This window comes from Silene latifolia, chromosome 7, assembly GCF_048544455.1.
Source record: "Silene latifolia isolate original U9 population chromosome 7, ASM4854445v1, whole genome shotgun sequence".
In the NCBI taxonomy this organism is placed as follows: Eukaryota; Viridiplantae; Streptophyta; class Magnoliopsida; order Caryophyllales; family Caryophyllaceae; genus Silene; species Silene latifolia.
Window position 1 is genome coordinate 57,876,790 of NC_133532.1, and position 72,089 is coordinate 57,948,878.

At 43.2% G+C, this 72,089-nt stretch overlaps 1 protein-coding gene across 1 annotated transcript; it reads right to left on the minus strand.

The window, feature by feature from the left end:
* Positions 1-31,436: 31,436 nt before the first annotated feature.
* Positions 31,437-34,343, minus strand: LOC141592191 (L-type lectin-domain containing receptor kinase VIII.1-like). Its single transcript, XM_074412783.1, has one exon. It carries the CDS (start codon positions 33,944-33,946, stop codon positions 31,769-31,771), a length of 2,178 nt encoding a protein of 725 aa, XP_074268884.1. The 5' UTR covers positions 33,947-34,343; the 3' UTR covers positions 31,437-31,768.
* Positions 34,344-72,089: the final 37,746 nt, after the last annotated feature.

The following is a 72,089-nucleotide window of genomic DNA, read 5'->3' on the forward strand; positions in this document are numbered from 1 at the left end:
CGAAAGTCAAAGTATAGCCATCAGGTCAATCGAAGATTACAAACTGACGACGACTATGGCGACGCGAGGCGGCTCAAGGGGTCTGAGCCAAGGACTGTCGTCGGGAACATTTTAGAGTCTGTCGACTATCGGGAGGGTCGTTTAAAGTCCATTAGACTACGTAAGGAAGCTCGCCAGCCATAAGGAGAGATCATACCGAGACTCGGTCGAACTTCGCGGGAAACGAGAAATATTGAAAGCGACAGGACGTCGGTAGAAATCTGGCCGAGGGAATCCGCTTGCGTCGGTCTCAAACGAACTCGCGAAACTTGAGGTTGAATCGCTTGCGTCGGTCTCAAACAAACTCTTGCTTTGGGAATATATTGACGACTAGGAACATCTTGATCGTCGTGAGAGGAATCTTGAGTGAGCAAGATCGCAAAATACTATCACACGGGGGACGGACGACTAGGAACATCTTGATCGTCGTGAAAGAAATCTTGAGTGAGCGATCTTTGCATAAAATGAGTTGAGCAATACTGCAAAATATCGGTATAAAATGATCTGGGACAATACTGCAAAATACTTGTCGCTGATAAAATGCGGACCGGAACGAAAGAAAATCGTCGAAACGGACCAAAAGAACATAATAGCATTGAAGAAGAGGCGCACCCAAAGATGGGCCCACTAATAACGAACTCATAACGGATTTTTGAAAATTCGTATGGAGGGAACACAAGGAAGAGGCGCAGCAAGAGCTGCGTCTCTTGGAAGAGGCGCAGCACCCGCTGCGTCTTTTCCCCAAATTGGCATTCTCGTAAAAACGCGAAATCAGAAGGTTTTATGTTTCATTATTTCGAAACTCAATTCCTTCAATTTCTCTCTCAAATCTTCACCATTTCCGTCAAGGTTGGATTCAAAAGCTTGCATTAAACATGACTAATCGAGGTATGTGTCTTAATCTTGCATTAATCATTTACATTTGTCGAATTTTGAGCCGCGAGAATTAGGGTTTTCGACCCTTTTGATCGAAAATTTGGGGCTTTTCCCCCAAATGAATTTGTTTTGCCAAATTGATGTTAGAAATGGATAGTAGGCAATGTTAGGAACATAACCATGTGTTTGCTTCGAATTTTCATCGAGTCTTGAGCCCTTGAGCAAATTTTGAGACGGTTTCAGCTGACTAGACCGTAAATTGCTTCGAAAATAGCCTTAGGATTGTCCATTGGCGATGAAATTTGATATTTGGGATTCTTGGATGATGGGTAAACTTCCTGTCATCTCGAAACTTTGATTTGTGACAACTTTTTCGGGGCACCTTTCTAGGGCATAATCGCCGTTATAACGAAATGCTGCCGAATTTTCGGCTTGAACCCGGAACTAGGCTTTGACCTGGACTTGACTGGACCCCATTTATCGCATGAGTGATTGGGTTGGCGGGAATATGGCCAAAGATGGCATGGAAAGGGCGTTTTCAGGGCTCCGGAGGCTCGAAAACTCCTTAACAAAGGCTTGTCGTCATGTGACGCGACCTAAATTTACTTTAATGTTGCAGGTGATGAGGCTTCTAATTCTGGGAGGACTCCCATGGAGATAGACGCTGCTGTTGAGGAGGCCTTGGAGCAGGTCTTCACCGACGCGGTGATGGCCACTGGAGGCGAGGCTCACGAGGAGGAGGTCGTCGAGGAGGAGGAGGAGGCCCCGAGACGGGCCAACGTCGAAAGCGAGGAGGTCGTCGGTGAGGGAGCCCCGCGTGGGCCGAGACCTGGGAGAGTAGGCACCTCGTGTGGGCTGCAGAGGGTCACCTGTCCTACAGGACGGTGAAGAGTTTGGTAAATAAGAATTCACTACTCATTACCTATTCTCTTTCATTTTTTTTTGTCCAAACTTCTTGCAAATTTCATTCAAAACTAAAGATAGCTTTGTTTCAAATCATAATAGGAGGCCGGAATATCGGTCGTTCTCGGGTTATACGACAAACGATGGAGCACTACGAGCGGTTGTCGGCGGAGGAGAGGGCCATGATCGAGCGTGGAGCGTTTGGTCCTCTCGGTTCGGTCCGGAGGGATATCGTGAAGAGGAAGTTGCGGGCTAACCTTAGCCTGGTCCGCGCTTTCTTGGATCGATTCGGGACACGACTTCCACGTTTCACCGCCTTTTGGTGAGGTGGGAGTTACTACGGAGGATTACGGCATGATTTCCGGTGCCGTGTGGGGACCGAGGAGGTGGTGTGGCCGGAGACTGCTATGAGGGTGGATTCGGCCGAGGCGAGGAGGTTGATCGGCTGGAACTTATCGCCGAAGGCTGTTGCGATCTTAGGGCTTGGTACCCGCCTACGTCCGAGACTACTTTGCGGGGAAGACCCCGGAGTTGGTGACGATCGATGGAAGGGAGACGGCTCCTCCTCCTCCTGTCTGGTGAGCAGAGCTCGTCGTGGCTTTGGTGGTTCTTGTCTTCGATTTACCTCGGAGACAAGGGCGAGAGGCTATCGACGAAGCTTCTTCCCTTTCTTTCGACCCGAGTTCCCTAGGACGTTGGGACCGGGTTATCACTGCTGGTTTTGCGGTCCTCATCCGCTTCATGAGGGCCATGGTTCGTCCGGAGTTGATGGAGAAGGGGACTTCCCCGCGCCGTCGGACTGGACTACTTGTTGGAGGTATGAACCTTTCTTTAGACCAAAGTAAATTCCTTTCTTTATCGAATCACGAAAGATCGTTATTGATTATTCCGTTTTATAGGCATGGGTGTACTCCTACTTCCCGAGTCTCGCGCCCAAGAGGACAGAGCCGTTGGAGAAGGCCTATCCCGTGGTGAGGGATTGGGTGATGTGCTGGACGAAGAGCAAGCGCTCTTCTCACAATGTCTACCGGCGGGAAGTGAACGCCCTTGGTGAAGGTGAGTATCCCACTCGTATTCATTTATATTTCTTGTCCTTTGCTTTTAATTGATCATAGGAATGATCTTTGCCTTATCTTGTCACAATGGGTGCCCCGGACCTTGGGCGGAGTACGCCGGAGCGCCTTCTTTTGTCGCCGAGGTCCTTCGACCTAGGAGCCCGAGTCGGCTTCTTGTTGTGGACGTCGATGGGTCCTGTGTGGTATCGGGGCGAGCGTTTGGCTCGTCAGTGCTCTCGGGGCGCGTTGACGGTTCCCATCGACCCTCCGAGGACGATGTTCGGGAGCCTGCGAGGCCGAGAGGGAGGCGGACTTGGGCGGTGCCGGTGGCGACGACCTTCTTCTCGCTGGCGAGGACTACTCGGCGTTCTGTACGGGAGGTTGGCGTGCGGCCGGTAGTGGTGAGTATCCTTTATTTTCTTGATTTGATTTCGGGAATTATGATGAAAGATCATCGATTAATGAGAACCATTTGTCTTTGCGGGAGGTCGAGGCGGCGGGCATCGAGCCCCAGGTGTACCCCGAGACCCTTGAGTACACCGACGCTTGTGGGAGGACGACGATCTCCGAGTTGCGTGACTTTGACGTAGCGTGACGGATCTTGGCCTAGACGATGGCGATCTTTGATTAGGAGGGTGAGCCTCCAGCTTATATACCCTTCGTGTAAGAACACATTTGATTTGAACTTGTTCACTTTGCTGAGAATTTCTTTTGACATGTAGGTCGCGCCATCTCGGTTCGTGGCACTATGGAGGGTGGCCAACCGGCTACGGGCTACCGCCATCGAGGCGCTCGTCGGTGGTCGAGATCGTCAGGTATGAACCTCATTTGACTTCTCTTGATTTTTTTGGTTTTTTTTGTTTGAGTTGATTGACAGAGCCAATTTCTTTTTGTCTGGTGGTCGTGAGTTGGAGCGAGAGCCGACCTCGATCTCGGGAGGAGACGGCTCGCTTGTCGAGGGAGCTCGAGTTTCGGGACGCCGAGATTGTTGCTCTTACGGCGAGGGTTCTTTGAGTTGGAGGGTGCCCGGATGAGTCCGCGTAGTTTTGTAGACTTGATTTTGAACATTTTTTGACTTGTTTGGGGCGCCCCCGGTTACTGGACTTTGGAACTTGATTCGGGCGCAAACCCCCGGTTGCTTGTACATTTGTATATATGATGGCCTCGAGTGCCTTTGTCGGGTTGTGTTGCTTGTACCTGCAGTTAGTTCTTGAACAGTTTGGTAGACAACGGTTTACGCAATTATCTTTGCCAAATTTACATAGAAATTTACACCAAAACATACATTTTAATACACATATGGTCTTAATTAGCGCAAAAAAAGACTCAAAAGGACAAAAAACGCAAAAATGCAAAAAAGCAAAAATTTTGTCGGAAATGACCGGACGGTAGGGAGGGTTACCCCCTAAAAAAAGGAAAAAATAGAAACCTGTAAGTGTAGAAGTGAAAATGTTGAAATTTTTAAAAAAATGAAAATAAAAGAAAATTATTTCGAAATTAAAATGAAATTTATTTCCTAAGAATAAATAAATAAATTAAAATAATAATAAAAGAAAAGTTAAATGCGATAGAAATGGCGAATGTGTCGACGTCGCCTCGAAATGCGTGCCCGCGAATTTAGGAAACATAAAACATGGTGAACTGCTCATATTTACCAAAATAAAATCCCGTAGGAATAGGAAATTATTCGTTATAGAATTAGGAAAGATCCAAACGCGGAAATCACAGAAAGCTAGTCTGGGGAAGAGGCGCAGCATGAGCCGCGTCGCTTTGAATAGGCGCAGCAGAGTGCCTTTGTTCCCAAGCTTGTCTCTTCTGGCGGATTTTTGGAAACAGCAATTAGTATAAATAGAAGCGTCGACGAAGCTTTAAATCATATAATTCTTCCGTCTCTTCTCCGTTAATCCTCATAAAAAACTCCCAAAATAAATTTTCAAGAGAAAATTGTCAGCATGAATACTTTGGAGATCCGCTTGAAGGAATGGACTAATGAATTCTCGAATGTTGAGAAGCACGACATGGGTGCTCATAATCTTGGGTCTCTATTGAGTTTGAAACTTATTAAGGTTGTAAAACCGTTCTTGGATGCTTGTCTTGACTACTGGGACCCAAATTGTCATGTTTTCGCGTTCCCGGGTGGTGATATTTGTCCTTTTCCGGAGGAAATTGCTGCTATTGGTGGGTGGGACCCCGAGCATCTACCTGCCATTCCTTCCACTTCACAGGGGTATAAGACAAATTCGAGACTTGCTTGGATTGACTAGACTTGAGGTGGATCGCTTAGTTACCCCGAAAGGCGTGAGAATGCTGGACTTTGTAGACCGATTCATCAACAGGGCTGACCCCACTGTCTCTTATGTTGCTAGGAGGAGAGCATTTGGCTTCTGTTTGCTTCATGTGTATGTCTTCCATGGACACGTTGATGAAGATTTGCGAGGTGATCCTCGTCTTTTGGGTCTTATTGAGCAAATGGAGTTGCGCAGGAGCCCACCTTGTTTATGCTTAGGGGAGATTATCTTGGGTTTGGATAATAGGAAATCCAACCGCGATCTTCCATTTTTGGGGAGTCCCGTTATCTTACAGGTAAAAGACACCCTTTTTCTCTTTCTTTTTTTTTTTTTTCTTTTTTTTTTTTTTTTTTTTTTTTTTTTTTTTTTTTTTTTTTTTTTTTTTTTTTTTTTTTTTTTTTTTTTTTTTCTGGTGTCTAATACCGCTCTTGGTAGGTTTGGCTTATGGAACGGCTCCGACGCTCGAGCCCCCGTTCATGCACTTTCCTATCATTCCCGTATGATTGCGATGAGGACGCGGTTGTACATGGTGGACTTCACTCGGGTCTCGACTATTGGAAGAACAAGTCAAGAATGACGATGGCCCGTTGATTAGGTGGGTCGTCCGTGGTGGCACCTCAAGTCATCCACCGGAGTGTCTTCTTTGGATCCTACTAGGTCCGTGCGCATTCCGGGGTTGGAGTTCATGGTGTGCATCTTTCCTAAAGGTTGATGAGGCGGTTGGTTTGAAACGGACTATCCCGAGGCTTGATACTGTTCCAGATTGCTTTAGCGCTTACCACCGAGAGCCGAAGAGAGTGGGCTATCAAATGGGCCCAAAGGAACATGTGGTTCTTGAGCTTCTCCGCCAATGCTTTGTGGGTGTCGGATTCCTATCCGAGGTGGAGAAAGGCTGCAACTTCGGAAGAACGTGAAAGATCGAGGAAACGCGAGCACTTGACTACAAGGTGCGCGAGGGAGAGAAAGAGAAGGAGAAGCATCGACGAAGGAGAAGAAGAAGTGGACTTCAGTCATTCATCCTTCGAAGAAATCAAAGACTACTCCCGTTGCGGAAATGGTGGTTGGCAAGAATGGAAGAGTCGGGCCTCGAGAAAGACCGTTGGTGATTAGGTCTGAAGTGGTGCAAGAGCGTCCCGCTCGAGGTCGTGACAAGAAATATGACAAGAATGACAAGGGCAAGGGGAAGATGGAGGAGTAGCCCGAGTCTTTATTTATTATTTGATTATTATTATTATTATTGTAATAAAAAGGAGGGATTTTTAGAATCCTAGCCTATTCTATTTTTTTTATTATGTATCGTGCTATTATTATTAGAAAATGAATGAAATAAAAAGGTTAAATGGTTAAGAAACCGCTGTGATTTTCTTTTATTATTCTTGTCTAATTTCAAATGCAATGCAAATGTCCTTCTATTTACATTTTAGGTATATTGGGTTGAATCCTGTGAAGGATTGCCTACGTATTCACTTAGAAAAGCGAAATCAAACCCTTGCGCGTAGTTCGAGTAAATGTAAAAGAATAATTGTTCGAAGCAAGAGCTTGTAGTGAACATAGAAAATAAGCATGAGCTTTTTGCTTGTTCTCAAGGTGCGAATTTAGTTTATTTGATGATATGAGGATAACAATCTTGTCAAAATGCAAGAGCATAGTGACACTTAGCTTATTTCAGCTTGGCCGGGGCCGTTTATTTAGTGCCACAAGAGCGACACATGGGTTTACGCGAGGCGCGTTTTTGTCCTATTCTAGGCATAGTATCGTTTCAATTGGTCAAGGTTTGTGGGGTTTGAAAACTCATTCCCATCTAGGTATGTGATTCTAACCGCACCCCCGGGAGTATGGATTTGACTAGATATGGTCCGACCCAATTAGGTTTGAATTTTCCCCTTGGGTCGACGGGTAGAAGAGCTCTAACCGATTTGAGTACTAAGTCTCCTTCTTTGATGTTTCTTGGCCTAACTCTTTTGTTGAAAGCTCGTTTGATACGGTCTTGATATGTTTGGACATTATGTAAGGCGCGTAACCTACGTTCATCCAGGAGGATGAGTTCTTCATACCTATCCCTCTTCCAATCGGCTTCAGGGATTTGACTTTCTAGTAAAATGCGCAAGGATGGTATTTCCAGCTCGATCGGTTGTACGGCCTCCATGCCATAGGTCAAATAGAAAGGAGTAGCCCAGTGGGCGTCCTAATAGATGTACGATACCCCCATAAAGCAAAGGGTATCTTGCTTGGCCAATCTCTATAGTTGTCGGTCATTTTCTTGAGAATTGTGACAACGTTCTTGTTTGCCGCCTCTACCGCGCCGTTAGTCCGTGGTCCGTAGGGGCGAAGAGTGGTGATGCTTAATCTTGTATTTGGCTAGCAATTGCTCGGTTTCACCTTGGAAGTGTGACCCATTATCGCTGATGATCTCATGTGGGCAACCATATCGACGATGATGTTGTTTTGTATGAATTTTGCCACATTTTTAGCCGTAAGAGCAATGTAGGAAGCCGCTTCTACCCACTTGGTGAAATAGTCAATTGCTACTAGAATGAAACAGTGACCTCCTGTTACCGAGGTTATCTTCCCGATTATGTCAATTCCCCATGCGGAGAATGGCCAAGGAGATGTCATCGTGTATAGCAACGAAGGAGGGACATGTTGCACATTCCCAAAGATTTGACAATTGTGGCAGTGTCTCACGTATTTGATGCAATCAGATTCCATTGTGCTCCAATAATACCCTAAGCGTGTGATTTTCTTTGCCATCATGGGCCCACTCATGTGAGGACCGCATTCTCCGTCGTGGACTTCTTCCATCACCTTTCGTGCCTGTGAATGATCAAGGCAACGTAGGACTACACCAAGAGGTGTTCTTTTGTATAACTCTCCTTGCATCAGGATGTATTGGGAAGCTAATAGGCGTATAGCACGTTGTCCCTTTTTGTCCATATCCGGTGGATAGGTACCATTAAGCTTGAAATTCAGGATTGCTTGGAACCAGGGTTCCTGTGCGATTTCTTCTTCATCGGTGATTTGATGGACATAAGCCGGTTCTGACCGTCGTTCGATGTATAAAGGCATTTCCATCATGTGGTCTGGCATATTTATTAGAGATGCAAGTTTCGCAAGAGCGTCTGCAAACTGATTTTCCTCTCGAGGTAGGTGTAAGTAGGTTACGTGATCAAAGAATTGAGCCACTTGGTCTATCCTAGCTTGATAGGGTGCGAGGCTTTCGCTTCGGATTTTCCAGGATCCTGTGACTTGGTTGATGATCAGTGATGAATCCCCATGTACTCGGAGGTTTTTGATGCCTAAGTTTACTGCCGCTTGTAGTCCAATGAGACAAGCTTCATACTCTGCAGCGTTGTTCGTCACCTCGAAGTCGAGTTTGACAGCAATCGGTGTATGCTCACCTTCAGGAGAAATGAGCAACACTCCTATTCCGAATCCTCTTAAATTTGATGCTCCATCAAAGTATAGATCCCAAGAGTCTACGTCTGTTTGAAGTATATCCTCGTCGGGAAATGACCAAGTGTCTATGGTTTGTGCGTCGTTGATAGGATTTTCCGCGAAGAATTCGGCGACGGCGCGACCTTTTATGACTTTTAGTGGCACATATTTGAGGTCGAATTCTGAGAGCATCAGGGTCCACCTTGCAAGACGTCCGTTGAGGACGGGTTTCTCGAAGAGGTATTTGACTGGATCCATTTTGGAATATATCTTGACGGAGTAGCTAAGCATGTAGTGACGTAGCTTCTTCGTTGCCCACACAAGAGCGAGGCATGTCTTCTCGAGTTGCGAGTATTTGCACTCATATTCCAAGAACTTCTTACTTAGATAGTAAATAGCTCTTTCTTCACTTCCTACGGTTTGAGCCAAAGATAGCACCCATGGCGATTTCGATTCTTGTGAGATATAAACCAAGAGGTTGATCTCGTTGTGGTGGCATGAGCACTGGTGGTTTAGCCAATATCTCCTTGATTCGGTCAAACGCCTTTTGACAGTCATCATCCCACATGGTGTGGTCTGTTTTCTTGAGTTTCTTGAAGATAGGCTCGCAAATCATGGTAAGTTTCGATATGAATCGACTTATATATTGTACCTTTCCCAGGTATCCTCTGACTTCTTTTTCTGTTTGAGGTTGTGGCATTTCGATCAGAGCTTTGATTTTTGAGGGATCTATTTCTATACTGCGTTGGCTAACGACATATCCCAGGAGTTTCCCGGATGTTACCCCGAATGTGCATTTCTGAGGATTGAGTCTCATGTTGTACTTTCGTAGCCTTGCGAAGAACTTGCGAAGGTTTGCAATGTGTCCCTCTCTTTCCTTGGATTTGAAGATCATGTCATCTACATATACCTCCACTTCTTTGTGCATCATGTCATGTAGGAGCGTAGTTGCGGTGCGTTGGTATGTAGCTCGGCGTTGATCAATCCAAATGGCATTCTTTGTATAGCAATATGTTCCCCATTGGGTGACGAATGCGGTTTTGTGCATATCTTCCATGGCCATCTTGATTTGGTTATAACCCGCATATCCATCCATGAAGGATAGTAATGCGTGGTCTGCAGTATTGTCCACCAATATGTCAATGTGAGGTAAAGGGAAGTCATCTTTTGGACTTGCTTTGTTTAAGTCCCTGAAGTCAACACAAACACGGATTCTCCCATCCTTTTTGGGCACAGGTACTATGTTAGCTACCCGATCAGTACTCGGAAACTTTGATGAACCCGGCTTTGAATTGCTTATCAACTTCTTCCTTAATCTTTAGAGCCCATTCTGTTCTCATTCGTCAAGCTTCATTTCACGGGTTTGAAACCCGCTTAATCGGAATCCTATGTTCGGCGATATCCCCGTTGATCCTGGCATGTCTTTGTAGGACCAAGCGAAAACGTCTTTGAATTCATTTAGGAGGTCTATGAAATCGGCCCTTTCGGTAGAGCTCAAGGTAGTCCCTATCCTAAGTTCTTTGGGTTCTGATTCGGTTCCTACGTTGATGGGTTCGGTATCCTCTATTACTGGTCCTCCTTCCCCTTCCTGTAATATTTCTTTGGCTACGTAGGGAGGTATTTCGGTCAAGTCCGGGTCTTGGTCATCCTCGGTATCATCATAAATGAACTGCACTCGAAAGAACACGAGAGTAAGCGAACCCGATTTATTCATATTAAGATTTGAGTAAAGTTGAAACAAAGAAGCCAACGATCCATGGTCGGTGGCGGAAAAGGGACGATAATGGGGCATTCCCGAACTACCGTGACTACTCGAGGCTAAGCTAGGAGAAACGAAGGGAGTGGGGATGACAACGGGAGTAGACTCTCTAACGACTCCTCTCTCGACTCGACTCGACTCTCGACTCCTCCGACTCCGACTCCGACTCGAACTCGTCGTCTTCCGGTTCTCCTTTGAACATCTCTCCTTCTCCGAGAGTGAGCTTGAAGAGCCTTCCCTGGTTGTTGGTCCACTTGATAGATTTTCTCCATCCTTTCTGCTTTTGTGTCGATTTACGTGATCAACGCGGTGGGGTTGAAGCGATCGTCCCAAGTATCATAGTAATGATCTCATCTGCGCGCCCTAATGAATCGGTCCTCTCCAAACAATAGGCTAACAACTTGTTCGTCGAAGCAAGGTGCTTGACGGGTTTTGACGGTAGGAACCGTTTCGGGAGGAATGAAGTAGCAATCGTGAAAGATCTCGATTCCGGCTAACTTCCTCTCAAGATAATGCCAAGGTTCGGGAAATCCATGAAAGAGTTCTGAACTTCCTTCTTGAACGAAGTATCCATTTAAGGTGGGGAGATATGGTCTCATTTGGACTCCCACGTGCTTGCGATTTTGGACTTGAGCGATCATTTCGAGAACTTCTTCGATTTGTGGGTTTGTATCCTAGTCCAAGTGGTATCCTTGTCGAGTTGCCTTTCTTGTATGGTGCAAAGGTGTTCTTCCGAATTCGGTTTAAAGGCATTCCAGGGAAGTATCCCTGATTCTTGAGTATGTGGTTGACCACCAAGTTAGAGTAGGGATTATAGTATAAGGGTGCCAACTCACTTTCTATGACATTCACACTTTGGAAGCCCCCAAGTTCGTATATGGGATCTGCAAGGACTTGATTGTTTGATTGCTTCTCGATTATTGCCTTGATGGGTGACGAAGTGATTGTCACAACTTTGCCATTTAGTGGGATCTTGATCTTTTGATGAAGGGTGGATGTTACCGCTTTGGAAGCGTGAATCCAAGGCCTTCCCAGAAGTATGTTGAATGAAGCCTCGATGTCCACTATTTGGAAGTTAACTTTTCGTTCGATTGGTCCCGTGGTTATGGTTAGGCTAGCAAGTCCAACCACTTTTCGTCGTGTACCGTCATATGCACGTACACCTTGATTTGTAGGAGTCCAATCTGACTCCTTCATGCCTAGTTTGTATGCCGTTTTGAGGGGTATGACGTTGACCGCGGAGCCATCATCTACCAAAGTCATTGGCACATTCTTCTTTAGACAAATGACGGTGATGTATAGGGCAAGGTTGTGACTAGCGCCGAAAGGTGGCAAGTCCTTATCTGAGAAAGTAATAGGATTACTTAGCTTAGGTGATTCTTGGAAGACCAAGTTGACTACATCTTCAGGAGTGGAGTTATGTGCTACATTCAATTTGGCCAAAGCTTGCAGTAAAGCTTGGCGATGCGGAAATGAGCTTGCCACTAGTTGCCAGACTGAAAGATCAGCCTTGGTTTTCTGTAATTGCTTGAGCAAATGATCAGTGGGATCATCTTCGTTGTCATTTGGTGTGATGACGTTGGTTGGACCGTTTTGAGTAGTGCTTTGATATGGGCGACCCGAACGAGTTAGGTGATCCATGTCTTGGTCTTCTCCATTTTGGACTATCTCCTTGACCAAGGAATTTTCAATGAGGTATTCGTCTTCATCATCATCGGCCCAAACCCCATTGATTGCAGCTAGTTCCTTCATTCTCATGATATCACTTTCTAGTCGTATGATTTGATCGACTAGCTTATCGACCACGGCGACTACTTCTTGCATAGTGGCGTTTTGAGAGAAGATCAATGGTACACGTTCCTTAGGTATTGCATTGGGATGGCTTAAGGCCGTTACCATGTTTTCTAATTCCCACACTTGTCTATCTACACTCCTTGCCCATGCGATGAAGTCGGAAATGGTAGGGGAGATGGTAGAGTAGAGCCTTTCTTTCTCAATTGCATGAATTTCATTTTCGGTGGGAGAAATGAGGTGTGAGCAATCTAAGGTAGATTCGTCACTTGTAATCACTAGAACTCCAAGAGGATTCTGAGTGTTGTTGGGCTTACCTCCTGGTGGAATTGGAAGTCGACCATCTTCGATCATATCTTGAAGCACGTGTTTCAACTTGTAGCATTTTTATGTGTCGTGCCCTTTGCCCCTATGGTATTCACAGTAGGAGTTTTCATCCCAGAACTTGGACTTCTTTTCGGGTTCGGGAGTAGGTCCAATGGGTTGGAGTTTGCCTTGCTTCATTAGCCTTTTTAGAGCGTTGGAGTACGTGTCCCCAAGGTTTGTGAACTTCCTTGGTGGGCTAGTTTTCTTGGATGGCTCGAGAAGGTTAACTTCGTCGGTCTTGCTAGTAGAGCCGTATGAACGACTTGTGGACCCTTGATATCCTCGACCTACCGTTTTGGACAAGAGTCCTTTACGGATGTCATCTTCAATTCGTGTCCCTAGCACGGTTAAGTCCTTGAAAGTCTTGATATTTTGATATCTCAAGTGACTGGCATATATGGGTTTGAGATTATCCACAAACTTCTCCACGAGAGTAGCCTCATCCGGGCGTTCAACTAGTTGAGTACTAGTCTTCCTCCACCTACTTAGGAAGTCGGTGAATCCTTCTTTGTCATTTTGGGTAAGAACCTCTAGAGTACGCATGTTGACTTGGATCTCGGCATTATCCGCATATTGTTTCGAGAATTCGATCGCGGCGTCCTCCCAAGTAGCGACCTTTTTGTGATCCAAAGTGTAGAACCATTGCTTCGGAATGGTGTCAAGAGATGAAGGAAAGATCCTTAAGAACATCTCGGGTTTGATGCCTTTGATAGACATGTAGTCCTTGAAGGCGCGGATGTGGTTCAAAGGGTTCTCATGTCCTTTAAACTTAGGGATATCCGTCATGCTAAAGTTAGTGGGTAATTTGGAATTGACGGCTTCATACTTGCGATTGTTTTCCCTATAAATGTCATCCCCCTTAAGGTACATCAATTGCTCCTCTAGGTATTGGAGTCTTTTCTCAGCTGCGGTTGTCCCTAGGACAGGGTTCTCATCTTTAGACTCGTCATCGGAAAATTGTAGTACTTCACCTTTAAGGGGAGGTAACCTTCCCTCTACATCAAAGATACGGCCTTCGATAAGTTCAAGGCGGTCATAGGTTTGTTCTTGAGTGATTTGCATTTGGGTTATCGCGGCTAGGATTCGATCATTACTTTCTTGAATTTGCTTTGGAGGTTCGTTTCACCACTTGACCCAGGCATCTTGGAAACTGGATAAGAGATCGGCGACGAATCAAAACACGATCGACCATTCTATCACACTTACTAAAAGAGGAAAGCTTTGACTCGTGAAGTGGGTGTATGCCACTTGTGTTGAGTGAGTTTTGAAGAAAGACAAGGTCTTTGAAAGTGTGTGTCCTAGCCAACTGTAGTGTAGTTGTAGGAGTGGACTCGAAGTGAGGTTTGAAATGGGCTTGTGGCCCGAATTTTGACACGACAAACGGACAGAGTTTTGACCGGATTTTTGCGCTAATTGAAGACCCTATTTTTTCGAAATTTTGCTTTGAAAATAAGGATTTGGATTTTTTGAAAATTCGTCATGGTTTTGTTTAGAAATGGTGATCACGTAAGGTTTACACATTTATACAAGCATTATAACGGGATGCTGAGTGCATTTAAAAGGGATTTGGTTTAAAGGGTGGGTTGCCATACCGAACCATCAAACCCGAAGTCTGTGGAGAGGTTCGTGCCAAACAAGAGTAAGGCCGATTCCTAGTCCATTTCCTCAAGTAGTGAAGGCCCTTGATACAAACAAGAGTAAGTACCATGGTATGGATGACGTCAATCGCTATCCATCCTTAGGCCCAAATAAGAATTAGGACCGCTTAGACGGGACGATTGGTCGAATGGGTTGGGTTGGGCCTAGGAAGGCCGAATAAAACGGTCTAGGAAGACCGAGTTATGAAAACCGACAATTGTCTTGTACAAACTATTCCCTAACCTTGTTCAAGTTTCACCCTTGGCTACACGTAAGTGTATTATCCCCAGCGGAGTCGCCAAACTGTGGACAGCGGGCCGCCCACGGGGGCGCTTGGTGAGAAACGGGGAACAAGCGTTTGCATTTTGTATGGAGTCGCCACCAATTTTTATGGGAAATTGGAACCGTTCGAGTACCTCGTGTCATGTCAAGACACAAAGTGGTGACATGAACACTAAGCAATCGTTACCCTTAGCATTCTATGTCTAGAATGACTCTCGTGGATGCCAATGAACACGGGTGCTCACGGAGATCTGGAGTAAGGGGTGAGGGTACGTATTAGGAAGCTCTTTTGATCGAACACCTAATCCCGCCCGCCTCGATAGCGGCCTCTACTAATGATTAGGGAAGTTATTCGTACTTGATATATCGTCGGCTATATGCATGCAATGCAACATCCAAGTTTTAATCCTAGCATGTGAAGAATTAACTAAGTCGGTAGACAATTAATTAACATACAATTGGGTCGAAGTAGGATTTAAGGTTGATTTACATGTGAAGGCATACAAACAATAAAAGAAATACAATAACTATGAATTACGATAATGGAAATTACAATAATTACATTGGAATAGGCGATTTGTGTCGAAAATACCTTTAAAACGGATGATTTGAGAAAAAGAAATAAAAGAATAAAAGACGAACAGAAATTAGTGTGATACTACGGATATTAGTTAATACGTAGCCTAATTAAACTAGGTCAAGGCAGAAAAGGAGTTCAGAGACAGAACTCATCCTGGAACAGGCGCAGCAGAGATCGCCCTGCGGAAGAGGCGCGCAGACATTGCGTCATTCCAAGGGTGAGTTCAGGCTGTTTTAATCGCAAATCGTTAATGTTAATTGGTAATTTACGGATTGATTGATACAATTACTCAGATGAAAGTGATTAATAGGTTATTTACACATGAATGATGGTCATGAAAACAATAAACATGAGTAAGACGGAAATAAGACGGATTAATTATGTGAAGGGTCGATGTTAATGAATGATTTAACAAACTAACCGAACGAATTAATTAGACTAAACATGATGAATGATGACGAATCAATGACTAAACAGATGAAAACTATATCAACGATGAATTCCAGAAACTCAATATGAACGAATTGAATCTCTAAAACCCGAATTGAATATTAATGACGAAAACCCGCAAATATGAATTACTTGGGATTTAAGTCGGATTTAAACGAATTAAACATATTAATGATGAATAATGTACATGTGATTTATTAAACTATCATGGTGAAGAATTGAAGAACAAACGAAAATAAGTAAAATAGGAACAATTACGAGGAGGACGGAGGAAGAAGAAAAGAAGCGAGAATCTGCAGCGGCGGCCTCACGAAGAGGCGCGCGAACTGCGCTCCTTCAAGAGGCGCGGCGATTCTTGCTGCGTCTTTTCTCGATCGTCGATCATCAAAAATCCGTAAGGGGTTTGAAAGACGGTTTTAGAAATCGATTTTAACGGTGTTTTCGACAGAAATCTTACATGAGGTGATACGATAAATAAAATACAAAAAATAAAAGAGAGATTTACACCCTCAGACTTACATGTTGACGGAACGAGATGAACTAAGAATCGACTAGTGAATGCTCGACGCGAATGCAAAGAGAGTGCCCTCGTAAGAGGAAAACGATTGATTAATTAAGATTGATTATTGTGTAGTTGGTCAAATTGGTCGGTCATGCAACGGAGAGGCTGGTACCCGGAAAGATCCGAGCTTACGTGGTCGGAAGTCCAAGCACGTAGGCGCCAATTAGTAAGAACGAAGTCTAGAATGCAAAGGGAGAAGAGAAGGGCGGACACTCGCGTGAGAAATATGAGGAACGAAGGCTCCTATTTATACTAATCACGTGAAGGAATAGGGTTTCGGAGACTCTTTGGAAGTGAATCTCGGAAAGATATAAAAAAAGATACGTAAATCATGCAAAGAAGGGCCTGGGAAGAGGCGCAGCAGTCACTGCGTCTCTTGGAAAAGGCGCAAAGACTGCTTGCGTCTGTTCCCGTGAGGTTTCCTCTGTTTGAAGAAAGATTTCCGCGTTTGAGTTATGGTAGGACGGAAATAATTCGATTATCTTGTGAATATTACGGGATATTATTTGCCAAAAGATAAAATTTATGAAATATGGAATAGAAATATCCGAACATTCCGGAAACATTCGACTCGGGATTTAACAACTATCGAGAAAATGGAGACGGTTTTTGACCGGACTCGAATGTACTCTAATTACTGCCAAAACGACCGTATCAGGACGTAGATGACAACTAAGAGGTTGACATTAATATTTGAGCAAACACTTGACGATAATCTTACGAACTGTCACAAATCGTTCCGCGAATCGAACATGCGGCCCAATCATCACCGGGTGGTTTGCGGGAGGTGCAGAAACGAGGTGTCTACATGTTGTTACAATTATGACCTTGTTCCTTGAGAATTTGATGGTAAGTAAGTTTAGGATATCAAATTTGAAAGAATACTCCTTGGGGATGTTGATGACCAGAATGGATTGGTGATGTGATTTGGTATTAGTTGGCTCTTGAGAGTTCTTGAGTTGAGAGAGACTTAGTATTGAGAAGAATTTGTTAATCCTATAGTTTTATAGACCTTGAGGTCGCATTGAGTACTTGAGATGATGGGACGGTGTTGTAGCTGAGTGTAGCTGAGTGTAGTTCCGCTTTTGGCAATCCTTAATAAGTAAAAGGATAGAGGAACTTGAGATCCTATTGATTTTTCGGATTTTGGGGTTGGTATGTTACTACCTTGTTTTGAAATGAGAACCTTGTAGAATATTTGAGGAACCCATAGTTGACACTAGTTGGATACGAATATAACTTTGTTGGAAGCCTTGACCTTAGGCTTGTGAAAGTTGTTTCGGGATGTTTGAGGATTTGGAGCGATGAGATCACACTTATAGTGAAATATCTTGGTCCAGGGAATATATTAGGAAGAGGTAACATAAGCGATTGAGGAAACCCTTGGGAGTGATGTGGTTATGAGTTTTGTTGTTAGGAAGTTTTCGGAACCGTTTTGAGTGATGTTGTTGTTTGAGATAAGAGTGTCTGGCGTTTCCTTGTTGTCTAATCTCCCTTTTTCCTTGATCATGAGCGTTACCGCTCATACCTCTCTTCCTTACTTCATCGTACTCCTCTCATAAGTTTGATGTTGGTAACCTATGAAACTCCATCTTTGACACCCTGTTAGGTTCGACTTCAATTCTTACCCCATGAAATTCATTATAGCTCTCTTGTTGATTAAGTTTGAGCTCTCTTAACATACTTTGTTTTTGTGCTATCTAAGTTACTTTCCTTTTTTGTACGACTTCTAAACTTTCAAGCTACCAGTTTCGATTCATTCATAAAAGTTTATGTCACTTCTGCAAACCTAACCTATTTTTAAAGATTTGAAAATGAAATATTTTTATATATCTTGGTATGAATGTGGATGTTCTTGTCTGATCAACAAGAGTATCACCGTTTCTTTGAAAAGATACCTATATTTTTCTTATGATTATATTATTAAGATGTTGTATACTATAATTTCTCTTTCTAAGTTTCGAGGGCGAAACTTTTTAAAAGGAGGGGTGATTGTAACACCCGTAATTTTAACCGTTATTATTTTGCGAAAGTAATTTATTAATCAAGTAAAATTTGATATTAATGTATTTGAAGTAATAATAATTCAAAGAAATATAATTTTATTATATTTTGAAGTAAAGTATTTATTTTGATACTTTCGAAATGTTTAAAAATAGTTTAAACCGTGTAAAAACTTTTTATTTCGAAAAATGGGTATATCGGGAAAAAAATGACAACCCTTTTGAAAATTGGGTAAACGATTTTGGAAATGGGTCGTATGAGTATTCAATTTTCTTGTAATCTCGTGTTTAAGAACTTTGGTCTTGTCGGAATTTGCGTTTGACAAACGGTTCTAATTATCGTCAAACGCAGCCAAAACCGACTCGTAAAATCCCGCCTAAAACCCGTCTCCCTCCTTTCCTTTCCCGCGGCACACCCCCTTCCCCTTCCATTCTGATTTTTTTTTTCTCTTCTTTTCCATCTACTCCAAATAATTCCCAAATCAAAAACCACCATTTTTATACAAAATCCAAGCTAATTTCACCATAACTCACTCGTTTCTAGTCCGATTTTCACAAAATTTATATTTTCGGAATCCTCTCTTCGGGATCTACATCCTTGTATGTTTTAATTTCAGTTTTCATTAAGTCAATTTAAGACGATTTTGGCATAATTTCGGTTTTTATGCTAATTGTTGTGTTTTTATTGTTTATTTAGGTGAAGATTTAGAGGACGAGTTTGGGGACTCGTATATTGTTGAAGATAGTGGTTAGTTGGCTGATTAGGGTTTGGTGTTCAAGGTGCTAATTGCTCATTTTGTTGCTAAAGGTAACTATTTCGAGTTACTCGACGAATAAATGTCACAACTTTGTTTTCTTGTATGATTTTGTGATTGTTGTTTGAGTAGTTAATTTTCACATGATAATATGGGTTAAATGCATGTCTAATTCATGTCTTTTGTTAGTTTAAGTTAACATATTAGTATGAGGATGATTAATTGATGCTTCGAGCGATGTTAAACCGAACAAAAATGGGAAATGGAGGTTAGGGGTGGCGGCCGGCAAGAGTCAGAGCGAGCCCACGGCTGCCTTGGGGTTGGCCCGGGTTGGTCCGTTGCTTGTTTCGCGGTTTTTCATGCATTATTTGTCATTTCGGGTTTATTAATGTTATAATTAGTATAAGTAACAAATGGGTAATCTTTTGAAATGAATCATATTAGTAGTAAAAAAATTATGTTGATGGTAAAAATTATGTTTATATTGGTAGTTGCACATGTTAGGATAGATTATAAAATGAAATTGTAATGAATAGGCTCAAAATGAATTTTATAGCGATAATTGTAATGTTTGGATGATTATCACAGAAAATCGAGCCTTGGTCCTTTGATCAATCGATGTCGATCAATTGTGTGATTGGTCGACCGCAATTTAACCCGTACTGCGCAGGGATCGGGGTTGCGGGTAAAAATTCGGTTGGATGAAAATTAATGTGAAAAATGGATAATTGGCCTTATTCTTGTTTTAGGCCATTTGTTAAGTTTTTAGTTCACATGTGTAGTTGGTTGAATTTAATAGTTTCTTATATTGTAGAGACGGCCCTAGATTCCCTGAAACCTTTAATATTGTTAATATTGCTAGAATTGGAATTGGTATTGAATACTTCTTGCAGGTTGTTGTGTTTGTCATAGATAGGCCTTTATAGTCTCTGACGAGTATATGTTCACTGCTTAATAGCCTTTGTGTTCCTGACTTGGTGGGATTATATCCAAGTTGGGGCATGACCTCGTTACTTATTTTGATAGTAAGTGGTCAGCTTAAGTACTAGCCAACCCTTTGGTGGACTCCTTAGGGTACTCACTTTGTTTTAGAAAAATTGTGGGTCTTGGGTGCGGTGGTGTGTATCCGCATGTCTAGGTCTGCTTAGATTTTAGGCTAGGGTTGTGTTGTATCTTGGCCATGTTTTGATAGAACCTCGAGCCAAGATACCGGTTCGATTACCTTCCCTACCTCGTGGTATAGACTCGAGTTCTGAGTGACTATTGACGGGACTAAGAACTTATGCCTGTCTTTGATATATTGTCCTTTCTTGTATGGTGATTTTATGAATTGTAATAGGTGAGATGTAAGCCGGTTACAATTGATAAAGTTTGGATTACTGGTTGTTATATATTTCACATGATAGTTTAATTTGGTCAGTCTAGTGTTAATATGTTAGAATACTTGATAATTAAATTATTTATCATGTTGTTTACATGTTACACTATATGTTACATTAAATATGACATTTCGTGGCTGGGAGGACTCGAAGTTACTCCCCACTGAATTGTGGCTTTCGTGTTTGTATAAAATGCGATCGACAGGTTGATGATGATTAGATGGGGTCACAGACGAGCTAGTGAGCAAAAGAACCTTGGACCTAGTTTGGCTATTTTTGTAGTAAACCTTTTAACTTTTGGTTGTGTATATATTTTGAAGGGACATATGTCTCCCTCTTTTACTTTGGTTTGTATCACTATATTTTCTTGTCTTTAGCATAGTTATGTAAATTAGTTTGTTAGTATTTGCAGGTTTTGGCACTCTACATTTGGGAATGTTTGTGAATGGTTTAGAAAAGTTTTTAAAATTACAGGTTTTATCTAGTTGAACCAATTACAAACATATCCTGTCAGTTTTTCTGTAGAATTTACGTGTTTATTTAAAGCTAAATGTGAGGGTGTCACAAGCCGTCTCCTCTCGGGACTGGGCAAGCTCTCGCTCCAGCTCGCGCTCTTTCTGCAAACAAAAAAGCTGACTCATGTCAATCATTTCAAACATAAAGGAAAATTAGAAAACTCAAAAAAAAAACGGAAGGTTCATACCTGACGTCCTCGGCCACCAGCGAGTGCCTCGACGGCGGTAGCCCGCAGTCGGTTGGCTACCCTCCACAAAGCCTAGAACCGGGATGGCGCGACCTGCATTTCAAAAGGAAAAATGTTTAGCAATGGAACAAATGTGAGCAAACGTGTTCTTACACGAAAACTATACAGGCTAGAAGACTCACCCTCCGAATCAGATGCTGCCAATCGTCCAAGCCAGCATCTCTCACCGCCACGTCAAAGACACGTAGCTCGGAGATCGTCGTCATCCCCGTCGTGTCGGTGTACTCAAGGGTCTCGGGGTACTCTGGGGGCTCGATGCCCGCCGCCTCGACCTCCTGCAAGATCAGACGTCTTTCGTTAACCGATGATCCTTCGTCATATGCTCAAACAATCAAAATGAAAGAGGGCAAAGCACTTACCACAACCGGCCAGTACGCCAACCTCCCATAGAGGAATGCCGAGTAGTCCTAACCAGGAAGGAGAGGGGCGTCGCCACCAACGCCAGCCAAGTCAGTCTCCCTCTCAGCCTCAGAAGGCTCCCTAAACATCGTCCGAGGAGGATCGATGGGAACCGTAAAGACATCCCGAGAGCACTGCCGAGCCAAGCGCTCGCCCAAGTACCACACAGGACCCATCGACGTCCTCAGCAGCAGCCGGCTCGAGTTCCTAGGTCGAAGGACCTCAGCCACGAAAGGAGGAGCGCCAGCGTACTCCTCCCAAGGTCTAGGCACCCACTAGAAAAGCAAACGAAGGGTCATTCTTATGATCAGTTCTAAAATAAAGAGAAAGTAAGACAGACAAATGTAAGGTAAAATACTCACGTCGTCCAGCTGAAGAGCGTTCACCTCCCGCTGACATACGTCGTGGAAGGAACGCCGACTCCTCGTGCGGCACATCACCCAATCCCTCACGACGGGATATGCCTTCTCCACCGGCTCCGTCCTCTTGGGCGCGAGGCCCGGAAAGTAGGAGTACACCCACGCCTGTAAATCAAGATAATTAGCAACGATCTTTCGTGATTTGACAAAAAAAAGAAATGATCTTTCATGAGAAGAAATGAAGGTTCATACCTCCAACAACGATCCGGGTCGACGGGAGAGAAGTCCCCTTCTCCATCAACTCTGGACGAACCATGGCCCTCATGAAGCGGATGAGGACCGCAAAACCAGCAGTGACCAAGTCCCAACGGCCTAGGGAGCTCAGGTCAGAAAGGAAGGGAAGAAGCTTCGTCGAAAGCCTCTCGCCCTTGTCTCCGAGGTAAATCGAAGACAGAAACTACCAGAGCCACAAGCGGACTCTCTGCTCTGCAGTGCAGGGAGGAGGAGCCGTCTCTCTCCCCTTGATCACCACCAACGTCAAGGTCTTCCCCGCGAAGTAGTCCCGCACGTAAGAACTAGACACCAAGCCAGGTACCGCAGCCGCCTTCGGCGCCAAGTTCCAGCCGATCAACCTCCTGGCCTCCGCCGAGTCAACCCTCATGGCCGTCTCTGGCCACTCCACCACCTCAGTCCCACACGGCAGACCAGAAATCATGCCGTAGTCCTCCAACGTGACTCCCACCTCACCAAAAGGCATGTGAAACGTGGAGGTCGTGTCCCAAAACCGGTCCAAGAACGCTCGGACGAGACTGAGGTTAGCTCGAAGCTTCCTCCTCGCAATGTCCCTCCAGGCGTGCACCAAGGCGCCGAACGCTCCCCGCTCGATCATGGCCCGCTCCTCAGCCGACAGCCTCTCGTAGCACCCCATCGCTGTCATGTAGCCCGAGAACGACCTGATGTTCTCGGCCTCCTATGTTGATTTGAAACAAAAGCTATCTTTAGCTCAAATGAAGGAGAGAAGGAATGACAAACAGAAATGAAAAGAAGATGAATGAAGAGTAATGAATCCTATTTACCAAGCTCTTCACCGTCCTGTAGGACAGGTGACCCTCTGCTGCCCAGAGCAAGTGCCCTCTTGTCCCGGTCTCGGCCACGCAGTGCTCCTCGGTGGTGACCACCTCGTCCAACGTTGTCCCGTCTCGGGGCCTCCTCCTCCTCAACAGCCTCCTCCTCAACAGCCATCACCGCAGCGGTGAAAGTCTCCTCCAACGCCTCCTCAAGCACCTGAGAAGGGTCAACAACAGTGTCTATGTCCATGGGAGCCCTCCCAGACGTAGAAGCCTCGTCACCTGCAAAATTAAGGCAAATTTAGGCCGCGTCAAGTGACGACGAGCCTTGATTAGGGGATTTTCGAGTTTTCGGGGCTCCGAAATCGCTCTTTTCTTGCCATCTTTGGCAATTTTCCCACAAACCCGTCCGTTCATGTGATAATTTGGGTCGAGTCAAGCCTAAATTGAAGCCTAGTCATGGGTTCGAGTCGAATTTCAGCAAAGATTTCGTTATAACGGCGATTATGCCCTAAAAAGTGTCCTGAAAAAGCCGTCACAAACCAAAATTCCGAGATGGTAGGAAGTTTACCCATAAAACAAGGATTCTAAATATCAAGTTTTGTCACAAATGGGCAATCCTAAGGCCATTTTCGAAGCAATTTACGGTTTAGCTGTGAAACCGTCTCAATTTCACTCAAATGCTCAAAAATCAACGAAAATTCGAAACAAATACATGGTTATGATCCTTATATTACCAATTGGCCGTTTACAAAGTCAAATTTTGCAAGGCAAGGTCATTTGGGGGAAAAGCCCCAAATTTTCGACTAATTAGGGTCGAAAACCCTAATTTTGTCGATCCCATTTGAGCAAATACGGAAGATAAATGCAAGATTGATACACATACCTCGATTAGTAATGGCAAATGCAAGCTTTTGGATCAAATTTCGACGGAAATGGTTGGAATTTGAGAGAGTAATTGAAATTTTGTGTTTCGAATAAATGAAATGAAACCCCTGTTTCATCGGGTTTTTACGCAGAAAAGACACGCCCAGGAATAGACGCAGCAGGTGTTGTGCCTCTTTCAAGGGACGCGGCTCTTGCTGCGCCTTTTCCTCAGCTTCCCTTCATACGAGTTTTCATAAATTCGTTATGAGTTCGTTATTTTTGTGGGCCCATCCTTGGTGCGCCTCTTCCTTGATGCTACATCACATATTTGGTCTGTTTGACGTATGTTCTTCACCCGGATCCACATCCTCCAAGCCAACAACAAATTATCACCTTATTTTCTTACCGAAGACCTAGATTATCACAACGAGCATTCCTTCTTTGACAGGTGTTTTGACACGCCTTTATTAAGTTCCCCCAGCGAGAGTACACGGATATACTTTCCCTCTCGAGACATGGAGATCAGTTCCCGATTAAGTTCCCCAGCGAGAATTCACGACCGACAGTCACTTCCTCTCGAGACATGGAGATCAACATCGACCTCGAATTCTTCCGAAGTTTGTTTGAAGCTGAACACAAACAGATTTGTCCCAGCAGTTCCAGTCTGTGTCCTACTCTCTTCCCCAAAATCATCGTTTTATACCCCAGGCGAACCTTCATATCTCTTAGGTAACCCTTTTCAGGATAAACCCTTCATATCTTTCAGAAATTTACCTTAAATCCTTCAGATAACCCCTTTTCAGTTAAGTCCCCTTTCAGTCCTTTGGGATAATCCCTCCTTTAGCTTTTCCTTCAGTGAGAGACAGCCTTCATAGTTAGCCTTCGGAAGTGTAAAGAAGTTTCTTCAGAATCCTTGTGACCCCTAATGCCTTCTGACACCAAGTAATCTTCAGACCAAAGAGTTTTGTCGAAGCATCTTCAGTCCCGTTTCACCCAGGGGTATCTCAGGTATGGTCTCTTCTTATGGCTGACGAGCTTCCTTACGTAGTCTAATGGACTTTAAACGACCCTCCCCGATAGTCGACAGGCTCTAAAATGTTCCCGACGACAGGTCCTTGGTTCAGACCCCTTGAGCCGCCTCGCGTCGCCATAGTCGTCAGGTTGTAATCTTCGATTGACCTGATGGCTATACTTTGACTTTCGCCTTGTCCAAGCCTCAGTCAAAGTGGGGGCTCTATAGATACCTTATTTCTGCACCTCTCGCAAACCACCCGGCAGTTCGTAAGTTTATCGTCAAGTAATCGCTAAAACATTTATGTCTACCTCTTAAATGTCATCTACGTGCCGATACGGTCGTTTTGGCAGTAATTAGAGTACATTTGGAGTCCGGGCCTAAAACCGTCTTCATTTTCTGACAACCATTAAAATGCCGAGTCGGAATGTTCTGGAATGTTCCGGATATTTCTATTCCATATTTTATAAATCTTTTAGTCTTTGGTAAACAATTTCCCGTAATATTCACACAAAATATTAAGGAAAACCAAATTATTTCGTTATTCCATAAACTAAACACGAAATCTTTCTTCCAGCAGAGGAAACCACTTGGGAATAGACGCAGCGGGTGTCTGCGCCTCTTCCAAGAGACGCAGCACTCGCCGCGCCTCTTCCCAAGTCCTTTCTGCGTATTTTTCGTATCTTTTTCATATCTTTTCGAGATTCACTTCCAAAGTCTCTCCGAAAACCCTACTTCCTCCACGTGATTAGTATAAATAGGAGCCTTCGCTCCTCATATTTCTCACGCGAGTGTCCGCCATTCTCTTCTCCCTTTGCATTCTAGACCACGTTCTTACTTTTTGGCGTCTACATGCTTGAACATTCGACCACGTAAGCTCGGATCTTTCTGAGTACCAGCCTCGTTTTGCATGACCGACCAATTTGACCAACTCCACCATAATCAACTTTAATCAATCTTAATCGTTTTCCTCTTACGAGGGCACTTTCGTTACATTCGAGTCGAGCATCACTAAACGTTAACTTAGTTCATCTCGTTTCGTCAAACATGTAAGTCTGAGGGGTAAATCTCTCTTTTATTTATTGTTATTTATCTTTTGTAATCATATTGTAAGGTTTATGTCGAAAATACAATTGAAACCGATTTCTAAAACCCTTTGTTTAAAACCCTTTTTTACGGATTATCAGAGGACAACCGTCGAGAAAGGACGCAGCAACTGCTGCGCCTCTTCGAAGGAGCGCAGTACCTGATGCGCCTCTTCGTGAGGCTACCGCAGTTCCTGCTTCCTTTCTTCTTCCTTCGTCCTTTGTCAATTCGTTTGTTTTTTATTTGTTTTCGTTTGTTCTTCGATTCCTTGATATAATAGCATAGTAATTTAACATGTAAATTGTTCATCACCATTAGTGATTAGTTCATCTCATTAATTCCCGACTTAAATCCCAAGTAATTAATATTTGCGGGTTTTCGTCATTAAAGTCAAAACCGGGTTATAGAAATTCGATTCATTCATATTGAGTTTCTGGAATTCGATCTTTGATATATTCTCACATGTTTACTATCGTATTCATCGTTAATCCGTCATTAATTCATCATATTTAACCTAATTAATTAGTTTAGTTTGTTAATTATTAATCTCGTAAACCATGTAATTAATTCATCCTTATTTCGTTTGTTCCATGTTTATCGTTTTCATGACCATCAATCATATGTAAATAACCTATTAATCACTTCCATCCGAGTAAATATCATTAATCAATCATTAAATTCACCAACGAACATTAACGACTTGCGATTCCGGCTTCACAGCCAGAACTGAGCCAAGGAACAGACGCAGCGACTGCTGCGCCTGTTCCTGGTTGACTTCTATCTCTGAACTCCCGTGTTGCCTTGACTTAGTTTTAATTACGTAATCAATTAACTATTATTTGTATTATCGCCTTAATTCCTGTTCGTCAATTCAATCATTTTGTTCTTTTCCAAATTATCCGTTTTAAAAGTATTTTCGACATAAATCAATTAAACCCGATGTAATTATTGTAATTTTCCTTTATTGTATTCTTATTGTATCTCTTTATTATCACTTGTATGCTTTCACATGTAATCAATCTTAAATCCCGACTTTGACTCAAATGCATGTTAAATTACGTGTTAACCGACTTAGTCTAATTCTCACATGTTAGGATTAAAATGTTGGATGTTGCATTGCATGCATATAATCGACAATATATCAAGTATAAATAACTTCCCTAATCATTATTAGAGGCCGTTATCGAGGCGGGCGGGATTAGGTGTTCGATCAAAAGAGCTTCCTAATACGTACCCTCACCCCTTACTCCAGATCTCTGTGAACATCCGTGTTCATTGGCATCCACGAGAGTCATTCTAGACATAGAATGCTAAGGGTAACGAGTTCTTGGTGTTCATGTCACTACTTTGTGTCTTGACATGGCACGAGGTATTCGAACGGTTTCCAATTTTCCATAATAAATTGGTGGCGACTCCACAAATGCAAACGCTTGTTCTCTCCCAAGCGCCCCCGTGGGCCCATTGTCCACAATCATTGTGTTTTCATGAAGAGGTATACAAGTGGTGATTTCATCATACTATTATTATATGTTGATGATATGTTAATTGTTGGGCAAGATAAGCTGAAAATTGCATCACTTAAGAAAGCTCTAAGCAAATCATTCGCTATGAAAGATTTGGGACCGGTGAGACAGATCCTTGGGATAAAAGTTATTCGTGATAGAGAGAAGAAACTCTTATGGCTATCCCAAGAGAGATATATTGAGAAAGTCCTTGAGAAATTCAAGATGAACAATGCCAGGCCGGTTAGTATGCCACTTCTGGACATATCAAACTCGATAAGAAAAAGTCCGATTAGTGAGAATGAAAGATTCGAGATGCAGATCAGAATGTCCCTTATTCTTCCGCTGTTGGCAGTCTAATGTATGCCATGATATGTACAAGACCCGACATTGCTTATGCAGTCGAAGTAGTCAGTCGCCATTTATCTAATCCCGGAAAGGAACATTGGTCCGCTGTGAAATTGATATTTAGATATCTCCGGGGAACGAGCAATAGATGCTTATGTTTTGGTAAAGGCGAACCTTTGCTAAAAGGTTATTGCGATGCTGACATGGCAGGCGATGTCGACTCCAGAAAATCGACATCAGGTTATTTGAATACTTTTGCAGGGGGAGCTGTATCTTGGCAGTCTAAACTACAAAATGTGTTGCGTTGTCAACTACTGAGGCCGAGTATATTGCAGCCGCCGAAGGTTGTAAGGAAATGTTATGGCTGAAGAATTTCTTGCTAGAACTTGGTCAAAAGCAAGAAAAAATATGTTCTACTTTGTGATAATCAAAGCGCTATTCACTTAGCTAAAAATCCAGCCTATCATTCAAGATCCAAACACATTGATGTTCGATATCATTGGATTCGAGATGTGTTAGAAGAAAAGAAGCTTCAACTTGATAAAGTTCACACTGATGACAATTGGTCCGACATGATGACCAAGACCATATCAACAAAGAAATTCGATGATTGTTGTGATGGTTCCGGTGTAGTGGTGCCCTCCAATTAAGTCGAGAAAGGGGAGATTTGTTGGGTTATTCTCTCTTTAATTAAGGGAGTTAACACAATAAGTGAATCAAGATGTTTCACATAAGATGAAACTCATCTATTGAATGGTTGATGCGTTCATTTCTTCAATACACAAAAACTCCTTATTGAATGAATGTATGAGAAACATTCATTTGAGCTATTGAGGAAGTATATGTTACTCTCTCATGATCACCTATATATACGTGAGATTAGAGAGCTTATTTCATCAATCACAAATACAAAACATATATTATTAATCCACAATAATTAGTATTATTATTGTGAGAGTTTTGTGAGAGAAGAAAGCCACTATTAATAGTGAGAGATATCCACCTTATTAAGGTGACGACTTGTAATCCTACTACAAATATTATAGTGGAAGAATTGGACTACTCGTCCCGCGGTTGTTTACCTATTTGGGTTTTTCCGCATAACCAAAAATTCTATTGTGTCTTTGTCTCAATTTAATTTACTCACTTTTTTTATTTTTCCCGTAATTACACAAAGAGGGAAATACGAGTTTTTCCCAACACAAGTGCATATGAATATCCATATATTTTTTTGTAAGAAAGTAGAATTGTATATGAATACCAATTTCCATAATTTACCTTATTAAAATAAAATAAAATAAAATTTTCCATATTCTCCACACACTCTCCGAGTGAAACATTTATTTAAACACCGAAATAAATAAAATGCAACAATAACAAACTTTAATCGAAACGTGTAATAGTTAATCGATGTTCCTTAAATTTTATTCTATATTTCAGCATTGTCAATTATTGTTAACTTTAACTAGTATTTTATTTTTTATGTAAACTAACAAAATAACCAATTCACATTATTTTAAAGGATTGTGTGTGCCCAAATTGGGTCTCACCCGGTGACGCCCTTTCATTTTCCTATTTTAAAACCTTAGGCCATTAGCAATAGATGAACCCATTTTGAGGTTTGTCAAATGTCAAATCATCAAAAATACAACCCTTTCCGCAACAAAACTGTTGTCAACAATAAACAAGCTTATTAAAAGTTCACAAATTCTTGTTTGTGACGGCACCTATCCGTCACAAACAAGAGACGGCCGTCACAAACAAGAGACGGATACCATTTTACCTCACAAAGTACCCACTTTTTCTCTCTCTGCAACACTATTCATGTGATCCCCTTTCTCCACTAACCCATTTTGTTACCATTTTATCTCACAAAATATCCGTCACAAATGGTAACCCGTCACAAGGGAGACCAATTGTTAAAAGTTTATGCAAGGGACCCACTTTCTCTCTTATTTCTCTCCACAAACCATTTGCATATATTAGAAGTATTAGCATGGACAAAGCGGTTCATCTTTTTACAACAATAAAAAGGTTGTGCATAAACCACCAAAAAATATACAAAATTTTGTTTACAAACCTCTATTGTGGATGAAATCCATTAACCAACAAAGGCGTACGTTTTAACGGCTCCTGGCGCAGTCATGTGACATATTTGGGGACTTGGAAGCATAATTGGTCCCGGTACTTAAGCTGTTCTGGTATCCTGTCATTATGAAGCTAATATACATCTTACGTGGGATTATCCTAATTATATTTTATTTTATTTTATATATTGGTTTTTTATTATGCGAGTCAAGAGTTTTTTCTTATCAGCAATTGACGCAAGCAATCTTCTTGAGGATGTTAAGCCAAAGTTGACAGATCAACTCCTTTACATTTGTTGGGCTTTTTTTTAACCCAAATTCTCGTTTTAGACCGCCATTTCCGTCTACAGTTTTCAGATCGGTCATATTTGACTATTTTATAATTAGATGCACATTTTTATAATTAGGTGGGACAAAAACTTTGTCATGCTTCAGATTTCTGTTTTTTAATCTTATCTATTTATTTGACCCATTTTTCATTTAAAATAATTACAATTGTCTTAAATGAGAATTTACAATAACGAATAAGGTGTGCTTATAGGAGAAAGGAAGAGGCGTTACTTCCCTCATGGCATGGCCTCATGGAGTCATGGGTGATCCGTGAAAAGTGGTCAATGGATTCCTACAGCTTTCTCCTTATCCACATTGTATTAAAATCCCAACTCCCATGATATGGAAGTAGATTTTAAGAAAAAACAAAACAACGTTGAAGATAATACGGGATTGTTTTGAGTATTGAAACCGTCCTTTCAAAATGAGCAAGGGATCGAGGGTAGCTAAAGAATGAATAAGATATTGAGAAATTGTCCATTTAAAATCGCTTTTTATTTTAGCTTTTGCAAGAATTGTATGCAATAATGCAAATCATAGTCTATAAAGTTTTGTGTTTAATGTTGCATAGATGTAGTGATATAAAGACCGATGAAAGTCAATTTTATTACAAAAATACATATCCGACATAAATTGTTGAATGATGCACAAAAACTTATCCGATCGAATTATCATAATTACTCATTTATTGTATGATTAATAAAAAAAATATTTGTATTTCACAATAGAACCCAATCCTACAAAACTTATGACTTTGTATAGCAAAGGTTTGTCCATAAAAATGCTCTCCTTTTTTGTGACGAATACTTTACCCAACCTTTACTCATCCAAAGTACTAGACGTTACATGTGGTACCTTTTTTGACAATATATACCATCCCTTTTGAAAAGTAACGCATACGTGAGTGACCCACTATATTCGTACTATATATTATTTCATTCCCAATCATAACAAAGAAAATTTGACGCTCATCATTATAGTACCGTTTAACCCATCCTTCCATCTTTACACAAATGTTACAATAAGACGATCTCATAGTTTATTAAAACCCGAATTGTTAAAATCATTCCCTAATGAAATCTTGATCATTAATAAAAAATACAGCAGACCCATAATTTCTTTCACAAAATCTCATTTGTGATGCAGATCGTGATCCGTCGGCTTTGGAGTGATTTGATACCATTTTCCTCACAAATGACCCAAATAGAGGAGAGAGGAAGAACGCGCGTGGGGTCTTGTCCCTCTATCCGCTGTCAGTTTTGTGCTCCTCTATCCGTTTGCGTTATCCGTCATCACTGCTTTTCAACCTTCTGCAAAGACTAATTGAATTTCTTTTGGGAAAAGGAGATGATCGCTATTGACAAAATTGAGGCTCATCATTATACCGTTTAACCCATCCTTCCAACTTTATTAGCCATTTTCATGACAATTTATATTGATTCGACAGCTTAACAATAGATCACTGAAAATCAACTTGTTGCATTAAACAATGGGTCTACCAAAATTTGCGCATTTTACAACCTTTTTCTCCTTTGGGAAAATAGATTTATGACCCATAAGAATCCAATAGCATTGGCCTATCTATCTACATACACAAAATAGTGTAAAATAAACAAATATCGTCTATGTGACCTAAAATATCATTGGTGGAAAATAATCAACGACCAGAGTTTGAAACCCGTCAACAAAAAAATGAAACTAAATTTTGTATAACTAACTATATATCTATATCTATATGGTATTGCACTATTGCAACTTTGCAAGGCTTTTATTAGTGTAATGATATGCTAGACAAGTTCCTCAGGACCATGTTTACCAAGGAACAAATTACGTTCGGATGAAGAAGTGGAGATTGTAAGCAAAGCCGCATTGCAATCAGAAACACTATCTTGCAAACTCAATAGAAGTTGAGATGTACTAAAACTCATTGATGGCTTTGTTCTTGCTACTATTGGGACCTCAGTTTCACCCACCAACATTTGTACCACAACTCTCATTGTGGGTCTAACCGTCGGATCCGGATGCGAGCAAGCTAAGCCCACCAACAACACTCGTCTCATTTCCTCCTCATCATACTCCCCATTCAACCTCCCATCCGCCGCCACCAACAACCTCCCTTCTTTATGCAAACTCCAAACCCAATCCACCAAATTCCCATTCCCACCTACTGCCCTCTCTCTTTCAATCGGCCTTCGCCCACTCGCTACCTCAAGCACCACCGCCCCATAACTAAACACGTCGGTTTTCTCTGTGGCTCGACCCGTTAACAAGTATTCCGGGGCTAAGTACCCCATTGTGCCGGCTGCCACGGTGGCGTCCGGGGACTTATCATGCTCAATTTGTCTAGCTAAACCAAAATCACCTAAACGGGCATTAAAGCCTTCATCTAACATAATGTTACTACTCTTAACATCCCTATGAACAACCAAATTTTCGCATTCTTGGTGTAAATAAGCTAATGCCGAGGCCACTCCATGTAATATTTTCCTCCTATGTGTCCAAGGCAACACCATTCTTGACTCAAACAATGCCTTATCTAAACTCCCATTTGGCATAAGATCATATATCAACAAAATTTCGCCTTTTTCGTGACACCACCCTTGTAATCTAACTAAATTCCTATGCCTAAGCGTGGCAATTATCGACAATTCCGATAAGAACTCCTCCTTTCCCTGCCCACCACCGTGGCTACACCGTTTTACAGCTACAAAATCACCGGAATCCGGCAATACCCCTCTGTATACCGTCCCGAACGCACCGTGTCCAATAATTCGATTCGAATCGAATGACTTGGTGGCGATTTTAATCTCCCTGTAGCTGAATTCCTTGGGCATTTTGATTATATCAGTTCCTAAGCTACCGGAACCTCGATTGGTTATGAAATTAAAGCGTGGTTTCTTAGAATAACACCATAAAAAAATCCCACCAAATATTGCTAACAAAAACGCACTTGCTGTTACTACTCCTGCTACCGCTCCTGCGTTACGCCTGCATAGCTGATTATGGCATGAGCTGGGTTCAGTTTTCTTGACCGTTGATTGCGAATTCGATGGCGCAATCAACGGCGGAGACGACGGTGGTGGCGGTGGAGGCAATGGAAATATAGACGAAGACGGCTGTGACGGTGATGAAGGCGGGGATGACGAAGGAGAATCGTCACCGTCGTCGTCATCGAAAGACGAACTGAAACTCCACCAATCAATACTATGAGTCTCAGTACTTCCTTGGGTTGACCCGGAAAACCCAACATACATAACATCACTAACGTACTCATCTAAATCAATGCTAAACGAAAGAAACGGCTCTTTCGGCTTAACATTAGAGTATGAAACGGATACGTTAAGAACCCGGGTCAACCCGGAATACTCAACCCAAGCATTGATCAAATCCCCGGATTTCAAGTCAACCTTAATCTCACCCAAATCACCTACTTGGGTCGAAACCATTGAGCTTAGATCCAACCCAACATGGTTGCTATTAATATCCTTATACTCCACGTCCATTAGCGTGTCGAACTCAACCGCAACAAATGAACCAGAGTCTGACCCGGACCCGAGACCCAGGAAGCCCCCGGCTGACCCGGGAGAGTCGGCGGTAGGGGAGAGGAGGAATGCGAGGCCGCCGCCGATGGATGACGGGTTAAGGTTGGTGACAGTGAAGGAGAAGAAGGTAGTGAACCGGACCGGAGAGTTTGAACCGGATTGACGGAATTTAACTGGTTTGGAGTAAAATGCCCGGCCTGAACCGGAGTTAGGAACTTCGAGGTCGCGCGTGAGGTGGACGCTGCCATTGTTTAGGTGGGCGTCGCCGAGGAGTGTTAACGTTGGTAGAGTCAACGTGCCAAAGTCAAACTCCGTCGCATCGGTATCAATCGCATCACCGTGGCGAGATAAGATGAGGATAATGACAAGGATGAAGAAGGTTTGTGGTGGTGGTGGTGGTGGTGGTAATAATGTGGGTAACATTGGATGGATAGTTTAATTCAGAAAATCACCGTCGACAACAGTAATCAATTCATTCGGTTGGGGACGTGGTGGTTGATGGTGTTAGTGGTGTGAAAATGCGGAGATATAGATATATAGATTAAATATTATTGGATTAATAATATGTGAGTAGGAAAGAGAGGAAGAGGAGGTAAGTGTGAAGTGTGAGTTGTATGGAGTGTTTGTCTGTAGAAGTTGAAAAGTAGAGAGAGTGAGGGAAGAGAGTGGGTTTAAACCGGTTTATAACTGTTGAGGATCCAAGGTGAGTTTCAGGATGACATTTGGACCCAACTGCTGACACGTACGCATTTTCAACGGTTATTTCTTTTTTGGGCCGACGCTGCGAAAGCGCACTTTCTGACGTTTTGCATCTCCCACTTTTATAACCTGGCTTCACAGTAGGATCAGTTTTATTATACGACTGTTTTTTTTTTTTTTTGGTGGTGTTTTGGTTTAGGGCTGTTTGGATAGAACATTTTAAGGAAAAGGAAGAGGAAGGTTAAGAGATTTAAAATTCTTTATTTAAATACTCCCTCTGTTCGGTTAATTGTTATTTTTGATTTTGTGCAAAGATCGAGGAAAGAGGAAGAACAAATTCTTCTCAATGACAAATGGAACAAATTGAGTATGAATAATGAAATTACTCATCAAATCCATTCTTAAAATAGAAATTACAACAATTGACTGAGACACCCTAAAATAAAGAAGGACAATAAATAACCGGGACAAAAGAGTAGTAAATAAGAAGGGAGTGAAATGGAAGGAACTCCATTGGGAGGATCCATTTTACTTTTTTCCAAAGCAAACCAAAATCTTTACACAATGGGAAAGGTTTTATGGAAAAATGTACTCCCTCTAAATACCTATTTTTACCCCATTTCCTCTTAATAGCAAATTGGTAACAAATTTGCGTTTGCCCCATTTCTCAACTTTCCATATTTAGACATTATTTTACTATATGGTTCTTTTGCCCCTTCTCTATTTACAATATTTGCCACTTAATTATGGACCTAATACTGTTGTTTATATACTCTAACCCATATTAACTTACCTAAATCATTTCCCTAATTTATTAACTCACTATCATTGATGGGGCATATTCTGCACCCGCTGACCGAGTCAACATATTGAGCAAGGTCAAAGCCAAAAGACAGCAAGTCAACGTATTAGACTGACCTACTTAAGCGACGGCTGTCGGCTGTCACTGGTCTCGGCTAGGCAACTAGCCCGCCGGGAGACACATCCGCGTACTCATATCCAAGACCCCTCGGCATGGAGTCAACAAGGCCAGCCGGCCTACCATGGGTCCCTCGGCCGAGGGTAGAACAGTCTTTCCACCTGTTCTGCCACTTGGCCACTACGTGATAAAAGGTGAAAGTCTATAAATACTCTTCAATCCTCATTGAGAAAACGATCCAATAATCCACAATTCATCCATAAACTCACTATAAATCTGGTATAAACTCCCTTATCTCTCTACAATATATTTTGTCAAGTAACACACAACTTAATCTCTTTAAGTTTACTGACTTGAGCGTCGGAGTGAGTACGCTCGGTACCAAGCCGAGCCCTCAGTTTGTTCATTGTTTCAGGAGAGGCCGAAAGTAAGAGTCAAGCAAATACATCATTCTACAAGCTTACGTGGTAACAAATCCTGCTCCGGAATTACACCCGGAACAAATGGCGCCGTCTGTGGGAAACCATACTAAAAGCTGGTCACCTACCTTAAAAAAAAAAAAAACAAACCAAAAATCATTCAAAGAGCTAAGAAGATGTCAAAACAACAAGAAATAATAGTGAGCGACGAAACTGCATTCTACCAGGATGACACGTTTCCTAATTCTGAGATCGGGCAGTCCCCCACCGGCCGAGTCATTGAGCCGGTGAAGTACGGGATGCCAAGAGAGCGAAACACCGCCGCCCACCGCCAAGTCACCGCATGGGACATGTGGTCGATGCGAAACAAACCGGGCTATTCCTGGACCTGATGGGTAGTACGCCGATCACCCCCGCCGCAACGACGGTGATACAAGGAGCCATGCATACTAGGACGCCATGAGCGGAGCCGTGCTTTTACGCGGGCGGACCAAAGTCCTTCCCCCACTCGCGGGAGGACGGCGTTGCCCAGCGGCAACAACGAGGCCACCCCCGAAGAAATGAAGAAAGAAGTCCGACTCTCCAAAGTCGGACAACAAGAAGCCCTTCCCGCCACGGGGAGAGAAGCCGGACTAGGGTTGCGAGGAGCCGTCGCCACGTGTCATTCGACACGTGGTCGACACGACCCCTCGGTGCCTATGTCCTCGAAGTCTCCGTGCCGACCAAATCGAAGCCGCCGTCCCTATCATACAAAGGGGACAGTGACCTAACCGACCACGCCGAGGCTTTCGAGTCTTACATGTCGGTATGGGAGCACCCGATGATGTATGGTGCCGAGTCTTCCCAACAACCCCGCATGGGATGGCCCGAGTTGGTACAAGGGGCTGCCTAATGGTTCGGTATCTTTTACGCCGACCTAAGGGATAACTTCATAGCCCGAAGACGCCCGCAACAAGAGAAGGGCCGTGGAGACATCGGATCTCCTCACTATCCGACGGGGGAGGACGAGTCTCTACGGCTATGTGAAGAGGTTCGACGCAAAGCTCGGCAGATCCGTGAGCCGAACACCGAACGGCGGCCTTCGACCGATGAAAGGCCTCCCGAAAGGCGAGCTCAAAATGAGCGATCAAGTGCGAGGACCTCAACCTGGACTCCGCCAGGAAGATGGCCGACCGAGCCGTGAAGGTGGAGGACTACCACAAGACCTGGGTAGGCCACAGTGAAGCTGGGCACCCAGAAAGGAGGAGCCGCCGGGACAACGTAGACGAAGGACGCCGTGACATGAATAGGTCACGGCCTGAGAGATTCAATAGGAAATGACACTCGGCGGGCGCCGGGGAGTTCGGGACCATACACCCGAGAAGCGGTACGGTCTCACCCCCTGGTCAAATCTCCTGGCCGAGGTCTTTGCCCGAGCAAGAATGAAGGGCGAAGTGGGCAAGACCCCCAAGACGAGGGGGAAGGCGACACAAGCCAATTTTGCGATTACCACGGCCAGGCCATCGGCCATAAGACCGACAACGTCGGCATCGAAGAACGCCATCGAGGAGCGATCCAAAAGGGGCCCTCGGCAAGTGCGTAGGCGGAGCCCCGGAAACAAGCTCCGACGGGGCGAATAGGAAATCAGTATTCCAGAGGATGGGAGTGATCCAGGTTGTTATCGGAGGAAACGAGAACGGAGGGTCAGCTAATGGGCACAAACGACATCTAAATGAGCTTTACCAAGCCATCAACTTTGTGCCTACCACAGCGATCCCCGCTTCCACCGTCCCCGATATAACCATCGGAAAGAAAGACTACGAAGAAGTCGTAGCCCGCGACAACGACCGGTAGTCCACCTGGACATAGCCAACCACTTGGTTAAGAGGTGCCTAATTGATACAGGCGCCTACACGAACATCATGTTCAGGGAATGCTTCCTCAATCTCGGTCTGAAGATTGAGGACCTGAGCCCCTGCACCAACCCACTATACAGCTTCTCTGGGGCCGGCCTGGTACCCCTGGGGTCAATCAGGTTGCCGGTGATGTTCGGCCAGGCGGATGCGGCCAAGAATGTTTTATCTGAGTTCGTGGTCATTGATGGTTCGTCCGCCTACAATGTTCTGATAGGCCGGGTTACTTTGAGCGAGGCCGATGCTGTAATGTCCATCCGGGCCCTGACATTGATGTATGTCTCGGACCGGGGGGAGGCACAAAAGCTCGTCTCAAAGGACGAGAGAGACGAAATTGTCAATGTCCAAATATCTGCCAGAGGGTGTAACATGCAATCCCTCAAAGTGGCGAAGAAATCAGAGAAAGGGAAGAGCCCATCCTTACAACAGGAGGGTGATCCGATGAACACCGTCGGCATGGTCGAAGGAGCCGAGACCGAGCAAGTGGAAATTGACCCGGGCACCTTGCGTAATCGCTTCCGGTGTCGGCCGGGAGCCAAAATCGAGCCGATCTCCTAGACCTGCTGAGGAAGAACAAAGACGTCTTCGCGTACTCAGCCGCCGAGATGCCAGGCGTGAGCCGAGAGGTGATCGTTCATAAGCTGAACGTGCTCTCCACCGCTCGCCCTGTCAAGCAGAAGATGAGGAACTCCTCGACCGAGAAAGACGAGGTCATCAAGGCCGAGGTAGACAAACTATTAGAGGCGGGCTTTATCATGCCTTGTACTTATCCTGAGTGGCTAGCAAATGTTGTAATGGTGAATAAGTCATCAGGGGGGTGGAGGATGTGTGTTGATTTTACAAATCTTAATAAAGCATGCCCTAAAGATTGCTATCCCTTGCCTCGAATAGATAGTTTAATTGACGCAACGGCAGGCTACACTATACTGAGCCTGCTCGACGCCTTCTCAGGGTACCATCAGGTATTCATGGCCGAGGAAGACATGCCTAAGTGCGCATTCATCACCATACACGGCACATACATGTATAAAATGATGTCGTTCGGTTTGAAAAATGCTGGCGCAACTTACACTAGGCTGGTGGACAAAGTGTTTCAAGATAAAAAAGGGCGAAACATCGAGGCTTACGTCGAAGATGCTATTGTTAAAAGCAAGTCTGACAGCGAGCACTTGGCCGACTTGAGCGAAACATTTTGTTCACTAAGGAAATACAAGATGAAACTTAACCCAATGAAATGCAACTTCGGTGTCCGGGCAGGTAAGTTCCTCGGCGTGCTTGTCAGCGCCAGGGGAATTGATGCCAATCCAGAGAAAGTCCAAGCAATATTGGACCTACCGGAGCCGAGGAATCGAAAAGAGGTTATGATGTTGACCGGGAGGATGGCGGCTCTCGCCCGTTTCATCTCTCGGTCAGCCGACAAGAGCACCCCATTCTTCAAAGTGTTGAAGGGGAATAAAGACTTCACCGGGGGAGGAACAGAGCACGGCTTTAAGACAATCGAAAGCTCATCTTCTAACTCTCCCGACCCTGTCCAGCCGATCTTTGGGGAGACGCTATATCTATACATAGCATTACCTCGGCCACGGTCGGTCCGTAATCGTCGAGAGAAGAAGACAAGCAAAGAACACCTAATCTACTTTATCAGCCATACACTGCTGGCCGCCGAAAGAAATTACCCGCTGATCGAAAAAGCAGCCTTTGCTGTCGTCGTTGCCGCAAGGAAACTGAAACCTTACTTCGACGCACATCCCGTGACGGTCCTAACCGACCAGCCATTGGAGAAAGCATTGGAAAAATTCAAAAAATCCGCAGCTCATCAAATGGGCGTAGAGCTATCCGCCGGCATTCAATACAAGCCGAGGCCCTCGATAAAGGGCGAGGCACTTGTAGACTTCTGGCCGAGTGCACATATCAAGAAGAACCAAATTCCGGAGTGTGGGAAGTATACACCGACGGGTCCTCCACGCGAATAGCTCGGAGCCGGCATCCTTATCATCAGCCCAAACGGGGACGAGTTTGAGTATGCCTTGAAGTTTACCTTCTCGGCCTCAAACAATGAATCCGAATACGAGGCGGTGATAACTGGAGTCGAGCTAGCTAGAGCTGCCGGGGCGGAGCATGTTGTGGTGAAAACAGATTCACTCTTAGTCACTAATCAAATCAGAGGAGAGTATGAGGCTCGAGATGACGGGATGGTAAGATACCCGAAAGAGTAAAAGCCGACACCGCAAAATTGAAATCTTTCCAAATCCAATGCATCCCAGTGTCGAGAACAACCGAGCCGACGCTCTCTCGAAACTTGCCGATTCAACCATCAAGAATGTCACCGAACCGTCTTTGGTGGATATCGAGAATGCTAAAAGCATCACTGAGACCGTCGGCATGGTGAGCGACATAGAAGCCGAGACGACGTGGATGACTCCGATAATGAAATACAAACTAACAAAAGAGTTACCGGAGGACCGCAGTCTCTCCCAGAAGATAAGAAAGATCGCCGCAAGGTACTTGGTGTTCGAAGGAGAACTATACCGAAGGTCCGTGATAAGACCACTTTTGAAATGTGTCGGCCCGGTAAGACGCGGAGCTCATACTGACAGAGATTCACGAAGGCATCTGTGGACATCACATGGGGGCAAGAACGCTAGCCCACAAAGCTCTCTGAGCCGATTACTTCTGGCCTACCATGCTTGAGGATTCCAGAGCTAAGACCAAGAAGTGCAAGAATTGTCAGATGCATGCTCCGGTGATACACGCACCTTCCCGAGACCTGCAACCGGTACTTAGTCCCCTGCCATTTGCACAATGGGGGATGGATTTACTAGGACTCTTTCCGACGGCCTCCGGAGGAAGGAAGTACCTGATCGTCGCTGTTGACTACTTTACCAAATGGGTCGAAGCTGTCGCGGTACCTGCCAAGACCATGGCGGCCGTAAGAAAGGTAATCTGGGAGAACATCATAACTCGTTTTGGGTTACCCCAAGTCATGGTATTTGACCACGGCCGAGAGTTTTAGAGTGACATGGTGATGAACTGGCTAGAAGAGCTCGGTATCAAGTTCGCATACTCCTCCGTCTGCCACCCTCAGAGCAACGGGCAGGCGGAGGCAGCTAATAAAACAATATTGAACGGGTTGAAAAAGAAGGTTGAAGATCTAAAGGGAAAATGGGCTGATGAACTACCCGGGCGTCATCGTGGTCACTTCGAACCACGGAAAAAGAGGCAACGGGTGCAGTCCATTCCACCTAGTCTATGGGTCCGAGGCCGTCCCGCCAATTGAAGCGGCGGTGCGACATTCGAACGCAAACCTTTAACCTGATCGAAAATGAGGAAGGCACAAAGCCTCCTAGACACAGTCGAAGAAAGTCGAGACACGGCACGGCTCAACTTGGCAGTGTATCAAAACCGGATGAGAAGAGCATACAACCGTAGGGTCCACAAAAGGGACTTAAGAGTAGGAGATCTAGTCCTAAGAAAGTCGGCCGCCACAAACAAAGGAAACGTCCATGGAAAAATGACGGCCAACTGGGAAGGACCCTACAAGGTGGTTGAAGAAATGAGGCCGGGTACATACCGGCTGGCAGACATGGAGGGAGTGCCTCTAATAAGCCACTGGAACACAGACAACCTAAGGAAATATTTCATATAGCGGCGGAGGTGTCCGAGACCGTTGTGGATACCCCAACGTGTGATTATACCTTATGAAAAGTGATCCAAGTTTTCCATCAAAATGCTTGTCCCCTCCGAAGTCACTACCAAAGTAGACGCCGCGGCCAAAGCCGAGAAGTCACTACCGAAAGTATAAAAGCGTATAAGCACTTTGTTGAGACGCAAACTGATCATTGCCCCGGCCAATCCGGGAGTGGCGAGAAGCGATCAATATTTCTATAGATACGGAAAGCAGTCGAAACGTAAACTCGGTTGCCTCGGCCAAAGCCGGGAGTGACGAGGAAACGCGATTTGCCAACAGCGGTTGATACTGCGGCGACCAACATGCTTAGGAACGTATAAGTACGGTTGAGAAACGCAAATCTCACGCCTCGGCCAGACCGAGAGTGAAAGAGGAAGCGATCAACATGTCTACAGATACGAACGCTGTCGATCCGTAACCTCGATTGCCTCGGCCAAAGCCGGGAGTGACGGGGACACAACGACCGATACACTAACATGTTCACAACGGCGGTTGGGAAGCGCAAATCTGACGCCTTGGCCAGACCGAGAGTGAAGGAGGAAGCGATCGATATGCCAACATGTTTAAAAATGTTAAGTACAGTTGAGATACGCATTCTAACTGCCTCGGCCAAGCCGAAGGTAAAAACGAAAAAAAAGCGCTAAATTAATAACGAAAGAAGACAACTGAATGAAGGATTGTGATTAAAGCCCCGGCCAAGCCGAGGGCAAATAAACAAACTTTATTAAACATGTTTATAGGTGATACAAAACAAAGTCGACGGCCGTCCCAATAAGGATAGCCTAAACTCAACCTACCAAAGTTTTACAAAAAAAGAAGAAGGAACAACAAAAATTATCACATTGAGACAATGAAGCGCCAAAAGGATAGCAGGGAGAGAAGGCTCAAAAGTTGGCCCCCGAACAGCTGAAGCTATCCGAAGGGCCAGGTGAGTCTGGTGACGACCGCCCGTCTCCTTATGCTTGTTGCTGCTCGCCACCGGCAGCAGCAGCATCATCTTTGGTGGCCGGCCCAGAAGAAGGCTTGGCAGCTTCACGTGCCCTTGCCCTATCACCCTCCTCTTTGGCCTCCTTCACCTTGGCATCCCGGGCCGCCCTCTCCACTGCCTCCTCAGCGGCCTTCGCCGCCCTTGCCTTCTCCGCAGCCTCTGCCTCTGCAGCAGCGGCCTTCTCGTCCAGAAGCCGGTCAAACTCTTGCCACGGGAAGGAGCCTTCAGGAACGAGCTTTTTAATTGCATCCCTGGTGGCCTCTTCAGCCTGGTCCCGGTACTGGGCACATATGTCAGGGATGATGACAGTTTGGAGCGTCTCAATGTCCTTCTCCCTCTGAGCAAGGATGACCTTTGTGTTCCTGTGCTCCTTCGCCTCGGTCAGATGCAGGGACTTCCATTTTTCCCTCTGCTCAACCACAGCATCATAACCGCCTTGAAGCTTCTCTCTCTCCTCCCGCAACTTAGCGGCGTCAGCCAACGCAGCCTCAACCTTGGCTCTCTCGGCTAAGACCCGCTTCTCAGCTTCCTCCTTAAGCTTTCGCTGAGTGAGGAAGTTCTCCCTGGTGGCGACAAGGTCCTTCTTCACCTTCTCGGCCTCTTCCTTAGAAGCAGCAAGCTCAAGCCTAAGCCGTTCAAGCGCAGGAGCCGCCTCAGCCATGAGCTTTTCTTGCTTCATAATGTGAGCACCGGCTATGTCATTCCACTTCGCCAGCTTCTTGCACAACCTTGTGCCCTCCGCCGCAATCTGAGTGGGGGAAATCTTCAGGGATGAGGAGTCGACGATGACATTTTGATTGCCCGTTTTACAGGCCGCTTCTCCAATTGCCGTTCAGAGAGAACGACAGCCGGCGATGGCTGATCTACAAAAAACTCAGACAAAGCATCCATGTCAACATTCATTGACATGTCAGATAGCCTGTCATCAGGAATGCCTAAAGAACCGGCTAAATCCGAGCCATGGGTTAGATCCGTACCAGTCTTGACCTTCTTGGATAGAGGGCCGGCTGAGTCCTTCTTTTCCCCTGCCTCGGTAACAGCGGCAGCATGCATTGTTTCTTTTCTCTTATTTGAAGGAGGAGGAGCCTCCAGAACGGTGACCTCCTCCTCAACATCGACGACCACCTGCTCCTTTTGGACCACGGGGATTGCAGATTGAGCTGGGGTTGACGCCGTTGCCGCCGTAGACGTTGTCTTTGGTTTCTGACGCGGCACGTTACTGGCAATCTGCGCTTGAGCCGCCGTCACATCCAGTGCCTTCAACTGCTGGTCCATGAGTTCGTTAGGAGCCGGTCTGCGATCACGTGGCTGGACCTTAGGATTCAGCTCAACAACTCTCCCGTTCTCGTCAAGTCCCAACCTCTGGAGGACGGAGGCAGGCAGTTCCGGGCCAAATCGGTCTGCAGAAGAAACGAAGCAAGAGTTAAGTAAAAGAAAAAAAAAACCAAAGTTCAAAAACAGAAACATAAAAAGCAAAGATGGGCCTCACACCGACCCCACTCACCCTGTTCGAGGGCCGGTATGAGGCGACGTGGGCACGAGCTCATCCTGAAGAACGATCTGCGTCGGGGCATCCATCCCTTCGGCGTCCCCATCCTTCTCGACCTCAAACAGCTTCATTGCCCGTTTTTCCTCATTAAGATAGACCATGTCAAGGCGTCCATCTTAAGCTTACTTCGGGAGACATATTTGTCATGCTCCCCTTGGTTCTCACACCGCAAATTGACGCGGCTCACGAAAGGACCGGGCGTGAGTAGTCCTCCGGAACCTCAACGTATACCCACCACCCCTTCCAGTCCTTGCAAGAAGTAAGCTTAGAGACGGTGATATAACCCGGCTCGATCAGATGCTATACCACCCCGAGCAACCTAGGACATCTGTCCGAAGGTGGTGAAGCCGGCGAAAGAGGTTCACCGTTGGGGCCTCCCCTTTGAAAAGACACAACCATACAAAACCAACAATCGTCCCGATGGCCAACGGATGCGGTTGGGCCACGGCGACATTCATGACTTTAATAATGGCGACAACGTATTCATTCGGAGAAACCGGAGCCCATACTCCGTGTGTCGATGTATACGCCGATACAACCCTCGGGAGGGCAACAGACGGCCTGACCCTCCTCAGGGATAACAATTCTATACCCCCTGCCGAAGGAGTAATGGTGTTCAAAAAGTTCAGAACCGGAGCAGCTAGCGAACTTATTCGTCCAGGCACGATCAGGACTGATCGAGCAGGCATCACCGTGACACGAAACAAGCGGCCTCTCTACGGCAGAAGGGGTTGCCTCATCATCATCATCATCCTCAAAACCCTCCAAAAATTTGGGATCAACCTCAGGAGAAGGCAACTTAGGACCCCCAAACCCTATCGGGGTGACAACCAGTGGCTCCTCTTCATAAGGATGCGACGGTTCGCCCCCGCCAGAGGTACTTTTGGGTCCAAGATCGCATGAAAGACATGACAACAATTACTTAACAAATAAAAGTTGAAAAATTTGTTTGTTTACCTTGGAAAAAGTGCTACGCCGAGTAACGCTTTGAAGACTAGAGAGAAATTTCTTCGAAAAAACTAAGAGAGGGAAACTTTTTTTGAGAAAATGAATTTTTGGTGGCCAAAATCAGGGGCTAACTGCTCTATTTATAGAGCAAAGCCCATGAAACGGACCAATCAGGGCAAAGCCCATGAAGCGTCAACCGATCAACACCGAGCCACGTGTCAAGCATGCAGCCACGGAATGCCAATCGACGTATCTTCTTCAACACGCTCCTTGACAGAATGCCAATCGACGTATCTTCTTCAACACGCTCCTTGGTATCTACTTGCCAAACGGCCCGCTGTTCAACCAAGCTTGGCAGCACCGGTCGGGGGCAATCAAAAGCACACGGCACTCTCAACCTCGGTCTTAGCCAGCGCCATTTTCTTTTCCACATTTGATGTCCATTACACATCCATGTGGAGGGGGGATATGATACGGCCTGAGCAGAACCAAGCCGAGGAAGAAGAAGCCGGGGAAGAAATTCAACTTGCGCAGAATACGCTCAACACTCATCGAAGGTCCATACCACGGCATAGACTACGCTGGGGGCAAATTGATGGGGCATATTCTGCACCCGCTGACCGAGTCAACATATTGAGCAAGGTCAAAGCCAAAAGACAGCAAGTCAACGTATTAGACAGCCTAACCGACGCAGCCTGTCGGCCTGTCACTTGGGTCTCGGCTAGGCAACTAGCCCGCCGGGAGACACATCCGCGTACTCATATCCAAGACCCCTCGGCATGGAGTCAACAAGGCCAACCGGCCTACCATGGGTCCCTCGGCCGAGGGTAGAACAGTCTTTCCACCTGCTCTGCCACTTGGCCACTTGGCCACTATGTGACAAAAGGTGAAAGTCTATAAATACTCCTCAATCCTCATTGAGAAAACGATCCAATAATCCACAATTCATCCATAAACTCACTATAAATCTGGTATAAACTCCCTTATCTCTCTACAATATACTTTGCCAAGTAACACACAACTTAATCTCTTTAAGTTTACTGACTTGAGCATCGGAGTGAGTACGCTCGGTACCAAGCTGAGCCCTCAGCTTGTTCATTGTTTCAGGAGAGGCCGAAAGGAAGAGTCAAGCAAAGACATCATTCTACAAGCTTACGTGGTAACAAATCCTGCTCCGGAATTACATCCGGAACAATAATATTTCAACTCAAAAATAAAAAAACTCCCTCCTTATTTTGGATCAACCCAAAATCTCCCTCTCTATTTAGGATCAACCCAAAATCTCGTCCACTCTTTCAAAACCATACACTCACCCATTCCCTCTCTAGAACTTTCATTATCTCCTTCTCTCAATTGTGTCGTCATCGCCTCATTTCCCTCCTTCTCTCACTATAAACCCTAATTGTTCTCTAGAACCTTCAACTCACCACCTCCTCTTCTCGTCTTCTCCTTTTCTCCTCATCCGGCTGTTTTAATTCTCCTATTTTCTTTGATTCTTCTTCTTCTACTACTTTGTTCTTCCAATGTCATCTACAAGAGATTCTTCGAAGTATGTTGTCCACGATTTAGAAGATGGTTTTAACGATTTAGATATCCTTGATCCGACGGGTATAGTGACTTGTCCCTATGTAAGGATCCCTTACTATCATGCATTTGACGAATCTCATTGATTGGAAGAATCGATCATTAAAGAAGAATAAGGTTTGTTGATTTTCCTTTTTATTTTATAAATATTGTGTTAAATATGGTTAATTTTGTTGTTAAATGTTAAAAATCGCAGATCTCGTTTATTTTAGTTCATTTTTTTGTAGTTGAATTTAGTAAAGTGTTAAGTTGAGTTAAGATGCCCTAACGTGTGTGGAAACACCCAAGGAAATCCTACACCGAAAGGTTAGGAAGACAAAACATGCCAAAACGGTCTTGGTGAAAGTGTTATGGTCTAACCATCTTGTAGAAGAGGCTACTTGGGAGGCCGAGGAAAACATGGAAGAACGATACCCTCACCTTTTCGAGCAGGTATGAGTTGCTTACGAGGTCGTAACCATGTTTCTAGAGGGGTAGGGCGTATTACGCAAGTACAAGTAGCACGAGTTTCTTAATTCTTTTACTTATCCTAATAGTTTTACTTCGTCATAGCGCATTTGTAACACCCCCATATGTTGGGACCCTTTCCTCTAGGCGTTCCCAACACGTGGAGGCATCACAAGTCTTGGTTTCCCAAGTTTGTAGTGCGAACAACAAGTAAAGAAGTACTTTGCATAAATAAGTTAAGTTGTAGATAGTTAGTACAAGTTGGGGGATGCAAATACCATCCCAATAATACAACCCAATCGAAAAAGGAGTTTGAATGTCAAAAATTAAGACAAGTGTAAGTGGTGACAACAAGGAAGACTGATCCCAAAGCCCACGACTCAAGTATGCACACCTGTCAACACTGCTCCCTATATGGGCGGAAATCACCATATGGTTCACCACAGACAATTCAAAACCCAATTGTTAGCTAAGCGATTGCATGCAATACTAAGCTTACCTAATCATATGACAATGCAAGATGAAACCAACAAGGTATGATGAAAGATAGGAATCACCCTCCAACATACATCTCCATAAACCGGTGACCAGGACACGCCCACAACGCCACTATCAACATAAGGTACTCGGAACACGTTCGTGGTACCGGGCCCGAGTCCGACTCGAGTCCCCTGCCAGATGTCGTGTCTCACCACACGAGTCCCTCCATAACCAAGCACTAAATGTGCACATCCCCTTTGAGTGAGAATCTCCAAGGGCGACTTGAGCGGAAGACGGTTTTTCAACCACCTTCCATCTCAAAAATTGTAACCAATAATCCTTCAACATCCTCCATTGTCAACCAAACCAAGAGCAAACCAAACAAGTCCAATCAACACAACTATGCAACCATATTATCACAACAAGTATAATCATGCTTAATTCCTCACTAATTCATTTCTTCTCATTTAATTGCTTTTTAACATGTTATAGTGCAATGTAATCATCCTTGTGACAATTTACCATACTTACCATCACCTAATTACCATAAAGTCATCTTATGTGATAAACCCTAATTTCCAAATTATGTTATAATGCAACTATCATGAGACAAATGTAATTAATGATAATAAATGCACAATCAAACACCAATATCACCATAGCTAAGTAGGGAAAACCCTATCTCAAACTTATCTTCACAAGTCCACAAGCCACTCACTAGAAATGCTCCTCAATGAAGCTCCCTACACATTAATTACTATAATCATTATAATAAATCTACTAATTAAACCCCTTAACATTCCCATTAATTTCCATAACCTAATTAAATATAGAGTAGTCTACTAAACTAACTAAGGTTATTAAGACAAGATTAAAGGAAAAAAGAGTATATATTAACTTACAAACAAAGTGGGTGAACAACGGGGGCAAGAATTCTTCTCTTGAAAATTAGGGTTTTGAGAGGATATGAAGATGGAAATTTTAGAGAGATATTTGGGATTGTAGAGAGTGGTGAATAGTGTTAAGGAATGGGTTTTAGGTGGGGAAATATATAGAGATAAGGCATGAAAGCGACATCCCAGCAAACAACCTTCCCATATAAGCTACACTCGACCGGCACTCAGTCGAGTGGTCGGTCCACTCGTTTGAGTGGATGGTCACTCGGTCGAGTGACCATTATTACAGGCTTCCAGCTTACTGCTAGATGGCACTCAGTCATTCACTCGGTCGCGTGGGGCTTCACTCGTCCGAGTGAATCGTCTACTCGGTCAAGTCCCAGTCTTTATAAATACGAGGTATTACAATCTTTCCCCCTTAAAAAGAACTTCGTCCCCGAAGTTCACACCCGACACCATAAAAAACAAAATTCTATATCCCATGAAATTCTTAAAGTGGAAGGCGGTGCGTCGAGTATCATGAAACTAACGCGCTATGACCAACTAAAACTATTAGGCTAAGTAAAAGAATTAAGAAACTTATGCTACTTGTACTTGCGTAATACGCCCTACCCCTCTAGAAACATGGTTACGACCTCGTAAACGACTCATACCTGCTCGAAAAGGTGAGGGTATTGCTCTTTCATGTTTTCCTCGGCATCCCAAGTAGCCTCTTTGACAAGATGGTTGGACTATAACACTTTCACCAAGACCGTCTCGCCATGTCTTGTCTTCCTAACTTTTCGGTCTAGGATTTCCTTGGGTGTTTCCATATATGTTAGGGCATCATCTAGTTCGATCATCTCCGCCTCGAGTACATGAGAAGGGTCACTTATGTATTTACGCAATTGAGACACGTGAAAGACGTTGTGAACTCGATGCAAGGCTGGGGGAAGTGCTAAACGGCAGACCACTTCCCTAACTCTATCCAATATCTCATAGGGGCCAATGAACTTTTGGCTCAACTTGCCTCTCTTCCCGAATCTCATGACTCCTCTCATAGGTGAAACTTTGAGTAACACCTTGTCTCCTACCACAAATTCAATGTCACTTCTCCTCAAGTCGGCATAACTCTTTTGCCTATCTTGTGTCGCTCTCATCTTTTCTCGGATTACATGGACTTGATCAATCATGTGTAGGAAATATCGGTATACTTCCCTTTAAATTATAAGGATTATAACGAAATTATGTTTATGAATACTAGTCATAAAAGAAATTACATAAAAAAAATAAAGAGATTAAGAAATCAACCTTCGGTCCTAGCAAAATCGGCCTAAGAACAATATCACAATGATATTCGCCTAATCGTTGCACCCAAGATGATATGAGATATGCCTTTGTTCTTGCTAGAATTGATCCCCAAATTCTCTTAATTAATTTAGGGTTTTGTGTTTTTGTTTTGATGAGAGTGTGCTAGGTTAAAATTAGGTTAAGAAAAATGAGTCCCCTTCTCCCTCTTAAAACCGTGTGAGATAGGAGAGTATTAGGGTTTTTATTTTTCTTTCCCTTTTTTCGGTTCAAGTAACAACCAAAAATAAGGATAAAATCCACTTATTTTCGGTTATTCTCAAATTATATATAATGTGTATATTTATCCAATTGTCTATATATCGACATGTATTAATAAGTCCACTTATAACAGTTTTCAGTCGATTTATCAATACCAGTCTGTCAACATTTATTATGACAATATTGTATAATTTATACATTAACTATAAATATCTCATATTTATAATTTGCTAATTAAATATAACTGATTACATTTAATTACGAATCAACATCTTAATTCGTTTAAACTAACATTATATACATTAATTAAATATAACAGTTTATATTCAATTTACGAATTGACAGTTAATTCGTCTCAGCTAATATTATTTAATTAAATTAAATAATCGTCTCATCAACACATTGACTAACTGTTTAGTCAAATACATGGACTAACCTTTTAGTCATATAAGGCATCAATGTGATTACATCTCCATAATGACATTTCTCAAACACATCCTTTAGGTGTGACTTTTAGGGACCAGTTGATCACCGCCATCAGTATGATAATAACGTCAAACTTTCTAGCAAGCTAACCGTTATTAGGTAATCGTTAATCAACTGATAAAATACGAAGTATACCCTTGTGAACCTATAAGAGATTTATAAATGTTATCACACTAATTTGTGGAGGACATAAGCTCCAACAAACTCCCACTTGTCCTCACAAGTGTATGTGCGATAACCGATTCTCATATCCTAAAATTTCTCTCACTCAATGTAAAACAATTTGCAAAATCCGTATTCACAAAGGTCATATTTTACAAGTGATCAATATCAAGAGTGGTTTCCCCGACTAGAGAGTAACTTAACTGATAAACGAATCATCATTCGAGCATGGCCATGCATTTCAGTTACAACTCCTCGAGTGGCCCTGAGAAATAACTAAACCTGATAAAGGTTGGATATTTTCTTCAACTCGAATCCTGCAGATGTAAGCACAGTATGAAATGACCCATAAAAAATCTACTTAGTCTCCTGTTACGGCAGACCATGAGAAAGAAACCAAAGTCACCCAAAAACTGCCTTAATCTCAAGAGACAGTCGATAGTCAAAAGAATCGACTCTAGGAACACAATGGATGTCCAATCCACGACCTGGCACCAAATGTTTGTAAATATTTAGGACTCCATTATGTTGTCACAAACATTGTCCTGCGAGGTATCGTAATAACCCGTATTTGTGATCGATCAACCAACTGATTGACTTATGGCTCGTTGAACCCACCATCAGTCGACTGCACAATATAATAGCCAGAGTTATCAGCTCATGTAGGCGATTACGGACCAAAACAAATATAATGTAATTCAGTTCACTTTGTGGCGTTCAATGTTGTCGGTACAATCCACATGAAAAACAAAATATTATATTAAAACGATGAAGTTATAAATAGTATATGAAAAAGATAATGTATCAAATCCATAATCAACTACTACAACTCAGGAACACGTTTAATTCCCATGGAAATAATGTTCCCTTCATGCTTATCATAATTCAACGGTTTAGTGAGAGGATCCGCGATGTTGTCATCCGAAGCTATCTTGTCAATCACTATCTCTTCTTGCTCCACGTAATCACGGATCAGGTGAGCTTTCCGATGTATATGTCTAGACTTGTTGCTAGACTTAGGCTCCTTAGCCTGGAAGATGGCACCTCTATTGTCACAATAGATGGTGATCGGGTCATTCGAACTAGGAACTACCGTAAGTCCTTGTAAGAATTGACGCATCCATATAGCTTCCTTTGCTGCTTCCGAAGCGGCATAGTACTCGGATTCAGTGGTAGAATCTGCTACAACATCCTGTTTGGAACTCTTCTAGCTGACCGCAACACCATTAAGAGTGAAGACGAACCCGGACTGAGATTTTGAATCATCCCGATCCGTTTCGAAGCTAGCATCTGCGTAACCGATTGCGCATAGCTTAGTATCTCCTCCATAAGTCAATACCCTATCCTTAGTCCTCCGTAGGTACTTAAGGATGTTTTTAACAACTATCCAAAGTGTGTTTCCTGGATTCTTTTGGTACCGACTCGTCATACTCAATGCATATGCCACGTCTGGACGTGTGCATATCATGGCATACATGATTGATCCTATTGCAGATGCATAAGGAACACGACTCATGCGCTCAATCCCTTCAGGCGTCGTGGGTGACTGAGACTTGCTCAACTGCATCCCAGACGTCATTGGAAGGTTCCCCTTCTTGGAGTTGGTCATGCTAAACCTTTCAAGAATCTTATCCAAATAAGACTCCTGACTTAATGATAACGTCCGTCATGATCTATCTCGGTAGACACGGATTCCCAATATGCGTTGTGCCTCACCCATATCTTTCATCTGGAAATGGTTCTTCAACCATCCTTTAACCGAAGATAAGAGAGGAATGTCATTCCCAATCAAGAGTATGTCATCGACATACAATATCAAGAAAACAATCTTGCTCCCACTCGACTTGATATATAAGCATGGTTCCTCGACCGATCGAGTGAAACCATACTCTTTTATCACCTGGTCGAAACGATGATTCCAACTCCGAGAAGCTTGCTTAAGTCCATAAATGGAACGCTTAAGCTTGCATACTTTCTTAGGATTTTCAGGATCTATGAAGCTGTAATACTCCGTATTTATGAGTCTTTGGGTACTCTATCGAGTAGGCCTTACTCTGTCGAGTAAGGGTAAGTTGCGTTTTAGAAAAGTTTCTGACCTGTTGGGTACTCGATCGAGTAGCTAGGATACTTGATCGAGTAGGGGGGTACTCGATCGAGTACCTTGGGTACTCGATCGAGTAGCCGGTTTTACGGGGAGTTTTCTCGGGTTTTGTTAATTATGCGATTAAGATATATAACCTTCCGTCATTGTTTCTAAATCACTTTTGCAAAACCTAATTTACTGTTTAAGAGAGAAAGCAAGCAAGTTCACCATCTTAATCGCATTGTCAGCAATTCCTGGAGTTTGGGAGGTCGGTTCTCATCGTTGGTTATACCGTTGAGTTCCTTGCTTCGAGGGTAAGATCAATGTACGCTTTTTATTGTCTTTCCTTTAATTTGGTTAAACCCTAATATAGGGATTCTGGGGTTTTTGAGTAGTATGTGATTTGGTAGCATTTATATGTTGTATGATAGGAGGAGGGTTCATAGAGTAAGCTTTTTGATACAGCAGTTAGAGACCGTCTGACAGTGTGCTTTCCAAGTAGGATTTCCTACTCAGTATTAGTCCCATAATGGGATGTTGGTTGATGTGTTGAGATTGATTGTGTGATATAGTAATTGTATTGTGAAGGTCGTGATTGCGATTGTGATTGTGATTGTGATTGTTGTCTGTGGTTCTCGAGGCGTGTCCTCGGCTGAGTGGGGTCACTTGCGGGAGTGGCTTCACGCCCTAGTTTCGCCTTCTGTGGAACCCGCCACAGAAGGGATGTGCACATTAATGGACAGGGTTATCGCTCACTATGTGGAGCGGGGATTTGGTGGGTACGGCTGCGGTCCCCCACTGGCAGGGCTGGTCTAGTGGACACTCAGTGATTGAGATGATTGGAATTGGTTGGTTGTGTGTGTGTGTGACAGTTAAGCTGTCTGTTTATCTTATTGTTGATATATATATTGAGTTGTGTGATTAGTACTGACCCCGGTTGTTGTTTTGTAAACCTGCGGTGATCCATTCGGGGATGGTGAGCAGATATTGAGCAGGTATGAGATGAGTACTGGGATAGCTGGGATTGCCACGACATGATGATAGGAGTCTTCCGCTGTAGCTTAATAGTTTATTTACATTTCAGTTAGAACAGTCAGTTTGAGAACATGTATTACACTTTTGGTTTGGTTTTGAGAATTGTAACTCTTCACTAAGTATTTATATTTAAACGTTGTTTCTTCATTGTTTATTTGATTATTATTGCCTCGGGTAACCGAGATGGTAATATTTTCATACCTGAGTGGTCCTGGTAAGGCACTTGGAGTATGGGGGTGGTACAAATGGTATCAGAGCGACGATCCTGAAACCTGTAACCAAAGAACCTAATGAATATAGGGAGTCAATTAAAATGAACCCGGGGTAAAAGTTATAGGAGCTAATGCAAAGGCTTGGGAGACGTCCTAAAGTCGCGAACTTGCCCTACAGTTTTGAACCGGTCACATGAGGGAGTGTTTGTCAAATCGTATGTGTTGTTTGGTTAACTTGTATGTGAATGTGATGAAGTGTGTGTAATTGTTGGATGTTTGAAGTAGAAATTTGAGAATGTGAAAGAAAGGTTGATGATATATGGAAACTTGTTGTTGGAATGATAACATGTTGGATGTTTACAAGGTGGCGTTTAATAACATGACATAATGATCTCGTAGATCGTATGAAAAGATGCGTAGCGTTATATGTTTAGTTATGATATAATATGTGGTTTTATAAAGTTTTTAGCATGTTAGCATATGATATAGCATGCGGGTAGCGTTTCTGAGTTAGCATGACTCGATCGAGTGGGACTGACTTGATTGGGTGGGTTTTTGATGATTTCGAGTCCAGAATCGTGTTTTTGGGCACTCGATCGAGTACCTGGGGCACTCGATCGAGTAGGGCGGTCGAGTATGTTAGAGATCAGAAGGTCTGTTTGGAGTCTGATGTTGGGGCACTCGATCGAGTATGGAGGGCACTCGATCGAGTAGCCCATTACTCGATCGAGTATGTTTGGGAACTCGATCGAGTAGGTTCTGGGCAGCGTGTTTTCATGTTTTGAGGTTTAGTACGTGTGTTTATGTCTACCCTTTCTTATATATATAGTTTCAAGATGCCGCCCAAGAAGAATGCTTTGTATGCGAGAGCTGAGCTTATGACCATGGATGATATCGTTAAGATGTTGGAGCATCAAGATGCTCTTACTGAGGCTTTAAAGACTGTGGGGAAAGATAAGGATAAGGATAAGGAGAAGGAGGTTGATCATTCTAAAATCAGCTTCTATATAGCGAGGTTTAACCCGAAAGAGTACAAGGGAGTTGGGGAGCCTAACCTTCTTGATAGTTGGCTTAGAGAGATGGAAAACATATTAGATTTGGTTCACTGTCCTGATGAGATGAGAGTGGAACAAGCTGCATTCTATCTGAGGGAGGCAGCTGGCAAGTGGTGGGATACAGTGAAAGTGAGTGCTAAGGAGATATATACAAACCAAGGTTTACCTGCTATACCTTGGGAGGAGTTTCGTAGGGCTGTGAGGAAGGAGTTCGTGAGCATGTGAGGAGTAAGTTGAGGAAGAGTTTGACAGCTTTTAAGATGACCGAGAGATGTCTCTGTGGGCCGAGTACTACAGGCGAGTTCAATGAGAAGTCTAGGTATCTGAGGATATGGGTTTGAGTTAGGAGAATCTAGCGTTGAGGTTTGAGAGGGGGTTGACCCCTAAGATTATGGATAAGTTACCCGTGGGAATCCTTACTGATGTTAAGGAAGCTTATGAGAGGGTTGGGAGAGCTGAGAGGTTGGTGGAGATGGCTCAGGAGAGGTCAGGTGGCGAGAAGAGGAAGTCTGAGAGCGAGGGTGGTGGCCAGTCTAATCACAAGAAAGGCGACCACAATCGCTAAGGGGTTTTCTTAAGGTCCGGGTTCGATCTTTGGGGCTTCCTTTGGGCGTGGCCGTGGAAGTGTTAGTGGTAGTTGGGGAGTGACCTGCTATAGCTGTGGTGGTGTAGGCCACAAGAGACATGAGTGCACAAGCACACCAGGATCTTTCCAGAGACCTGCGCAGAGCTATGCGAGCAACAGACCGGCTTGGTCATGGCCAAACCGGGGAAGTCAGAGTTACCAGAGTGGAGGCAACCGCAACGGCGGTAATTCTTATTAGAAACCACCAACGAACAACAACAACAATCAAGGGTCGGGTGCTAAGCCGACCACTTCAACGATCTCTGTCCGGGAGGTGGACAGAAGACCAGTGGAAAGTTATTCATGATGGAGAAGAAAGCAGCTGAGGAGGATGCACACGTTATCACCGGTACTTTCCTTGTTAATGGTATTCCTACCTTTGTTTTGTTTGATTCGGGGGCTTCTCAGTCGTTTGTGTCTTCAAGTCATGTTAAGCGGTTGGGTTTGAGGGTATATGAGTCTGTTAGTGAGCAATTTTTTATACCTTCGGGTGAGTCTGTATCATGTGGGAGGTTGTTTAGAGATGTATCTATGATAGTTGGGCAAGTTGATCTACCTGTAGACTTGCTAGAGTTTCCTTTTGACGGTTTTGAGATAATAGTCGGGATGGATTGGTTAGGAAAGTATAAAGCTAAGATAGACTGTCATCAAAAGAAAGTGTCTTTAAGAGGTCCTAAGGGTGTTAGTGTGTCTTATCGTGGGTTTCTAGTCAAACCCAAAGTTAAGTTGATTGCAGCTGTCACCTTGAAGTCTTATCTGAGGAAGGGATGTCCTTTGATCTTGTGCCATGTGAGAGATGACCGGATAGAGAGTCCGACGATTGATGAAATACCGATGGTGGGAGAGTTTGCCGACGCGTTTTCCCGACGAGATTCCGGGTTGCCACCAAAGAGGGAGATAGATTTCACCGTTGAGTTGAAACCGGGGACGAGGCCAATCTCTAAGGCACCGTACCGTATGGGTCCTAAAGAGATGGAGGAGCTCGGGAAGCGATTAGATGATTTGATAGAGAAGGGATACATTAGACCAAGTGTATCGCCGTGGGGGAGCACCAGTTCTTTTCGTGAAGAAGAAAGATGGGAGTTTGAGGTTGTGCATAGATTACAGGGAGCCGAACCGAGTGACGGTGAAGAACAAGTATCCTTTGCCAAGGATAGATGACCTGTTTGATCGATTGAGTGGTGCATCAGTCTTTTCTAAGATTGATTTGAGGTCGGGGTACCATCCGGTGAAGATTAGAGAGGTGGACATACCAAAGACAGCTTTCACGTCGAGGTATGGCCATTATGAGTATGTGGTGATGCCGTTTGGGTTGTCTAATGCACCGACAAAGGTGTTTATGGATTTGATGAATAGAATCTTGAGTTCTTGGACCGGTTTGTAGTGATATTTATCGATGATATCTTAGTCTATTCTAAGACTAAGGAGGAGCATGAGGAGCATCTGAGGATCATGTTGCAAACGTTGAGGGAGCATGAGTTGTATGCTAAGCTGCCCAAGTGTGAGTTACGTTAGAGAAAGTTGCTTTTAAGGGGCATGTGATCTCTAAGGAGGGAGTGGTCAGTGGATCCGGCGAAGATTGAGGCGGTGACAAAGTGGGAAGCACCAAAGAATGTTGCTTTGAAATTAGGAGTTTCTTGGGTTTAGCTGGATACTACGGACGGTTCGTGAAAGATTTCTCCAAGATAGCTAGACCTATGACAGCGTTGATGAGAAAAGAGAACAGGTTTCGTTGGGATGAGAGTTGTGAGACGACGTTCCAAACATTAAAGGAGCGTTTGACCACGGCTCCTGTCTTAGCATTGCCTGAAGGGAGCGAGAACTTTGAGGTTTATACAGATGCCTCGAAGAATGGGTTGGGATGTGTGTTGATGCAGAATGGTAAAGTGATTGCCTATGCTTCTAGGCAATTGAAGCCTTATGAGGAGAACTACCCTACTCATGATCTGGAGTTGGGTGCGGTGGTGTTTGCTCTCAAGATTTGGAGACATTACCTTTATGGAGCAATCTTTAAGGTATTTTCTGATCACAAGAGTCTCAAGTACATCTTCCCTCAAAAGGAGTTGAACATGAGACAGAGGAGGTGGATGGAGTTGATTGGCGATTATGACATGGAAATCATCTACCATGAAGGGAAGGCCAATGTAGTTGCTGATGCTTTGAGTAGGAAGAGTGTACATTCTCGTATGCATTTCTATCTTTGATGAGGCCGAGAGATGAGGTAGTGAGGTTTGGGATACATATGATGCGAAAGGAGATGCCATGGGTGATATGACAAAGACACTTGAGTTTTATGATGACATTCGAGGTAAGCAGGCATTGGATCCTAAGATAGTTGAGTGGAGAGCTGGAGTAGAGAAAGGGATAGTGTCCCGATTTTCTATTCATACAGATGGTAGTTTGAGGTTCGATGGTAGGTGGTGTGTCCCTAATGATGAGGAGTTGAAAAAGACTATCATGACAGAGGCACATTGTACACCATATTCAGTACATCCAGGTGGTGACAAGCTATACAAGGATTTGAAGAAAACGTTTTGGTGGCCTGGAAGAAGAAAGAGACAGTGAGTTTGTGTCCGTTGTTTGACATGCCAAAGAGTTAAAGGGGAACAGCGACGACCACAAGGTAAGATTCAGTCTTTAGAGGTACTTGAGTGGAAGTGGGAATCCATTTCCATGGATTTCATTGTGGGTTTGCCAAAAAGTCAACAAGGTAACAACATGATTTGGGTAATAGTGGATCGACTGACCAAGTCAGCTCACTTTGTTCCAAGGAAAGATACATGGACTAAGGCATAATTGGCTATGGCCTATCGAAAGAACGTGCTTAAGTTACATGGAGTCCCTAAGGACATAGTGTCTGACAAAGATGCGAGATTTATATCAAGGTTTTGGAAGGAGTTGCAGGAATCGTTGGGAACAACTTTGAAGATGAGTACAACATTTCATCCTGCGACAGACGGACAGACTGAGAGAACAATCAAGACTCTTGAGGATATGTTGCGAGCTTGTGTGATGGACTTTAGTGGTAGCTGGGAACAGAGGTTGGACTTGATAGAATTTTCTTACAATAACAGCTATCACACTAGTATTGGTATGGCACCGTTTGAGGCTTTGTATAGGAGGAGATGTAGGAGTCCAATCTGTTGGGACGATAGTCTTTGAGGCAAAGGGTTTTAGGACCAGAAATGGTGCATGAGATGGTGGAACAGTTAAGATGATCGGGGAACGGATAAGAGCAGCTCAGGATAGGCAAAAGAGTTATGCAGATCTACATCGCAGGGACATAGAGTTTCAAGTTGGGGACAAGGTTCTGTTGAAAGTGTCTCCTATGCGTGGGGTTATGAGATTTGGGAAGAAAGGCAAGCTAAGTCAGAAGTTTATAGGGCCTTATGAGATCTTAGAGCGAGTTGGGAAGTTGCATATCGTCCGGCTTTACCAACCGCATTAGAGAGAGTGCATAATGTGTTTCATGTATCGCAGCTGCGGAAGTATGTGAGTGACCCGTCACATGTGTTAGAGGCAGAGAGCTTAGAGCTAGATGAGTCCTTATCATATCTTGAGGTGCCTAAGCAGATTCTTGACCGAAAGGTTAGAAAGACTAGGAGTGGTGAGACAGTTCTGCTTAAGATCCTTTGGTCTAACCACGAGACCGAGGAAGCTACATGAGAGCCAGAGGAAGCTATGAAAGAGCGTTACCCTTTCCTTTTTGATCAGGTATGTATGGTTACGGGGACGTAACCTTGTTTCTTTAGGGGGTAGGAGATGATCGCGAGCGATTTTAAGAGTTTTTATACCCCTTTTTGTATGTTGCGTCGGTATGTTTGTCGGGATGAGTTGGGTTAGTAACATGTTTTATGTTGAATTTTGTTTCGATTGTTGAGTCGGGAGTGTTATGGGAGTACCTTTGTTTAATAGTGGTTTGAACTTCGGGGACGAAGTTCTTTTTAAGGAGGAAAGACTGTAATACTCCGTATTTATGAGTCTTTGGGTACTCTATCGAGTAGGCCTTACTCTGTCGAGTAAGGGTAAGTTGCGTTTTAGAAACGTTTCTGACCTGTTGGGTACTCGATCGAGTAGCTAGGATACTCGATCGAGTAGGGGGGTACTCGATCGAGTACCTTGGGTACTCGATCGAGTAGCCGGTTTTACGGGGAGTTTTCTCGGGTTTTGTTAATTATGCGATTAAGATATATAACCTTCCGTCATTGTTTCTAAATCACTTTTGCAAAACCTAATTTACTGTTTAAGAGAGAAAGCAAGCAAGTTCACCATCTTAATCGCATTGTCGGCAATTCACGGAGTTTGGGAGGTCGGTTCTCATCGTTGGTTATACCGTTGAGTTCCTTGCGTCGAGGGTAAGATCTATGTACCCTTTTTATTGTCTTTCCTTTAATTTGGTTAAACCCTAATATAGGGATTTGGGGGTTTTTGAGTAGTATGTGATTTGGTAGCATTTATATGTTGTATGATAGGAGGAGGGTTCATAGAGGAAGCTTTTTGATACAAAGAGAGACCGTCTGACAAAGTGTACTTTCCGGTAGGATTTCCTACTCAGTATTAGTGCCATAATGGGATGTTGGTTGATGTGTTGAGATTTATTGTGTGATATAGTAATTGTATTGTGACGGTCGTGATTGCGATTGTGATTGTGATTGTTGTCTGTGGTTCTCGAGGCGTGTCCTCGGCCGAGTGGGGTCACTTGCGGGAGTGGCTTCACGCCCTAGTTTCGCCTTCATGGAACCCGCCACGAAGGGATGTGCACATTAATGGACAGGGTTATCGCTCACTATGTGGAGCGGGGATTTGGTGGGTGCAGGCTGCGGTCCCCCATCGCGGGGCGGTCCAAGTGGACGTCGATGATTGAGATGATTGGAATTGGTTGGTTGTGTGTGTGTGTGATTAAGGCATCTGTTTATCTTATTGTTGATATATATATTGAGTTGTGTGATTAGTCTTGACCCGGTTGTTGTTTTGTAAACTGCGGTGATCCATTCGGGGATAGTGAGCGAGATATTGAGCGGTATGAGATGCGTCTTGGGATAGCTGGAATTGCCACGACATGATGATAGGAGTCTTCCCAACGTAGCTTAATAGTTTATTTACATTTCAGTTAGAACAGTCAGTTTGAGAACATGTATTACACTTTTGGTTTGGTTTTGAGAATTGTAACTCTTCACTAAGTATTTATATTTAAACGTTGTTTCTTCATTGTTTATTTGATTATCATTGCCTCGGGTAACCGAGATGGTAATATCTTCATACCTGAGTGGTCTTGGTAAGGCACTTGGAGTATGGGGGTGTTGCAGAAACCTTCGGGTTGAACCATGTACAACTCCTCCTCTAAATAACCGTTTAAGAAGGCCGTTTTCACATCCATTTGCCAAATTTCATAGTTATGAAAAGCGGCAATCGCTAAGATAATCCGAATGGAACGCAACATAACTACGGGTGCAAAAATTTCATCATAATGCAATCCGTGCACTTGAGTGAAACCTTTTGCCACTATTCGTGCCTTATAGGTATCTGGTTGCCCGTCTACAGAACGCTTTATTTTGTAAAGCCATTTGCACTGTAGAGGTTTTACCTTATTAGATAAATCAACAAGATCCCATACGTCATTCTCATACATGGAGTCCATCTCGGATTGCATGGCTTCAAGCCATAGCTTTGAGTCGGAACAGGTCATGGCACCTTTATAGGTAGCGGGTTCATTACTCTCTAGGAGTAAAACGTCACTCTCCTCGACCATAGCAATGTATCTGTCCGGAGGATTAGAGACTCTACCCGACCTCCTAGGTTCCCCGAGGAATATTAATCAGTATCATCGGTTGGAGGAACAACTTCCTCCATCCGTTCCTCGGTTTTTGGTTCTGGAATCTCCGACAGCTCGAAGGTTCTATTACTTGTCTTGTTCTCGAGAAATTCTTTCTCTAAGAATTTTGCACTAGCCGCAACAAAAACTCGTTGTTCGGTAGGTGAATAGAAGTAATGACCAAACGTTCCTTTTGGATAACCAATAAAGTATGTCTTGACCGATCGCGGGCCGAGCTTATCCTCATGTCTCCACTTGACATAAGCCTCGCAGCCCCAAACCCGAATAAAGGACAAGTTAGGGACCGTTCCCTTCCACATTTCATATGGAGTCTTGTCGACAGATTTAGTCGGACTTCGGTTAAGAATGAGAGCAGCTGACAAAAGAGCAAAACCCCATAATGAATCAGGTACTACCGTGTGACTCATCATGGATCGAACCATATCAAGTAATGTTCGATTTCTCCGTTCGTACACACCATTTAATTGTTGTGTTCCAGGTGGAGTTAACTGTAAAACGATTCCACAGTCTTTAAGGTGTTGATCAAACTCATGTGAAAGATATTCGCCACCCCGATCTGAACGGAGTGCTTTAACCTTTCTACCCAGTTGGTTCTCAACCTTGTTCTGGTATTCCTTGAATTTCTCAAAGGACTCACTTTTATGCTTCATTAAGTAGACATATCCATATCTACTCAAATCGTTCGTGAAAGTGATGAAATATCTATAGCCATCTCTAGCGGTAATTAACATAGGTCCACATACATCAGTATGTATGAGTCCTAATAAGTCACTAGCGCGCATTCAAACACCTTTGAAGGAAATTCGAGTCATTTTGCCGATAAGACATGATTCACACGTGCCAAATATAGAAAAATCGAATGCGGAAATAGTCCCATTATCGACGAGTTTCTTTACACGTTTCTCATTTATGTGTCCCATTCGACAATGCCATAGATAGGTTTGATCTTTGTCACCAACCTTTAATTTCTTATTATTCACGTGTAATATATCTGTAGTTTGATCTAAGATGTAAATTCCATTCATGGAAACTGCTTTGCCATAAATCATTTCATTGAAAGAGAAATTACAGCTATTATCCTTTATTGAAAATGAAAAACCGTCTTTATCAAGTACGGAAACAGAAATAATGTTCTTATACAAACTGGGTACATAGTAACAGTTATATAAAAATAACTCAAAACCACTAGGGAGTTGGATTACATATGTTCACTTTGAGACTGCAACAACTCTAGCTCTATTCCCGACTCGCAGGTCCACATCACACTTTCCGAGAGGTGTGATATTTTTTTGGCCCTGCAAATGATTACACAATGAGAACCACAACCAGTATCAAGTACCCAAGTTCCGAAACTTGCATGGTTAATCTCAATCATATGAATATAAGATGACATTCCAACAGGAGTGACGCGGCCTGCTTTTATGTCCTCACGGTACACGAGACAGTTCCTCCTCCAATGTCCAGTCTTGTGACAATGGTGGCACTCAATGTCACCGCCCTTGCTCTTTGCCTTGCCTTGTGAGCCACTAGTCTCACCAGCCCACTCTTCTGCTTTCCTGGCTTCTTGAACTTTGGCTTACCTACAGTTAGGTCGCCGGGAGCTTTGCCCTTACTCTTATTCTTGTTGGAAATCATGAGAACATCCTGCTTCATGCTCCCACTCAATTTCATATCCTTCTCGGTCTGTACGAGAAGTGAGTGTAGCTCATGAGGACTTTTCTTCAAGTCATTCATGTAGTAATTCGCCCTAAAAAGGGAAAAACCATCATGAAGTGAATGAAGCATACGGTCAATGACTATGCTCTCACTGATTTTACAATCAAGTGCCTCCAATTTCTCGACATTCTCAATCATGTTAAGAATGTGTGGGCTAACCGGTTGGCCCTTCTGGAGTTTCGCATCAAAGAAGCGACAGGTATGCTCATAAGTAACGATTCTCGGTGCTTTTGAGAACTCGTTAGTGAGCGTGGTGAAAATCTTGTTTGCACCTTGGGCAATGAAGCGTCTCTGCAAATTTGTTTCCATTGCAAAGATGAGTACGTTCTTTATCGCACCCGCTTCCATGACGAAATCACTATAAGCAAGTGACTCGTTAACTCCTGCATTGGGGCCTGGGTTTACCGGTATTGGCTCAGTTAAATACTTGAGCTTACCGTCAACAATGGCAGCATTCCGCAGTGCTGCCTCCCAGTCCGCAAAGTTGGACCCATCATTCTTCAGTCGTGTGAACTGATTCATGTTGTCCATGAAAACTTTAAGCCAGGACTCGCGTCCAAGTGTGGCACTTGGCATTGGGATTTCGTTATTTCCAACCATTTGTTGTAACAGTATTATCAAAATAAACGTATTCTACACTGCGAAAAGAAGAATAAAATAATAAGCATATGCATCGTTATGATTTAAGTCTTAATAAAAAACTGTTATAAGCGAAGACTCAAGCATTTATACAATTGACCTCCCTCAAGAATTATATAAATGATCCCAAGACTCAATTATCTGTAAATTGATAAGCCAACCTTTTGGCTAATTCTACTGTTAGAATTCTTGGTCGATAAATTTCTGTAAATTCTATCTTTAGTCCATCATAATCACGAGAAACTCTTCGGATCATAATGTTGAGGTAAACTAAGTCAACACAAACTACTTACCCAACGTAGAAGGGGTCATATGGAGAGTAAGGTCCTATATGCCTACCGTCGAAGAAGGGATTCATAGTTGTTTGCCCTTATAAAGACTAGTCTCAATTTCCGTTTTAGAGGAAGATCCCATCAACTTTATTTTAATTCATTTTAAGTGAACTAATATCTAGCATGCGAGAATGAATAAACTAAGGTGATGGCTTAAAAAGAGTGACATCTGTATGTCTATGAAAACTAACATTCAACCTATATGAGTCAATTTTCATGCATTTTAGTAGGTGGTTTGGTTTAGGCGGAATATGATGCACTAACTAACATGTGAATGAAAAGCAATAAGAAAGGTAAAACGTAAAAGAATAAAGTCCTAGTGTGGCCTATCTACCAAAATGAACATAAATTCAACTTTGGAATCCATCCTTGGACCCGAGAAGCTTGTCTTCATGTTCCATCTTGGTTCATGTAGCGGGAGTGAGCAATCCAATCTCCATCTTTAGTCTTCTCAAAATTACAATTTAAAAATTACATAATAAACCTATTTACATTCTAGTTTCAAAACCGTAATAAATAAAGAAAACCAAACAGAGATACGAGATCTCAAATTACATTAAAAATTATGTTTCCATCATTACGAAAACATAATTTAACTAAGGTCACACTAGGTATTACAAATTACAACCGATTGCAAAAAAAAAAACGTATATAAATCCATTCAACGATTCATTCAACTAAAAAAAAAAATGCATCAACTAATAAATTAAACATGCAAGACATAATTCCTTAATTATGTAGATTAATTTATCCAAACCACCTATTTAATTGATCAAATTAAGTGACAATTCCTCAATTACTCACATTAATTTCAATCTTAATTCACATTGACCTATAATATGAATTAATCACACATTATTTAAACTTCTTTAAAATAATTAGATATCTATTATTTGTGAACCGCTTCACAATAATTTATCATACATTGTAAATTTAATGTATAATCAATCTAGGCCAAAACAAACCAAACAAAAACGAAAAAATTCTTTTTTTTTTTTTTTGGTCTCGGCAAAACAGGAGAAAAAACCCAAAAAAATTTTCAGCTCGGCTAAAAAAACAGAAAATTTTTTTTCCTCTCTTTCGGTAGTTCTCCAAAAACCGAAACAAAACAGCCTTTTTTTTTTCTCGGCATTCTTAAAAAAAAAAAAAACAGAATTTTTTTTAAATGCCCTAAAACAACAAAATTGTTTTTTTTTTTCGAAACAACCCAATTAATAATGAACAAGTTTGTTTAAAATTGCTACTAGAACAAGATTGACATAATCATCAATCTTAATAAATCATGATCTTAAACAACGATTTAACATCATGTATGCCTAAAACTATATAGCAAAAACAAAAATCATCATTAATCAAAACAATTTATCTTTACATTTTAATTTAATCCTCATTAAATTAAAACAACTACAAATTCATCATATTATCATTTCAACTAATTAAAACAACAATATGAAAAATCAAAATGGAAACACAACAACAAAAACAAAAGAAATCAAATCGGCAAAAATAAAAAAAAATTACGGCTAAAAAAAATTCTGCCGAGATGAATTTTTTTTTCTTTTATCAAATTTTGTTTAAATTCAATTATGAAAATCATCAAAATAATTTCGTGGCCTTGGCTCTGATACCACTTGTAGGAAATATCGGTATACTTCCCTTTAAATTATAAGGATTATAACGAAATTATGTTTATGAATACCAGTCATAAAAGAAATTACATAAAAAAAATAAAGAGATTAAGAAATCAACCTTCGGTCATAGAAAAATCGGCCTAAGAACAATATCGCAATGATATTCGCCTAATCGTTGCACCCAAGATGATATGAGATATGCCTTTGTTCATGCTAGAATCGATCCCCAAATTCTCTTAATTAATTTAGGGTTTTGTGTTTTTGTTTTGATGAGAGTGTGCTAGGTTAAAATTAGGTTAAGAAAAATGAGTCCCCTCCTCCCTCTTAAAACCGTGTGAGATAGGAGAGTATTAGGGTTTTTATTTTTCTTTCCCTTTTTTCGGTTCAAGTAACAATAAAAAATAAGGATAAAATCCACTTATTTTCGGTTATTCTCAAATTATATATAATGTGTATATTTATCCAATTGTCTATATATCGACATGTATTAATAAGTCCACTTATAACAGTTTGCAGTCGATTTATCAATACCAGTCTGTCAACATTTATTATGACAATATTGTATAATATTTACACTAACTATAAATATCGCATATTTATAATTTGCTAATTAAATATAACTGATTACATTTAATTACGAATTAACATCTTAATTCGTTTAAGCTAACATTATATACATGAATTAAATATAACAGTTTATATTCAATTTACGAATTGACAGTTAATTCGTCTCAGCTAATATTATTTAATTAAATTAAATAATCGTCTCATCAACACATTGACTATCTGTTTAGTCAAATACATGGACTAACCTTTTAGTCATATAAGGCATCAATGTGATTACATCTCCATAAGCACATCTCTCAAACACATCCTTTAGGTGTGACTTTTAGGGACCAGTTGATCACCGCCATCAGTATGATAATAACGTCAAACTTTCTAGCAAGCTAACCGTTATTAGGTAATCGTTAATCAACTGGATAAAATGCGAAGTATACCCTTGTGAACCTATAAGAGATTTATAAATGTTATCACACTAATTTGTGGAGGACACAAGCTCCAACATCATGTCTTGAATCATTTGAGGCCCCAATAGCACGACTTCGGTACTATCATCCCAACATATCGGGCTTCGACATTTTCTCTCATATAAAGCTTCAAATGGTATCATGCCAATGCTAGCATGGTACTATTGTTGTAGGATAACTCAATCAAATGTAGCCTTTCTTCCCAAGAGCCTCCAAATTACAAGACACAAGCTATCAACATATCTTCCAATGTTTTGATGGTCCTCTCCGTGTACCCATCCGTTGCCAGGTGAAAGGCCGTACTCATCTTCAATTGGGTCCCCAAGGAGCTTTAAAGTTCTTGCCAAAATCTTGAAATAAATCGCGAATCTCGGTCCGATACAATGTCCTTTGGAAACCAAATTTGACCACATATTTGCAATAGGCGTTTGCTAACTCTACCTTGCTCCAAGTGTTCTTCATTGCGATGAAATGAGCCGACTTGGTCAATCTATCCACAATGACCTAAATCATGTTGTTCCCCTTTTGGGTTCTTGATAGTCCGACTATGAAATCCATAGATATCGACTCCCACTTCCATTCCGGCACATCAAAGGGTTTCACTTTCCCTTGAGGTGTCTTGTGTTCCCCCTTTACCCTTTGGCAAGTCAAGCACCTTGCCACGAATTCCGCTACTTCCCTCTTCATATGTGACCACCAAAAGGTCTTCTTAATATCCTTGTACAACTTATCGCCACCCGGATGCACCGAATAAGGTGTGTTGTGGGCTTCATTCATTATCTTCTTCTTAAGTTCATGATCATTTGGTATACACCATCTCCCCTTGAATCTAAGGCTTCCATCCTCATGCAACTCAAATCTTGAGGGTTCTTCCCTTTCTAATACTCCTTTCCACTCTTGAATCTTCACATCACTTTCTTGCCTTCCCCGGATTTCATCATACAACTCGGGCTCCAAAGTCAAATCTCCCATTGTTTCCCCCTTTCGTATCACATGGATACCCATTTTCCTTACTTCTTCATTTAATCTTACCATGCACAAGGCGGTACACAAGGAGTACACCGACTTTCTACTCAAGGCATCAGCCACCACATTAGCTTCCCCTTCATGGTAGATTATCTCCATATCATAGTCCCCAATAAGCTTGATCCATATCCTTTGTCTCATGTTCAACTCCTTTTGGGTGTAGATATACTTCAAGCTTTTGTGGTGGGAAAATACCTTAAAGGTTTCTCCATACAAGTAGTGCCTCCAAATTTTCAAGGTAGAGACAACGGCTCCTAATTCTAGATCATGAGTTGGGTAGTTATCCTCATAGGTCTTTAATTGCCGCAAGGCATAGGCAATGACTCTACCATTTTGCATGAGCACACATCCAAGACCATTCTTTGAAGCATCGGTGTATACTTCAATATTCTCACTCCCTTTCGGCAAGGCTAGTACCGGGGCCGTGGTTAGGCTCTCCTTTAGGGTCAAGAAGGCAGTCTCACAACTCCCATCCCATTTGAAACAATTCTCTTTTCTCATCAATGATGTCAAGGGTCTAGCAATCTTGGAGAAGTCTTTCACAAATCGGCCAAAATACCCGGCTAGGCCTAGGAAGCTTTGAATTTCCGCTACATTCTTGGGTACCACCCACTTAGACACGGCTTTAATCTTCGTAGGATCCACGACAACTCCTTCCCTTGATATCACATGACCTAAGAAGGCCACGTTCTCCAACCAAAACTCGCACTTATTAAGCTTTGCATAGAGTTGGTGGTCCCTCAAGGTTTGCAAAACAATTCTTAGGTGCTCCTCGTGCTCTTCCTTGGTCTTGGAATTGAGAAAAATATCATCTATGAATACCACCACGAGCTTGTCCAAGTACGGACTAAACAACATATTCATGAGATCCATGAAGGCGGTCGGTGCGTTCGTTAACCCAAATGGCATCACCACAAACTCACAATGTCTGTACCTTGATCTAAATGCGGTCTTTAGGATGTCATCATCCTTGATATTCAATTGGTGATAGCCCGATGTTAGGTCAGTCTTTGAAAATATTCCGGCTCCACTAAGTTGGTCAAACAAATCATCGATTCGTGGTATTGGGTACTTGTTCTTGATGGTGACATTATTCAACTCCCTATAATCAATGCATAACCTCAACGTCCCGTCCTTCTTCTTTACAAAGAGAATCAGTTCTCCCCATGGTGAAACACTCGGTCTAATGTAGCCTTTATCCGCCAACTCCCAAAGTTGCTTCTTTAACTCCGCTAATTCCTTTTGACCCATCCGGTACGGGGCCTTGGAGATTGGTCCCGTATCCGGTTTCAAGTCCACTCCAAATTCCACCTCTCTAGGTGGAGGTAACCCGGGTAACTCCTCCGGGAACACATCTTCAAAATCCGTCACCACCGGTATATCTTTTGCTTGCGGTCCCTTCACACTAGTGTCCTATACATGACACAAGAGCATAGAACAACCCTTCTTCAAACATGTCTTCAAGGTCATTACCGAAATTAGCTTCACTTTTGGTTTGACTAAGTAACCTTTATATGACACCCTAAGACCTTTGGGTCCTCTCAAGGGGATTTTCTTTTGGTAAAAATCTATATTGGCTTTGTGTCTACTTAGCCAATCCATCCCTAGGTTCACTTCAAACCCCTCTAGAGGAAACTCAAAGAGGTTTGCCGGAAATTTGGTCACGTGCACTATGACCAACACTTCTTTATATAATTTTGAACATAAGATTGACTCTCCCGAAGGTAAGGACACGTCCTCATTGGCTACTTCTCCCTCCCCCAATCCTAGGGTCGACACATGACTCTTAGACAAAAAATAATGAGTAGCCCCCGAGTCAAATAAAATGAAACAAGGATGAAAATTTATAAGAAATGTACAGGAGACAACGTGGGCATACTCCTCGGCACTCTTCTTATCCATGGCAAACAGCTTGCCACTAGACTTGGGTTCATCTTGCATCGTGCTTGCCGATTGGGTTGGTCTACTTCCCGAAGAATTGCCTCCCCCGAAGCTTGTCGTTCTAGATGGAGCTCCCCGATTAAAATTTCCCCAGTTGTTGCCGCCATTGAAAGTGGAGTTAGCATTCCTCGGGTTGCTCCATGCCCCTGAACTCCGGTTATTGGTCCCACTTTGAGAACGAGTGTAGTAGGAGTTTCCTTGCCCGAACCTCCGGTTGGGCCCTCTTGGGGTGCTCGTGCACTCCACTTTCTTGTGGCCAAGGCCGCCGCAATTGTAGCATCGAGTTCCTCCTCCTTCACTCACGACCCTTCCGCCGTAGCCGCCCGACTTCCCGTAACCACTTGTGGGCGCTCCTCCCGAGTAGGATCTAGTTTGATTGAAATTAGTCTTCTTCGGTTGGTAACCTCTATTTTCACTTTCGACCTTCCTCTTCTCCCCCGACCATTCCTTAGCCTCTTTAGCCATGCCGAGTAGCCTCTCCGTGTTCTCGGCCCTCGCATAGACCTCTTTCACACTTCACACTTCTCCGGGTTGGAGCTTCTATAGGATCTTGACGGTTAGTCCTCCTTCAAACTTGAGAGCCAAGTGGGATTGGCTAAGATGAAGATCTTCCACATACGTAGCTACCTCGTTGAAACGGATATAATAATCTTGAACTGTCATAGCATCGGTCATGACAAAGCGATCGAACTCCACCCGGAGTTTGCATCTTACACGCTCGGGAATGAATTCATTTCTCATTTCTACCTTGATATCGGTCCATGGTATTGCGTCCTCACCTCTTTCCTCATATAATTCTCTCATAGCGTCACTCTCTTTATACCACCATCCCCCCACGAAAACTCCTAAGTAGAAGGCGACTTGATCCATCTTAAGTTCCTCGGAGCACCTTACTACCTCGAATACATTCTCCATTTCCCTCACCCAGTCGCCAAAGAGACAAGGCTCCCCAAACCCAAGGTACTTGTTGGGGCGGTGGCGCGAGATGGCGGTGCTCACGGCGGAGGCATCCATTGCCGCATCTCTCTTTCTAGTGACATTCTTAAGGGCCCGGTGAGGGCTTCATTTTGAGCTATGAGTCACTCCATTTCCTCTTCGGATACGCGGGATGGAGGTGAAGGGGTCCTTGCACGGGTTCTCGGCATTATGTCTTTTCAATAAGCGTAACAAACGTCAATACATGCTCCAAATTAGGTGTCAGAAAGACATTGACCACAACATAGGTCCACTCGATCGAGTGTGGAATATCACTCGGTCGAGTTATGAGCCTACTCGGTCGAGTGGTCAGACCACTCGGTCGAGTGGTGTCCAACTCAGTCGATTTCCTCGGCTTACATAAAGTTTCCAGAAATCCCCCCAAGTCTACTCGGTCGAGTGGTCCTTCTACTCGGTCGAGTGACACACACTCGGTCGAGTGGATCCTCTACTCGGTCGAGTGCCAAAACTTACAGAAGGTCCTAGGGGTCTGTAACCTACTTGACCAAGTGCGCATTTTATAACCCACTTATCCATCCTAACTCATACAAGTCCACATGTAATCATATTTACATGTTCCTCAACGCATGTACGGGGAAAATAGAGGCATTGATACGATATACAACTCACATTGTAGATACCTCATTTCTGTACCTCCCGCCAACCACCCAGTGATGATTGGGCCGCATGTTTGGTACGCGGAACGAATTATGACAGTCCGTAAGTTTATCGTCAAGTGATAGCTCAAATACTTGTGTCGACCCCTTGGTCATCATCTACGCGCCGATACGATCTTTTTGACAGTAATTAGAGTTCGTTTGGAGTCCGGGTAAAAAACCGCTTCATTTTCTAAGAAACCGTTTAAAATGCCGAGTCGGAACGTCCTAGAATATTCCGGATATTTATTCCATAAATTAATTTTATATCTTTTGGTAAAATATACCCCATAAATCCTATTTTACGAAATAAGGAAGTAGAGATCCACCGCAATTCCCTAAAAGAAATGCGGAATTCTTTCTTCCGCAGGAGGAAACCTCTGGGGAAATGACGAAGCAGATGTTGCGCCTCTTCGAAGGATCGCAGCAGCTGCTCCGCCCCTTCCCCAGCTCTTTTCTGTCTATTTTCATATTTTTTCCGTGATTTGTTTCCAAAGTTTGGGTCATTACATAACTCTTCATATTTTTTTAGTATAAATAAGAACCTTCGTTCCACATATTTTTTCACGTGAGTGTCCGCAATTCTCTTCTCCCTTTGCATTCTAAGACCGTGCTCTAAGCATTCGACGCCTATGTGCTTGATCAATTGACCACGTAAGCTCATATCATTCTGAGTTCCAGTCACGTTGCATAACCGACCAATTTGACCATTACGCATCAATTAATTTAATTTAAATCCTATAACGAGGGCAGTTTCTACATACATTCGAGTCGAGCAATCACTAAACGTTAACTTAGTTAATCTTGTTTTGTCAAACAGGTAAGTCTGAGGGTGTAAATCCCATCGTTTTATTGTATTTTTGTTTTTGTACTAATTATTGTAAGATTTACGTCAAAAGTATGATTAAAACCGACTTTTAAAACCCTTTTATTAAACCGTTTTTACGGATCAGCAGTAACCAGACGTCGAGAAGAAATGTAGCAACAGCTGCGCCTCTTCGAAGAGTCGCAGGATCTACTGTGCCTCTTCCAAAGGCTGCCGTTGTTCCTGCTCTTCTTCTTCTTCCTCGGTTT

What these genes read in the sequence shown, in the direction of transcription:
- LOC141592191 (XM_074412783.1), bottom strand. Translation starts at nt 33,946, where the DNA reads ATGTTACCCACATTATTACCACCACCACCACCACCACCACAAACCTTC.